Raw genomic sequence first — 72,089 nt, 5'->3', positions numbered from 1 at the left:
TTGGTAACCCGGAGGGACAAATCTGTGGCCCTGCGAAGCTCCGCAACATCCTCAGGCGAGGGACCCTCGCCTTGGTCCATATCCCTCAACAGGTCGGCCTGGTACGCCTGCAAAATGGCCATTGTGTGCAGGCTCGCACCAGCCCGACCTGCCGCCATATACGCTCTGCCCACCAAAGCTGATGTGGTGCGGCAAGGCTTAGAAGGCAGCGCCGGTGTCTTCAGGGATGACGCAAGGTCGGGTGAAAGGTAGCTAGCTAGGGCTTCCTCAACCCGAGGCATCATCCCGTATCCCTTATCCCTAACCCCCACGATATTACTGTAATTTAAAATCGGGGGGTTAGACAGGCGTGCAGAGAAAGGCCTGTTCCAGGATTTACACAACTCATTGTGTAAATCCGGGAAGAAAGGGAGAGACCGGCGTGAAGGTTGCGTGCGGGGCTGCAGGAAGCGCTCATCAAGTTTGCTCTTAGGACGAGCTTCCTGCCGCTCTTGTGGCCAGGAAATATCAAGCTTGGCCACAGCCCGCGTTAAAACCTCCACTAACTCACCATAGCTGGGTGCAGGCTGAACAGTGTCATGTCTTTCATTTGGATCCCCCCCCTCAACATTAAGCACATCTAATTCCTCGGAATCAGAGAGGTGTAAAACTGGGTCATCATCCCGAGCGGGAGAAGCCGCAGGGCGGGCTCCCGAGCGGGGAATAGGGGAACCTGAGCTCTCAGACGAAGAGTGGGAAAGTGCCTCGGCAGTCCCACTGTCGTCTAAAAGATCTCTCTGCGATCCCCACGATGCACGGCGCCGCATTGCCTCGGCAGATGCGGGACCTGAACCGCGGGGAGAACGCATTTGGCCATCCTCAGTAAACAAAGCCAACCGAGAACGCAGCACTCTCACTGACATAGACTCAGTGAGAGTGAGCGCAAGCAGCCCCCTCGAGAGCTGCTTGAGCGTGCTGCCTTCCCAGACAAGACACACACATCTCGTGTGTATCTCCAGGCGTGAGAAAACGTGGGCATGGAAACACACATTTTGAAAACTGTTCGCTTGCCATGATGAGACGAATATAAGATAAAGATTCGCTAGTTCAAACACACACACAAGCGCTTGCTGAATAGCAAAAAGCTGACATTTCTGTGTGCCGGCGTGCTTTTGTATACATCCGCTTATGCCGTCACACGCTACGTCATCACGCAACGCCAATAGGATTGGATTCGGTTTCATTCATAAATTCAGACGCGCTACGCTGAAGGGCGTTCCCCTAGTGTCGTCACCGACGCAGTTCGAGTTCCCTCGAAAGGGAACTTCAATTGTCATGATTCTCATGAATTATATTTTCTTGTCAATCTTAAATATAAGAATCTCTAACTTTATGTAACTATTTATCTTTAAATTGATGTTTATAACTCTATCTTGTGATAGACACTTCTGTTGTGATAGACACTTCTGTTTTTCTTCTCATAACATGTTCTCCAACACTGGGTGCTTCTCATTTCTTATTTGTGCATCCTCGTTTCCTTTCCACGTGTCTCAGCTCCACCCCCTGTAGGATGCGAGGGAAGATTGCAAGGAAAGAAAAGGAGGGTGGAGGAATCGAAGAAAAGCCTTTTTTTATACATTGGAATACTTGATCACTCGAGGGTCACTTCATAGCGTCATCAGCTGCGCTCAAAGGATCTGCCCTTATGTTGTATTAGTTTGGTTATTTAAGAAATTCATAATAAATAATAATAAAGCAAGATACCCTGTTGAAATATGCGGTCTATATAAACTGCAGAGGTAAAGTATAAATTAAGATTATTGTGAGAGATGTGAAGGGGGAGGAGAATTGATACGTGCGTCAGTAATAGTCAAGTTAAAAAGCTAATTATGTTGTTCACTTTACATAATCAGATGGTCTCTGCCTAAGTGTCTGGTTCTTGACCTGAATAAGCAGCAAAGTGTACTTGACTTTTAATCAGAATCAGAATCAGAATCAGAAAGAGCTTTATTGCCAAGTATGCTTGCGCATACGAGGAATTTGTCTTGGTGACAGTAGCTTCCAGTACACATACAATATAAAGTGACAAGACAAGTAACATAGGTATAAATAAAAAATAGAAAAAATAAAAATAAAATAAAAATAAAAAGATTATAAATTATAAATATATATAAAGTTATAAGGTGCTATAATGAAATGTCTGAGGGAAGTATTGCACATGTTTGTTCCACAGTAGCGGAACATTTAAGTGTTCATGAGGTAGATGGCCTGGGGAAAGAAACTTTTCCTGTGTCTGGTTGTTTTTGTGCTCGGTGCTCTGTAGCGTCGACCAGACGGTAACAGTTCAAACAGAAAGTGTGCTGGGTGTGACGGGTCCAGAGTGATTTTGCGAGCCCTTTTACTCACTCTGGATGAGTGCAGTACTTTGAGTGTGGGAAGGGTAGTGCCAGTGATTCGCTCAGCAGTCCGAACTATCCGCTGTAGTCTACGGAGGTCGGTTTTGGTAGCAGAGCCGAACCAGACGGTGATGGAAGTGCAGAGGATGGACTGGATGACAGCTGAGTAGAACTGTACGAGCAGCTCCTGTGGCAGGTTGAATTTCCTCAGCTGACGCAGGAAGTACAGTCTCTGTTGGGCTTTCTTCACAATAGAGTCTATGTGAGTGTCCCACTTCAGATCCTGAGAGATGGTGGTGCCCAGGAACCTGAATGACTCTACTGCAGTCACAGTGCTGTCCATGATGGTGAGTGAAGGGAGTGCAGGGGGGTTTCTCCTGAAGTCCACGATCATCTCCACTGTTTTGAGCGTGTTCAGCTCCAGGTTGTTATAACTGCACCAAAGAGCCAGCTGCTCCACCTCCTGTCTGTACGCAGACTCGTCACCGTTCCGGATGAGTCCGATAACAGTAGTGTCGTCCGCAAACTTCAGGAGCTTGACAGAGGTGTCTTTAGAGGTGCAGTCATTTGTGTACAGGGAGAAGAGCAGTGGTGAGAGAACACATCCCTGTGGAGCACCGGTGCTGATGGTGCGGCTGTCGGACGTGATTTTGCCCATTCTGACTAGCTGTTGTCTGTCTGTCAGAAAGCTGGTGATCCATTGACAGATGGAGCTAGGGACAGAGAGCTGGGTCAGTTTGGTCTGGAGCAGTGATGGGACGATGGTGTTGAAGGCAGAACTAAAGTCCACGAACAGAATCCTTGCATAGGTCCCTGGTTTGTCCAGATGTTGTAGGGTGTAATGCAGTCCCATATTGACCACATCATCCACAGACCGGTTTGCTCTGTAGGCAAACTGCAGGGGGTCCAGCAAGGGTCCAGTGATGTCCTTCAGATATGCTAACACCAGTCTTTCGAGTGACTTCATGGCCACAGATGTTAAGGCAACAGGTCTGTAGTCATTGAGTCCTGTGATCTTTGGTTTCTTCGGGATTGGGATGATGGTGGAGCGTTTAAAGCAGAAAGGGACTTTGCACTGCTCCAGTGATCTGTTGAAGATCAGTGAGAAGATAGAGGCCAGCTGGTCAGCGCAGGTTTTCAGACAGGCTGGTGAAACACCGTCTGGGCCTGGTGCTTTCCTTCTCTTCTGTTTCCTGAAGATCTGACGCACATTATCCTCACTGATCTGAAGTGCAGGGGGGGAGGGGAGGGGGATGGCTGGAGGTGTTGATGGCTGTGTAGAGAGATGGTCAGGGCGGGTATGGGGTGTCTGATCGGGGGTCTCAAATCTACAGTAAAAGACATTCAGCTCGTTCGCAAGATGCTTATTGCTGTCGATGCTGGGGGATGGTGTCTTGTAGTTGGTAATGTCTTTCAGGCCTTTCCACACTGATGCAGGGTCGTTGGAGGAAAACTGGTTTTCCAGCTTTTTGGCATAGCTCTTCTTAGCCACTTCAATCTCCTTTGTCAATGTGTTCCTGGCCTGATTATACAAGATCCTATCCCCACTCCTGTAGGCATCTTCTTTGACCTGACGAAGCTGTCTGAGTTTTGGTGTGAACCATGGTTTATCATTGTTGAATGATAAGTAAGTCCTGGTAGGGATGCATAAATCCTCACAGAAACTGATGTATGATGTTACAGTATCTGTGAGCTCGTCCAGATCGCTGGCAGCAGCTTCAAAAACACTCCAGTCAGTGCATTCAAAACAGGCTTGTAAGACCTGCTCTGTGTCGTTGGTCCATCTCTTTACAGTCCTTATTACTGGCTTAGCAGTTTTAAGTTTTTGCCTGTAAGTTGGTAGAAGATGAACCAGGCAGTGATCGGAAAGTCCTAGAGCTGCTCTGGCGACGGAGCGATATGCATCCTTTGTTGTGGTGTAGCAATGGTCCAAAATATTATTGTCTCTGGTGGGGCATGTAATGTGCTGTTTGAATTTAGGCAGTTCACGTGTGAGTTTTGCCTGATTAAAGTCTCCGAGAATGATAAGAACAGAGTCCGGGTGTTGTTGTTCTGTTTCTGTGATCAGATCAGCCAGCTGTTGCAGCGCCGTACTCACGTGTGCTTGCGGTGGAATGTAAACACTGATGAGAACGAGCGAGGAAAACTCCCGCGGCGAGTAGAACGGCTTACAGTTAATGAAAAGCACTTCCACATCAGGACAGCACATCTTCCTTAACACAGTTACATCAGTACACCACCTTCTGTTGATGTAAAAGCATGTCCCACCACCGCGCGTTTTCCCCGTTGACTCCATATCGCGATCCGCTCTGAACAGCTGAAAGTCCGGTAGATGTAACGCGCTGTCCGGAATGGCTTCGTTCAGCCAGGTTTCCGTGAAACACAGAGCAGCAGAGTTGGTAAAGTCCTTGTTTTTGCGTGAGAGCAGAAGTAGTTCGTCCATTTTGTTAGGGAGAGAGCGGACATTCGCCAGATGGATGCTAGGCAGCGCCGTTCTGAATCCGCGCTGCCTGAGCTTAACGAGTGTGCCGGCTCGCTTCCCACGCCTGCGCGTCTTATACTGTTTCCACAGTGCAGCGGCACAACCGACGACAATGTTCCGCAAAACGCCAGAAGAATCAAAAACTGGTTGGTGATCAGTTGGTGTGCACTGCCGAATGTTCAGCAGTTCGTCCCTGGTATAACTGATAGCGAATGACAAACATAAAACAGGACAAACTAACAAAAACAGTGTAACAACTGGAGAGCTCAACACCGTGGCAGCCATCCGCGGCGCCATCTTGGATCATTATGCCGATGACCCAAACCTAGAATAAAAGACAAACAAGGTGAAACTATTTGTTGAAGACTTTGAAAGTTCCTATTTCTTCTTGTGAATACATTTTTGAATGAATTGATGAAAGTCATTCAGTGATTATAAATGAGCCAGTTATTTTCATGGGTTATGCTCCTTATGGTTTATTGCACATTTAGGAGCTCAAATGGAAAGACCAGAATTCATCGTCTTCTGTGAATTGGGGGAAATAGGAGCATTTTTCAATTACTTAGCGAGGCAACAAGTAATCTAAATAACCTCTTCTCTCTGTTCGAGCTCTGAACCACTGAACAGCATCAAATTAATTTAGACATTTGGAATTGTACATGTTCATGTCTTGATTTGTTTGAGAACGACACCACTTATCCCTGCTGGAATCTTCCTGACTTCCATTCAGTAAAGTTTAAGGAATAGCCATAAAGATGTCAATCACTGTTTAATCTGTTCCACGAGATAATGCTGTTTTATACTACAATTGGTCATACAAAATACAAAAAGAAAAAAAAAAAGAAAAAAGAAAGTAATTCCTTAATATAGCTTAATATTTCCTTAATATGTAACTCTACACCCTTGCCTCAGTTAGTATACGTGGTTTTATGAATATTCAAATTAGCCCCGCCTCCACTCACTCACACCAGCTCAGAGATCCACTCATTGTAGTAGTGGGAAGTTCAGATCATTTTACTGACTCGGATCTTTGAGTCTCCTTCAGCAAAATGAACGAATCTTTTTTCGAGTCATTTCGTTCATTTCAGCATAATATAATTCAAATGGGATGTTAAATATCCCAACACATCTAGTACTTATGAAAATGTTGATTACATTTGTAAAAAGAATAAAAATAAACTATAGGGTAATGCAGCCAAAGCCAAATTATAAGAAACCAAAATGTTTTATGAATTGATTAGTTGTTGGGTCTTAAATTCAGGCTATTTCAGTTAGTTCACCTCAACTCCTGATCCGAGACGTTCTTTCCTTTGCAACTTCATATTTATCACGTTTGTTCTCCTCCTCTCGTGTCTCGAGACGTTAGTTGTCGACTCGTCAGTGTCTGACTCTGATCTGTCTGCTGGGCCGTGCCGTGTGTGATAGGCTCCCAGCTAACAATTTTAGGTTATAAGAACGTTTCCGTAACTTTCCCATTAAGTTATAAAAACGTTATTTCTGAATGTTCTAGAAACGTTCAAAGCGTCCAGTTTTTTAGACGTTGTATTAACGTTATTTCTTAGTTATAAGTACGTTATTCAAAACGTTATTAGAACGTTCAATTCTCCTGTTATATAAATGTTGTATTAACGTTATTTCTTAGTTATAAGAACGTTATTTAAAACGTTATTAGAACGTTCAATTATCCTGTTATATAAATGTTGTATTAACGTTCTTCCTTGGTTATAAGAACGTTATTCAAGCGTTATTAGAACGTTCAATTATCTTCATTCTCTTAATGTTTTTCTGAGATTATGAAAAACGTTCTTAAAACATTCCATTCACTTGTTTAAACATTCTCAATGTTTTTGCATATAATGTTATTGGAACATTCAATTCTTAGGTTATAAGAACGTTTCCATAACGTTCCCATTAAGTTATAAAAACGTTATTTCTGAATGTTCTAGGAACGTTCAAAACGTACAGTTTTTTAGACGTTGTATTAATGTTATTTATTAGTTATAAGAACGTTATTAAAAATGTTATTAGAACGTTTAATTATCTTGTTATAAAACGTTGTATTAATGTTATTGCTTGGTTATGAGAACGTTATTCAAAACCTTATTAGAACGTTCAATTATCTTGTTACATAAACGTTGTATTAACGTTCTTCCTTGGTTATAAGAACGTTATTCAAGCGTTATTAGAACGTTCAATTATCTTCATTCTCTTAATGTTTTTCTGAGATTATGAAAAACGTTCTTAAAACATTCCATTCACTTGTTTAAACATTCTCAATGTTTTTGCATATAATGTATATATGACAATCATTTTATGAAAGCACCTTAAGAACTTTCAGATTTAAAATATAACACAAAAGATCTAGAAAGATAATTAAAATCAAAAAGACCCATATTGAATCATGTCTATAATACTGTATGTGTAGTCCACTGAAGACGAGCTGAAGTGAACCAAAGTGTAGTTTATTTCAATATACAGATACAATTGAAACCGACTTGGGTTAAATTGAAATATGAAATTAACATGGAAATAAACCTGGACTAACATAGAACAAACTGAATAAACTTCAAAATAATGAAACATGAAACAAAACTAAAACAGCCTCTTAACCCTAACCTATCAGCAAGCTAAAAAAAATGTAAAAATAAAAATAAAAATAAAATGACATTATCCACAATCACATCAGCTTCCACTTCCAGCGCATCGGACTGGACTGGACTGGACCCTGAGAGGATCTCCGGAGATACTGCAGGGAGAAAATAAAACAGTGTTGTACTAAAGTGTGGTGAGATTAGTATAAAAGCACTGGGATGCTGTACTTGCTCATGCACAATATCTAATTAGATTTTCTGACAATTTACAAAAAGTTTAATCTGCTTTGGAATATTGGGAAAAAACATGAAGATACGAGACAAGCTCTCTGCTCTTGTCCCTAAGCCCAGAGCCAGATGCTACTAAATTTATATTGCTTTTCATGCTCAAGGACTTTGCATTGTTTCTATTTTAATGCACTCTTAAAGTTTAAATTGCATTAATGAACCGTGCCACATCCCAAAACTGCAATCTAATGATAACTTTGCTTAAATCAAAAATATTTTAAATGGTCATTAATGGATCATAATTATTGCACAAATATTATTAAGCAACAAAAATATTAAAATATTAAATAATTATTGAACTAAAATATAGTACATTTATTGAATTGATGAAAAGGTACTTTTGGTAGGGCAAATACCTGTATTTACATCCTATTTTCGGTCGAAGTCCACAGTAGTCGATTGTCGAGTTCTCCACTGTTGCTTAGTTACCTATGATCAAGCGCGTGAACTCGACAATCGACTACTTTGGACTTCGACCGAAAACAGGATGTATATGAGCGCTGGCTGAATTAACATCATTTTTATTCATATCTTTCACATCTACTGCAGTCAGATTCACCCGTGTTCACTGAAGGAATCACTCACATGGCTGTGCACTTGTAATGACACATCAAGGATGTTAAGAGGCTAAAAACAGGTTTAAAACTTGCCCCATTGAAGTCAACAGGGTGCAAATTTTAAAAAGAGGATAACATGGTGTAGGCAACACCGATTTTTGTCTTTGTTCTCTGTATTGACAGCACTCCAAATACAGAGAACAGGGGGGGGGGGGGGGGGGACTTAGGCTCTCTTTTGAGAGCTACATGAACCACGTGACCACAAGATCAAAGTTGTGCGCAACTCTCTTTCAACGGCTCTGCATCACTGCAACGCCAGAGGCGCCGGTTACCATAGAAATTTGCGCCTACAACTGCTGCACCAAGCCAAAAATACAAATTTGAACGCAATTTGAGCAAAAAAAATAAATAAATAGCTGCCTGGAGGAATTGAAAATATGGCCTTCCATACACTGTATATTATAAATTAGCACAATTTACAATACTGATGGTTGTTAAAACGCGTAATTACAGTCTGTGAAAAGGGTCCATTACTGTTGTCAAGTGCTCGATCCAAATATCAAATTTAAGAGGAGCCTGGGGATATCCTTCCTTTTTTAAATGTCACATAGGAGCCTGTTATAACCTGTAAAACTGCAAACACTGTGGACAACTTACACGATAAAATTACAAATAAGTTACAGATTTCAATATGACGAACTTGACGCATGAAACAGATAACTGGAGGGGAAATACCCGGGCCATAGCTAAGCTAACTTAATTGAGCTAACGTTAGCCGATTAACTTTTGAATCTCAAGAACGCGTTCAAATTAAAATCAGTTTAGCTATATTGAAAAGGCGAACAAGGACTCTGGAAAAGGTTAATCTAAATAAAGACATCAATGTAATTTCGCATTTATTCTTCAGTTTTAACTACATATTTGTGTAGTGTTGTTAACTGCTCTGTGGACTGCGGGAGCAGTTTACGTTACTCAAGACAGTTCATGCAAACTGTTGATCTAGTTAATTTTATTAAAACAGTAGAAACTGCTGCAAAACTAAGTTAATTAGCACTGATACAAGTATTTGATTCACACAACATGCAAAATTCAACTTACCTAAAAGCTGTCGTCTCCGTGTCCGACATCTTGTCCCGCTGACGCTGTGTTTGATTGAGTCGTGCCGTGCGCTGCAAAACCACGCCCATCCTAGGTAATAGGTCGTTCGGACGTGGGGAATGATCGGATAAAACTACAGTCTATCATAACACATAACCTGTTTTCTCTTTTACTTTGCAAAAGTTATTAAAAACGCTAGTTGTAATTATTTTATTTTTTTAGAGGTAAAACCAAATTTATAATTGACTGTACTTTTTGAACTATTTCCTGTTGAATAAATAATTATTTTATATCTGGGATTTTTTTCTAAACTAATAATAATATTTTAATAAATATTTTAACCCCCCCAAAAAATGTCAGTGCATTGTGTCACTGTATTTATACAAATTATGTTTCTGAAGTTGTTTTGCAAAAAAAGCTGTATGACTAATTTGTAATTACTAATATTTGTTTTAATTTAGTAACGTTTTTAAAACGTTCCACTAACAAGTAAGAATAACGTTTTGATGCTAACGTTTTTAGAACGTTTATCAATGACATGTTGGCACAACGTTACTTTGGTAACTTTGAGAGAACTTTTATCTAAGTTAATCAGCATTGTGATAAAAGTGTCTAATTCATACAACAAGCAAAATGCACTCAACTTAAATGAATACTGCTATTTTCCTGTACATAATTATTTAATATTCTGAGATTTTTTATTCTGACCATAAAAAATATTTAAATGAAATAGTTAAATAATGTCAGTGCATTGTGTCATTAGTTGTGTCACTGAATTTACAAATTATGTTTCTGAAGTTGATTTGCAGAATAAAAAGCTGTATAACTAATTTGTAATGACTAATATATATTTTTTAACATAATAATGTTTTTAAAACGTTTATCAATGACACGTTGGCACAAAGTTACTTTGGTAACTTTAAGAGAACTTTTATCTTAATATATATTTTAACAATAACATTTTTAAAACGGTCCACTAACAACGTAAGAATAACGTTTTAATGCTAACGTTTTTAGAACGTTTATCAATGACATATAACGTTGGCACAACGTTATAATAACATTACAGCAAGATCGTTTTTGATAACTTTTAGAGAACTTTCAGAGAACGTTAGCCAATGTTCTAAGAACGTTCCCTGTTAGCTGGGCTACAGCAGGGCCAGAAACAGAAACGATTAGTTCATCTTTCGAGTCTCGAGTTCGGGTTCGGGTCCGAGTCTTTCGTTCTTCCTGTCAGTCCCATAGAGGCTATGCTGTCAGTAACGGAAAGAGAAAAGATTAGTTCATCTCTCGAGTCTTCGGGTTCGAGTCGTTCGTTCTTCAAGCCACAACCCATAGCACTATGCAGAAACAGAAATGATTAGTTCATTTTTTCGAGTCTTCGGGTTTGAGTACTTCGTTCTTTTGTCACGTGATCGCTGGTATCTTGCATCAACATTAGATTCGTATTATTGACTGCGTCTGAATATATATTGTTTTATATTTAGGAATTAAAATACAAGATATGTGCAATAAACATTATCTGAAAAAAAATTATTGCCCCTGTCCGTCTCTTTTCTAAATGTTTCTTGTGCATCTGTGGTGTGTTTTATTATTATTATTATTGTTGTTGTTATAATATATTATAATAACAACACACATTGTTATATATATATATATATATATAGGCCTATAAGCTATGTTACAAAGGTGTAGGTTTGAAACTTTAGGTGACTAAAAAAATCACTAAAATAACACTAAAAAACACAGTGAATGACTCAAAAATAGGCATGAATCCAAAATACATAACACTTCATTTAAATTAACTGATTTTTATTCATTAATAACACAAGGACAAAAAAAATCATATAACAACTCAATAGAGAAAAATAAATTAGAGTGGATTCAAAATTAGTAATAGTCTAATTGACTTGAATTTGTGAAGTTAGACTTGAATAGTCAATATATTTCCCATATTTATATGTCTATGATATTAACTGAAAATTATAATCCACTGTAAACGAGTCTCATCAAAGTGGTTTCCCCCACATACGGATAAAGCTTTGCATTAACCAACTCTTAAATATCACATTCAATGTTATAGGAAATAATCTTCATGACAGAAATTCACAAATATAGCCTACATTTGAGAACAGAAACGCATCACGTAACTGTAAAAGTAAAAAAAAAAAATAATAATAACTACGCGCTTGTTTGTAAAAAGGTTGTGAATTAGTATTCAATACGGTGACAAGTCACGTGACAAAAGAACGAAGGACTCAAACCCGAAGACTCGAGAGATGAACTAATCTTTTCTCTTTCCATTACTGACAGCATAGCCTCTATGGGACTGACAGGAAGAACGTAAGACTCGACCCGGCCGAACCCGAACTCGAGACTCGAAAGATGAACTAATCTTTTCTCTTTCCGTTACTGACAGTATAGCCTCTATGGGACTGACAGGAAGAACGAAAGACTCGGACCATTTTGAACGAGTCTTTAATATGACTCGGGACTACCGAGTTGTCTCAGAGAGTGATTCGTTCATTTTGTGTTGACCGCGCATGCGCATTACGCAACATATGGGTTCTGAATCTGTACTGGAAACAGAAATGATTAGTTCATCTTTCGAGTCTCGAGTTCGGGTTCGGGTCCGAGTCTTTCGTTCTTCCTGTCAGTCCCATAGAGGCAATGCTTTGACGATCACACGTTGACCTGATTGGTTTGCGAGGTAGTTTGTGACGTCAGAAACACCAGTGATTTCAAACCGCGTTTTTGAGACTGTCTTTGGTTCACTGCAGTTTTAAGGAGAAAATACTCTGCAATATGGTTGACTTATGAATTTGCACATGGTTTGTCTTAAAGCATATTAAAAACACCACATAGACAAATAAACATTAAAAGCTTGATTTTCACCACATGGGGATTTGTAGAGATTCTGATTGCTGCCTATACAGTATTAAAACAACAAACCAGGATGGAGTATTTAATTTATTGAATATGTCATTCTAATATATTTTTACTCCCTCTATTTCTAGGCATAGATGAGGTCTAATTGGCTATGAATCTTTAGCATGGCTGTTCAGCCAAAAACCCTTTAGACCCTCAAGATTTGCAATAGCAATCCAACATAACCCCAAATTGCCTCCAGCACTTGTGTGTTTTACATACCATCTCTCACCAGGGTCTCTAAGGCTAATGACTTGCCTCTCAGTTATTGTATGTTCTCAAATACTGGAGAGTTGGCTATCGAAGAAAGTTATTGTCAGTTATGCACACTTCCCAGTTTTCATGCTCCTGTCAATTCTAAGGTAATGGAAACTGAAGCGAACAGCAGGCGTCAGAGACTTTTAGAGAACATACAAGGGGAGGTCATCTTTAATATTATTGCCACATTTTCTTTTGCTCATATGCAATTTTGCACTCATCTCTCATTGCACTCATGAAAAAACCATCTTGTTATATCTAAAATTTTTGGTCAGACTTGGCTCAGAGAGCACAGAGATGATAGCAAATAAGTAATGCTAACGTCAGCGGACAATTTTTATTTTTGCAACTTGTTTATTGACTTGTTAATAGCAATCTGCTGTGGAATATGTGCCGATCGGGACCAGTGACCTTTCGTGCAGGTTATGACAATAGGTGGTGACAAATGTAAAAAACATTTTTATCATTAAATCATTCTTTCAAAATCACACATTCATTTATCAATGATAGGCTACACCTTGGTTTAGAACAGTGTTCGTTGATGCCAGTAACTGGTAGGCCTAGTGTTTTATCTAAAATATTAACTTCATGTTCAGTGTCAAAATATATCACTTTTTAATTGCCTATTCATCTTTACAACAATAATAAAAAAAGGTTTTTATTTGTTCAGAAATTCAATAATGTTTCATAGGTTAACAACAGACACATTTTAAGTAAAAACAAGAATTACTAACTTTCACAATAATTTACCCCTGCTCATTAATGGTCATCTATAGGCGAAGGCTCAGATTCTAATTCTAATTGAACCCAATTATGGTTTAATATTAAAATGGAACATTCCTACTTAATCCATCTCATAGGTCGAGTTTCAGGGATGCAAGAATCATAACGGTGGGAAATGTATAAAATGTTTCATTGTTGATACACAAAACAAGATATGGGGGTTGTCATGATGATGATTAATGAGGCAAAGCGAGACAGTTCCGGTGCAAAAACTAGGCTAATAGTAGCCTACAATGCAGGTTTTAACTTTAAGTGTTTCTATAATGATTAAAGTGTTTTAAGATTGTAATCAGACATTAATTCAGCCATAACCATCTACACATACATTTTTATTCACATGCTCTTGCAATGTTAAAAACACTCTTTCCCACCAAACTGAATAGAATGATGATTGATTGACTTCCCTTACTACTACAGTAGCTCATTCTGTTCACACTAGATGGCAGTAGTGTCTAAAATCAATACAAGTTCCATTATGCCAGTTAGTCCTCACATTTGTAGGATTATATACAGGAGATACTCATTACTGATAATGATATATAGCCTCATAGAAACAAAACATATTCATCATAACACATGTGCTTTCTGCATATTTAAAATAATACTTTTTCAATTTAACTTTTAGAGAAAGACTGTATCTCACATTTCCCACTTCCAAGACCAAATGATCTGAGCTATGTTATCCAAATTATTATTATATTTGAACACTTGTCTCATTTTATAGATGAGTTTTCAAAAATGTACAAGAATTTTAGGAATAACATCACTACCAACACTGATACTGGCTTAAAACAATGCTCAAATAAAACAACAGAGAACTTCCTCAAGTCCCCTGAACTGAGCAACCTATAAAAAGAGCAACCTCTGAGCAATAAAAATTACATTTGGGCCTAGGAAACCAGCTAAACATGAACAGCTTTTAAACTCTGTGTGTTAAGATTTAACATGTTAAGATTAACTTGCGCAGAAATGAACAATATGGTAATGTGAAATATGAAGGTTAGAGTATAAGAAGGATTTCCGTCTGTAGGCTTATTTATATTATGTTTTGCAAACATTATTATTATTCAATTTTTCTTACCTTTGACAGAATTCCAGTTTTCCAGTATTTTCCAGAATACCAGTATTTTAATGCCAAAGTCAGTCAACATTTGGCTGACTGCGAATTAGCCCTAAAATAATATCTCATGCTGTTCTCTTTATTGGCTGGAAATGATGACACAAGCAGCTCTATTTGTGTTTGTCAAAAGCGTCTGCACAGCAAATGCAGCACAGGTGTGTGGAGTGGTTGTGTGGACAATGTTGTCCGTTTTTAACACAGACATGCTAATGAGTGCAGTGTGCTCTGCTGCTCTCCCTTTGCTCTCTGGGTAATAATCAACTCTCATTAGTCAAAATAACAGTTACTGGGCCTGTTTGGTCATTAAGATTAAAAGAGAAGCAACAAAAAAGCTTTACTGTCAGTAAAAGAAATGAAATATTACAAAAGGTTTAAGGATCCTTTATATTTTTGGAAAAAAAAACTAAACAAACAAACTTGGGTTTGATCTTGTCTGTTTTATAGTTTCCAGTGATGCATTTTTCTTTCAGTTAACACATTTTTTGTATGATTATGATTATGTTATATTATGGATGCTCTGCTTAATGTTTCTGAGGATTAATTAACATGAATTTACTTTGTATTTGGTTAAATTTGATTAATTTACCAATGTATTAAATGTGTAATTTGTAGAAGTGCACAATATCAGTATCATACAGCATTACGCACTTTCAAAATATTGAGTTTGATAAATTGATTATTTTACAAACATAAAAATAATTATCTGCATTGGACAATTTTTAGTGGTGCATGTCTCGAGTTATTTAGCAAATGTGACCAAAACTCTGCAACAATTTATCAATTTAAATTGGACAAATGAATGTTTTTAAAAAAAAAAAAAAAAAAAAAATTAATGTTTTATGTTCTAATCTATTAAAAACGTAAAGCTGCATACTGCGTATGAACACTGCTATATCATTTTCTTATTTTATTTAGTTAGTTTATTTATTCGTATAGCGCTATTCACAATACTTGTCCATATTTAGCAGTTTAGAGCAGAGCGATAGTCAAGTCTAGTCACCTTTATCTTGATAGTGCTTTAATTTGTTTCAAAGCAGCTTCACAGTAATAAACAAGAAAGTAACAGAATTAAAGATGCAAACGTCATAAAATATCATGAGATGGATTCAAATTCTGCTGTAAAGCAGCTGTAGCAAGATAATAGTGTTTTATTTAACTCAATTCAGGTTAGTGTTGGTTCAGTTCAGTTCAGTTCAACAACTGTAAAGTCCATTATGTAGCTATAGTTCAGTTAAAGGGATACTTCACCTCTGGAAAGATGAATGTGCATTTAAAATAGGTCATTTATGTAGAAGAAATGTGAAGGAATTTTTGAATTTGGAGCTTTCTAGACTGAGAAAAGCCAGAAAATGTATTTTTGACTTATGTGGATGAAAGACAACAACTCCCAGAATGCACTTGCTTCTCTGCTCTACGAGGCCACTCCCAAGCCACGCCTACCGGTTAGAGAGCGCAGTTGAAAACAACAAGGTTAGGCTACTAGTGAGTCTCCGTGACGAGTTTGCCCGGGATATCGAGATCGCCCAAAATGTCCGGGATTCGGCTTTTGCGTTCTACAGTCGCCATTCATTATGTTTACTGTGGCGAGCAGGACGAGGCTGAGGGCCGTGGGAGAACGGCACGAGGCCGGTGGCGTGATTACTGAGACGCACCAGTCTCATAGGCTATCTCTCACGGAGGAGCGGGAATTTTCTCAGCAATGTTAAAACGCACATCAACCGATCACTTGTTTAGTAAACACTATTCAGATTCACCAATCGGAATGAATTCAGTTAGATTGAAACAAAAGGTGTGCATGTAAACAATGAATGGCGACTGCAGAAAGCAAAAGCCGAATCCCGGACATTTTGGACGATCTCGACGGCCGGACATGTCCAGGAAAAAGAGTATGGTAACCCCTAATACTCAGCTTTCTCCACAGAACAAGAGCCTGCTAGCTTAGCTTCCAAAGAAAGACGGCTGAAACTATGTGTACATTCTGTGAGTGAGATCCCACCTCCTATGGGCGGGTTGAAAACATGCGGGACAGCCCCTCCTACTGGCTGTAGTCTTTAGCCTCTGGCCAGAAAATCCTCCGATGACGCAAAATGATGATTTTTGCGTCATCGGAGGATTTTTTCCAGACAAAAAATGCATAAATCTCTCATCTCAGGGGGATATGAGGGTGGAAAGCACGGTAGTTCGAAAATACTACAGGTTTTCTACTAATACAAAGCTTAATGCTAAATCCTGAAGTATCCCTTTAAGCAGCTCATAGAAGACAATAGTGTACATTCAGCTTCATTCGCTATAGTGTTAATGAAACCCATACCATGATTATTTCTTCATAATACTTTTGAAAATTGTATCACGTAGCCTAGAATATTTGCTTCAAAACTATGTGAAAATCATCCTGCGTACTCATTCAGATAAAACAATATATTGATTTAAAATTTGTTAGACATGTTTTGTGTAAGAAAGTTGTATGCAAGGAGGCGTGAATCATCATGAATATTGATGTGTTTCACACCTGAGAAAGACAAAGACCCTCCCATAATGGCCCTATCAGGTGGGGACCGTGTGAGAACCAGAGCAAAGAATGAGTAGAGATTTAAAAAAGAATGGCTTTTTGATTGTTTGTATTTATTTACAACACAACATAATCCAAAGATATACAACAAAGGACAAAAAAGCACATTACTGAACACACTGATCTAAAGACAGAGACTTGAACAGTCACACACCTTTGTGCCATTCCTGAAACATAGTACATACCTGTCATTTCCAAGGTGTTTGATTTTTCATTTTACCGTGTTCATGTACAGATACTCATGTGAATGTTGAGGTCAGCAGGACTCATCAGTGGCATCTGGTTCCAGTAAAAAATAATAATAATTTTTTTTTTTTTGTGAAAATGCTACTATCAAGAGAAACTATAGGGCTGCACAATTTTGGTGATAAATGTTAGAATTTTCTGGTTAAAATTGTGATTTAAAATGTACAATATATATATATGTACAGTATATTTTGAGAACTGAAAAACCGAGCTGAAAGGGTTTGATCCACGATCTCGAATTTTATTAGTGGAGATCGGGAAGACTGGAAGGCCCTGACATGGAAGTTATAAACTCCAAAAACTCCTTGTACACAGGGGATTGAGATGGCGAATCTTCAATTTCCCTTAACTCGATGCTCAGAACATTCATCTCCTGCAGACATCTGCAGCACCGTATTATACCATTTAATTCCTCAAAATGAAATGTAGACAACTTATTTAATTACTCAAAATTAAATACAGTAAAAGATCAACCAGACAAGACAACACGGTCTGGATGAAAGGCTGAACTTATACATGAATCTAACTACTCAAAGTCAGATAAGCATTCATCATTTAATTCCTCAATTAAATGCAGCCAATTTATTTAATTCCTCAAAATTAAACATAGTAAAATATCAACCAGACAACTGAACTATATTCAAATAGTTTCAACATACAATAAAATAATAAAAAATTAATAGCTTGCAATACACTATGTACTCTTAATCTATGCATTGCCTCAGCAATATGGATGCTTATTGCATAGTCTTTCTTTTTCTTTTTTCTTTTTTCCTTTTGTTGAGAAAAAGTTTACAACAGCGGGGGAAAACTCCCGCTAGTGCACATACACAAATTTTATGAATGAACACAGCCCACCCCCTTATTTTCATTTTTATATAGAGCTACATGACCGTGTATGCTCTTCATAGATGAGGGTGGTGAGTTATTATTCCCCCGCAGCTCCTCCTCAGAGATAGACTGCTGAAACACCGAGCTCTACCAGGGTGGAAGAAGCCGCGGCGCTGGATCCCCCGGGTGAAGGCAGAGAAAAGGCGGAGCCTGTCTCTAACCCCTCTGCGAGATCCATTTAAGAACCCCACAAAATACCAGCTTCTGTGCTGCCTCGGCAACAACAGGGCCGGTACTGCGAGGAACGCAAGCCTGAACACCCTCGAGTGACAGGCGGGAACGGAGTGAGTAAAGTGAAAGTATAAGGATGTGCTTTTATCCTTTCCTGGTCGTGACGTCACCCGCCTGTGACGCTCACTCTCGCCATTGGACTAGTTGACACAAGTGCTTCAGAGCAATCACGCAGGGGCATTCCCAAAGCGTCATCGACGCAGCGTGAGTTCCCTTGAAAGAGAACAACCTTGTGCAGATACAATTATATATATTTCGGGGCTGTTTACATGACACCGTTTTCAACTAAAAAGTACAACTCTTAATGCGTTTTGGCTGTTTGTTTAAACGCCAATGGGTGCCTGAAAACGCAACATTTTTAAAACGGCTTTCAAAGTACAAGTTTTTGAAAACTGACTCCGTGTAAACAACAAAAACGCGAATCTCTAAAGACGATGACGTCATGCACATGCGTATTACATGCTCAGTCTATAGAGTTTCATCGCCATCTAATGGCCTGGCAGCAGAATACAGTGGTTTTAGTCGTTTTCATGAATCTGTGTGAATGGGGATCGTTTTGACAGTGGTGTCGTCTGTACGCACACAACTCAAAGGAAAAACTTCTCTGTTTTAAGCATATCGTTGTCGTGTAAATATACCCTTAGTTACAAATTAGAATTATTAATTTGTTATGCTGTGATACAAGGGTGAAATCTGTAAGGTATTTTGGAGTAGTGACAAGCATAAATAGTTGTTAAATGAAACAACAGGGTTTTAGATTTTATTATACAAGCTAATAATATAATATCTCTAGTTGTTACAGTAGATATTGACTGTTTTATGTTTCATAACCAGTGTTGGGGGTAACCAACGCTATCCCACGACCAATTTGTACGGATTCGTACGAGTGAGTAAAAGGTGGCTAATTCGGACCAGTACGTACGACCTCACTTGTACGAATTTGTACCAGGGATAGGTCATTCATACGAATTCATATGAATTGGGCAACTCATAAAATATGTACGATTTAGAAAAAATTTGTACGAGTGTGGCCGTATGAATTCGTACGAATTAGCCATCTCGTAAAATTAGAATACTTTTTTCAAGTAACTCATTTTTCAAGTTTCTTTTTCAAATAAGTAATGCAAGTTACTTTGTTTTTCCATTTATTGACTGACCTCTGTCCCCATGTTGAGAGAAATCATGAGTACATGCAGAGACATTGTGTGCACTGTGAACATGATGGTTATTGTAGTTCTAGAGTAGACCAAGAGTAGGCAACATCGGTCCCGGGGAGCCACTGTCCTGCAGAGTTTAGTTCCAACCCTAAACACACCAAACACAGGTATTTACTCATCTCTCTTGCACAAAAACAGATTCAGTATTCCTCAAAATGAATATGAAATACAAACTCAGAATGCAAAAAGGACTTTAACATCACATTTGTGAATTTTTAATTTTTAGTTTGTATCTTTTTTATTGCTGAACTAAGAGCTGTTTGTTTCAGCTGCGCCCTCTACTTGGCTGCGCCCTCAGCCAGGAAAGCAAGTATGAGAAAGAGGGAATGGAGATCAGGACATGACCCAGGCTGGACTCAGACTGAAGTCTCATGGGGCAGCAAGTTGTATATGTCGTGATCATGTGCACAGCCGACTGAACCACAACTCCCATGGGCTCTAGATAGTTCTTCAACCGTATTCATGCAGTATTAATACAGTGTTAAAGGCTTGTACCAACAAACTCAGTTACAGGTTTACAAGATAATAAAATAAATAAATTAATAATCAATCCAACTCAGTTTCAGTGGTAACGCACTGTTTGCAAATATGTGTCCATGAGTACATTTGTATTCTTTTTGTGCATATATAAAAATGTAAGTGATTTTATTTAAGCGCAAGATAAAAAATCCTTAGAATTTGTTGCAGAGCAGACTTACAGCAGCATGTCTAATGGTTGAGCAATTATGTACTCTATTACATAATTACAAAAGCACAGGGCTATGCACTATATGACTGTACGCTACATCTTATGCAATTTTCACATGAGTGCTAAATCAAAGCGCAGCATTTATACTAGCGTGGATGGAGGTGCCTGTGCTATCTGTGATTTATATGCACAACTGTGGGGGTATGGGAGGTTCACATAAAAGCTGCAAAACTTTTGTTTGCTATTTTTAAGAGAAATAAGTCTCAATGCATGCATTTAGTTTAGGGATCCCACCAGCAGTGGTGCTATCGAAGTGCATGTCTTACAATCTGCATTTACAGTGGAACATAAATTGATGTAATTGTCCATGATAATCACAGTTAATACTATCCATGATGCAGTGGATCAACATTATGAATTAACATTATGATATATTATATTGTTAATTATTTATCATATTTATTCAACAGAGACTATGATTACTTAATGATATTCAGACAGCCACCATAAAAATACAGGTGGGAAAGAGAAAGCCACATGATTAATCGAAGTTCATCACAAGCAGCTTTATTTAGTCTTACGCACAAATACAAAACACCATCATGCTAACACACGACACTAAAATAATACAATAAACATTCATTTAACAACATAAGATGTACTGTCACATAAAACCCCATATGCATCACTGATAACAAAAAAAAACGAAGAAGATAAATAATTATTTAAATGGAAAACCAAAATGTCAACGGTTAAGGCCTCAAAACCTATAGGAGAATATAGGCTATTCACGGCAAAGTTATTTTTCGTTCTTCGCTTAGGGGTAAAACGAAGTTCGAAATACATGACCAGCAATGTTATCGAACATCTGGGGTTTGAACATTGGGGGTTGAAGTGTGAACCGTTTAACAGGGTCCCAGGGCATGCTACCTCGTGAAGTTTGTTTGTTTGTTTGTTTGTTTTTGCAAAATGGTCTTTTGCTAAATGGTACACACATGCAAAACTGGTTGATAACATTACTGAGATGAAGTAACCAACAATCACTTGTTCACAAAGTGCCATGTGAAGTCAAACTATCTTTATTACATTTTTTTTTTTTTTTACACTGAACATGTTCATTTCCTGTCATCTCTTGGAATATCTGAAAGCCAAGTTTTTCCTAATATCTGTCATTATTAGCAGAACACATTTTACACATGGGGAAAACCACTTGTTTAATCAATGATTCAAGAAGATATTTAGCATTTGTAATGAAAAAATAGCAACCTACACATTTAGAAACTATAGCTACAACATGTAACAGTTGTAATATAGATCTATAGTGAAAAGTATCTATTATAAATTCTACAAATAAATTTACCACAATAAACACAATAGAACGTGATAAATTCAAGTAAATCCCATGAGTAATTAAAAAAGCTTTGTTATTTAACATTTTATCTTAAGCATCAAAATAGGAACTCTTATCACTCTTTTGGAGAGCGCTGGTGAAAGCGCCTACAGTGATTCGCACGGCACTCATGCTAAATTAAACAATTGGGTTTCAGTCATTTTGCCCAGATAATTGATCTATTCAGTTAGAACAGCTTATAAAAGCTCCAATCGCACAATGAATATAATTAATTAATAGCCTGATTCCAGTGGTGTAATCTAGTTTTTTAGTGAGTGTACTGTGATACTCATACTCATACCCATCCCAGAGCGACACCGTGTAAACACCACCACACACATGTCAATTCATTATAAGCAACACAAGCTGTGGAGACTGGACTGATTTTCTGCTGTTTAGTGTATATATATATATATACAGGGTGCGATTTGCCGGGGGGGATGCGTGGGATTTCCCCCTTTCTGGTCAATGTATCCCTGCCTCTGCTTAATTATTTTTATCCCCGGTGGGGATAAATTTATCCCCCCCTCAAAGTGATCAGTGCTACTACACTAGTGGCGAGGCGGATCACAAAACTTATCACGGATCCGTGGTTTGATTAAAATCCTTTTTATTTTAAAATGCGCTACTTTGACTGGCTCCGCAGCCTCTCTGTAACCACCACTCTGCAGACTTGCTCAATGTCCCGCCCACGGCGCTATATGATTGGTTACACCTCACGAGTAATAGCCTATCAACACTTGCGAGACGGTTGCAGGTCTTTTTTTACGCTGCATATGCAGCATATTACTGAAGCGGGAATAAACATCACAATCTGATTATCTGTTTCTATGATGACAAGCAGAGTTAGTGCTGAAGTTGCACATACGGTGTTTTACTCAACTGAGGCTAAGCAAAGGTTTTTTGATTACTCACTCACTCTTGAGTGTCTGGCGTGAGTGATTTCAATGTTAAGTCAATGTAAAGACGCGTTTACGCGCGTCTAGAGGTCCTGCGGCGCGATGCGTGTCGCGCGGCGCGGTAGACGCGAAGCCCGAATGAGGCGAATTGACTTTGTCGGCCCGGCCCGACACATTAACTGTATGTTATGAGCCCGAGCCCAATTTAAACCCAGGGGTGGCGCCAGGGAAGTTGAGATGAAGCAAAGATGAAGTTGACGATCGCCATTTCCGTAGTGAATGCGCATATATGGAGAAATGCATGGATTACATCAGAGTGTTGCCTATTTCTTTTCGTTTTGAATTGTTTCGTTTAAAGACATTTCAAGCGTTCTTTAGATATATTTCTTAATATTCTCTTTGAGGCATACACTTAGTTTCGGTTAATTTATGATGAGATCCGCTCAAGTTATCATGCAGTGCAAGTAACCGCGGCGGCGCCTCTGATTATAGCCTTTGTCTGCTATATTTGCTTCTTATTTATTAAATACACGCAATTCGTTGATGAAAAATGTATTAAAATTAAGATACAATTTATACAGAACGAAATTCACTTTAAAGAAAGGCTTTCTACAAAACAAAACTTAATGAAATAGTCAAAATCATGTCTAACCCACTCCAAGTCTCCCGATATATACTGCACATCCTATCTTACTCGTGCTGCTGTTCACTTTTCATAAATCAACATAGATGGAAAAAAATAACAATAATATTTTAACAAATATTAACACATATAGTAGGCCTATACAGACACTCTATTTGTACAAATTGCTGCACATTCATTTACTGCTTCTGAATTTTGCACACATAAGTTGAAAGGCATTTGTTTGTGCATAGTAAAACATATCTGCAACATTTATCAAGTTCACGGATATTGTGCGTGCATTTATTAATTATTATCATAATGAATAATGCAACAAGGACAAATCATGTAAACTGCCTTGTTTGTTTATTCAGAATGAAATGGATCGCAAATGGATCTGAAAGAAGAAACGTAAAAAATAAATAAAATAAAATAAAAATAAAACGTGAAAAATGATGAACACAGAAAATGAACTTTGGATGAACTTTGGATGGCCTAGGAGGAGTAGCCCTAGTAGGCTACAACTCTAATTTAATTCAACAAGGTTTTAGAATATAGAATATTTTTTAAACAAAATAAATATTTTTAAAGATTATTATCCCGGGCCGGTGTGATGCGTGCGAGTGGAGGAGCATGACACGTGACGTGTTGCATTTTGTAACACAAGTGCTGGATCAAGGGCCCGGGTCGGGTCGGGTCAAATTCGGGCTCGGGCAGAGAATCTAAACTCTGATTTATCTGATCCTGTCCATTAGCTTTGATCCATGTACGGCTTTTCAGAATGTCACCAAGTACAAATATTTGTAATAGTATGTAATTTTTCAGCACGAAAACTCTTGTTAGCTAGCTGGGAACAATGAAAAGGGTCCAGAGCAGCAAATGCAGTGAATGAAGTTCTTGTTCTCATGATTTATTTTTATGAATAAAAATGTTTCAAAACATCCCCCCCTCTGTTTTTTTCACAAATCGCACCCATATATATATATATATATATATATATATATATATATACTCAGAAGTTAACAACAAAGCTTTGTTTGTGTCATAAGGAATACAGCCCACCACTGCACATGTATTTTACATTGACAAATCTAACACAGCAGAGATGTAGACGACACTGTTTAGTCTCAGCAAAGTAAGATAATTTGCTGAACATCACAAGCATCTTCAACAGGTCACATACACTGGGATTGTGCCTTACACACTGAATAATGAGTATCAGGGATTGTGCCTTACACACTGAATAATGAGTATCAGGGCTGACTGTGTCTCTTTCATGAGGTTTATTACAGAAGCTCTTGCAAGAGTCAGTGCTAGCTCATACTCCATTACATTCCCACATTAATGCCATTCATCTGCATCCTGTTACACAAGCAACTCATGGCTACACAGACAAATGGTGTTCAAATGAAGTGGAGATCTTAGCAGAGCGAGGTGTTACTGGAAAGAGACAGTATGTAATTGTTCAAGCTCTAGGTTGAATAAATTATTATAATTTTTTTATATATATTTTTTGCAATCATGGCACATTTTCATTGTTACATTGTATGCATAAAGGAACGGCTCCAAAAAGTGAACAAGTGGCATGCATTGAAGGGTTCAATTGAATTATATATACAGGTGATAAATAAATATAAAACATTTTTGTAATATAAAACTACCTGGAGGTCTTCAAACAGGGCACTCCCAAGTCAGTCATCAAGGGGAACTCTAGTGATGGCCCTGATCCTCAGTGCTTAAAGCCTTAGTGCATTATCTGTTTTTAGTCTGAGAAATGTCAAATGGATATTCCTTGGATGAGGAAAGTGTGAAAATCTGAGCTGGAAAAATGAGGACCTCATTAAACAAACAAGAATGCGCACTAAAGAAAATGAAAATGTGCAGTGCATTATTTTTCTTTATGCCTCAGAGGGGCAGTGCTGTTATATGGCCCACTGAATTTATTAATTGATCAACTCTGATGGCCTGGATACTCATGCTCTACAGTACTGTATATGGTAAATATGTTCTCTTGGCAACTGTCTCTAAAACAACTTGCATGAAAGTAATGGTTGACGTCTATATTTATGGTTAAAAAAAAAAAAACATCCTGCATTCCTATTTTCCAGTCTTATTAATGTAATTTTGAATGTGGTGCCACATCGTGTGGACAGTGATTTGGAATGTCCTTTGAACATCTTATGCAAATAAAAGAGGCAGTGCATGACAGACTGCAGTCCAAAGACAAACATTCCAGTGCTGTCTCCACAGTTTTATTCTATACAGTAGAGATGTTAGACAGCATGATTTGTAATTGTATTATAAGCGTGATCATAACCTATAATTTTATTTTTATTTTTACCTGCTCTGAAGAAAACTTCTTTCTATGTAACTATAACCAATATAGTTTAGTTACACTATCTATCTATCTATCTATCTATCTATCTATCTATCTATCTATCTATCTATCTATCTATCTATCTATCTATCTATCTATCTATCTATCTATCTATCTATCTATACACATAGACACACAACAATTTAATCTGGTTCTCGAATATGATTGGCTGAGAGCCTTTACCAGCCGTGCAATATTCCCCCAGGATCAGCACTACACTGTTCCCTTTCAAAAGCTTCTCTCAATGCTGTGCTGAGTTAGCGCTTTGGAAACACCTTTGTGTGTGACCGGCTGTGAAGTATGTGTGCGAACACGTCAAGAGTCTATAATTATATGTGCCACAGGTTCATCTTCAGGTTTCTTTGTCTTCAGAGAAAGCCGTACTGTATGTGTGTGCAAGCTCTCTCCGTTTGTCACTCTTTTTTAGGAGTTCAATTCTGACTGGTAGTGTTGAGATTTTTTTTTTGTGTGTTTCTTCAAAGAGAAAACGGAGCATATCTCGAAGTTAGCGTAGTGTGCATCCATGTTTTCTGCCAATGCCAGAACACCACATACCAGTGGTTCATTTGTTTGGGGAAAGTGCATGATGCTCTTGCGTTGCAGCAGGGGGATTGCGAGAACTGAGAAGTGTTCACTGTTAAAGAACTGTGCGCTCATCTTGCTTATTTCCAAGGGGCAGCACCCACAATGCGATCATGGGGCTCGTATGTCGATCTGGCTGAGGAGCAAGAGATGGGTCCGTCCCTATCGCTCGTTCGCTCTCTGTCCAGATTGGGATGTCCTTTTGCCTGACTCCGAAGCTTGCCCAGGCGGCTCTTTGGCTCGGGCAGAGGACAGTGAATCTCTTGCTTCTGGCATGGATGTCGAGTTCGCCGCCTCCGAGCGTTCCTCCCGTGATGACAAAGAGCAAGAGGAGCTTCTGGGTGCTGCCTTGAGTTGATGGCTGTATTTCTGGCCCTGAAGTACTTCCTCCAGCAGCTCAGGGGCTACCATTTCGCTACAAGTAAATAATCAGGCAAGTTCTTTCTCCTTCTGAGACTTTATTTAAGAACTGCAGGGTTACTGTTATGGCCGTACATAACAGGAATGAAGAAATATAGCTCGCTTGCTGTTGAACTCACTCTGAACTCACACTTCTAGCTCTGAACTCTCTCTAGCCCCCTGACCTCACTAAAACCCTGCCCCTTAAAGTGAACCAGGGACTAACAGATATAACCCCTTCTTATTAGATTTACACTGTTGAACATCATCACATTAACTAGTGTCTTCCAGCATAGGGTCAATATTGTATTGTGATGCAAGGGGGTTGGGCTTTCTATTTTCAAAAGAGATGGCCAGGGTTACCTCTGGTCTCTATGCAAGGTTACCTTCCTGCCTCTAGGCGGCATCTGCACCCTATACACTACTTCTCCCACCTTCTCTAGAACCAAGCAGGGGCCCACCCAGTGGCAGTCAAGCTTCGGGCAGCATCCTCTTTTCTTTTTCGAGCTGTACACCCAAACTGACTCGCCATCCTGGAAGTCCCTTCCCTTGCTCCTAACAACAAAGTTTCTCTTCTGTCTCATGCCAGCCTTTTCCAATTGATCCCTGGCAAACACATAGGCTGTTTCCATCCGATCCTGCAACTTCCTGCATACTCTGGTCCAGCAGGTACAGCCGGCATGTCTGGGGGCTGGGAGCAGACTCAGGAGACAATGGAACTTGCCAATAGCCACTCCTCAAGTCAAGGGTGGAGAACCAGGACGAACCAGCCACCAAGTCGAGGGACTCGTCCACTTTAGGCAGGGGATATGAATCTTTTTACTAAAACCCTAAAACCCCGCTCCTTAAAGTGAACCAGTGTCTAACAGATAACCACTTCTTATTCGATTTACACTGTTGAACATCATCACATTAACTACTGTCTTCCAGCATTTATAATGACATTACAATATATAGTTTATACTCTTCATTACATACAGAAATGGACCATGGTGAACATATTTTTCTTGCTTAACATATGGTTACAGATTCTTACATTCTCCTTTTACCTCTGTGTTTTGACTTGAAAGTCTCCAGCGATGTCTTGATTCTCATCAGCTATACTCTCAGTAAGATTCCAGCGATACCTGTGTGGACAAACACATTCTGTGGTGTGTGCTCTTCCAGTCACTCACCTCTCATCTCCACTCAAGCTCAACAACAACCCGGTAACAAGTCAAGTCAAGTCAAGTCACCTTAATCTATATAGCATTTTTAACAATACAGATTGTTTCAAAGCAGCTTTACAGTGATAATAGGAAATTAATGTAATAGAGATTGTTTTGGCTTTAGAATAAAATTATTGTCCAGCTAAAGTAAGTTTTGAATGATTCACTTCAGTTGCAAAGTGGTACATGCACTTTTACAAGTTGATTGTACTGAAATGTGTGTTGGCAGTGCCTGTACACAACCATCATAAAATGATAAAAATCCATCCAGTGTTTTTTTTTTTAAATCTCCTTATATGTTTGACCCTCTCTGAAATCAAGCCGTTCGATTTTGTGACATCACAATATCGACGCCCCTCCCATGATGGTTGATTGACAGCAGCGTTTCAAACACAGACCCGCCCTCTCTCATGAGCAGCTGTCTGTCATCATAGTGCATTGATATGCTGGAGAAGAATGGCGTCGTCTAAGCGATTGTGGTGTTCTGTTCTTGGCTGTAATAAGGAACACAGCAGTCATTTTGATGTTCCTAAATCCGAACTGCTGAAGACACAGTGGCTGAGTTTTGTTTTTGAAGGGAATATACCCAAAGCATTTGCGGGGATTCCCTCGCGGGGATTCCCCACGATCAAGTCCATGCTTTCATGTTTGCAAATCATTTCACACACCAGACTGCTTTACAAATGAGGGTCAGTAAAGCTAGTTTTGCTAAGAAGCTGCTCCTGAAAAAAATTAATCGGTACCAACGTGTTCCTGCTGAACCTCCAGAAGAAGTAAGTGTAACGTTTTATTAACCTTTATTAATATATTAATCTTTGCAAATCGCTTGCACGCTTCAAGATGAATGCATCTAAGGTTTACACTCAGGGTACATTACGGCATGTTTTCTATGTACTACGTTCTCAATATAATTCATAATCCCACGTTTATGATGAACAACGCGTTATGGTTATTGTGTTACAGACGGTGTACACAGAGCAGAGGGGCGGGGTGAGCAAAGCTCATTATCATTTAAAGCAGCACTCAGTAGCTTCGGGACTTCTTCGCTGTATTCTCGCTTTTTGCTCGCAGGTTTCTCTCTAGAGCTCCCCCCACAGCTTCGGAATAGATATTTGACAACACTGTTGTAAAAACTCGTTGGTGATTCTCAGACACCAGAGGCTATAGATCAACGACATCAAAGCAGATGGGACGTTCTTTAAAACGTCTTCTTCATTCGGGTTCGGACAGCGCGAGGGAGCGCAATAATGACAGCATTTTAGCAGATTTCTTTTGGCCGTAAAGCAATTGTTTACATCGCGAGACCTGATATCACGCAAGACTTCCTGACGCAGCGGCCGGCGGCCCGCCGGCTCGAAGTTGCAAGTGCGTATTTTCCGCTCACGGGCATATGACAATATGTATATTATATTATATACATATATATTATATTATATTATATATATATATTAGGGCTGGGAATCGATTAAAAAAAATTAACTAATTAATTGCACAATTTCTGTAATTAATTGCAATTAATTGCGCTTCCCCCAAGCTTGTAATCATCAATATTTAAACTTAGAATCACCTAATTAAACAACACAGGAAAAAAAGGGAACAGAAAATAGCCCTATATTAAAATATTAAACATCAATATATCAATATATTATTCTTTTTCAATAATCAATCAACATAATCAATTTAACAGATTATTATTATTATTATTATTTTATTAATTATTAAAACAAAATATAGTCCTACAAAGCTATTATTACCAGAGCATGTGATCAGAGCAGGTCATTTTACCATTGTTGCCCAGCATGGCTATACCAGCTCAGCAAACAGAAGTCAACAGAGAAATTTCACGTTACTTGAGTGGACTTTACTTTTCCAGTGCTTAGTACATGATTGAAGCCTTTGGGCCGTTAACGACAGAGCCGCCGACACACACACACACACACACACACACACACACACACACACACACACACACACACACACACACACACGAGAGCTCGCCGCTGCTGGGCCATTAACGACAGAGCGAGCCGACACACACACACACACACACACACACACACACACACACACACACACACACACACACACACGCACGCGCGGAGCACAGAGCGCGACGCACATACCGAGCGGAAAAGACCCGCTCATGAAAGCTGCCCGAGAATGAAACCTGACCGCCGAACATGGAGGGGCGGGACGGCATATTTCGGCCTTTTTAATAGCAGACGCAACAGGAAATCATTAAAACGAGGCAAAAAAAAAAAGTGCTGCGTCAATTGCGTTATTTTTTTTTAACGCGTTAAACATTTCAAATTAATCGCAAAGATTAACGTGTTAATTCCCCCAGCCCTAATATATATATATATATATATATATATATATATATATATATTTATTTATTTATTTATATATATTATTTTTTTATTATTATTTTTTTATTTTTTTACGATTCCCTTTTTCTTGTCCTGTAAATTCTTCAGTTCTGGAGTGTGGTCATGTATGACAGTCATTTTATTCCTGTCTTAATTTGTGAGCAAATAAACTGACAGTTTTAAATTCATCTCCAGTCTCTCCTTCTTTAAATGCATAACTCATTTGTGTCCTAACTCCCAGAAAAAGTGTAAAATCAGGTAGTTAGATTAAATCTTACAAGATTTTACAGAAAGAGCTTCCTAGTTTTTTGATATTTTGCTTAAAAGTGTTTTCCTTCTTTTGTATGCAAAATGCTTCAAGCAATTAGTGCACGGACTGTCATACAGTCAGTACCAACTCAGAACCTGGATACTCTAATATTTCACATAATTATACTTCAATAATAAGTAAAGGTAAATGATAAGTTCACACTAAAACCGAATTACAGGTGAAATGTATGTTTTCTGTGCCTCTAGTATTACTAAACCAAATTACAAAAATAATGATTGTTTTCAGTTAAGTTTCTTGAACACTTCTGTTTACTGTTAGGCAGACAGACAGATAATCCTGCTGCCAACTTTCTGCCAACTGTTGCAACTTGCCAAATATATAAATGGCTTACTTTTATTTATTTTTTTTACATTTCAATCAATCAATCAATCAATCAATCAATCAATCAATCAATCAATCAATCAATCAATCAATCAATCAATCAATCAATCATCTGTGTTAAATGTGACTTCATAGATCTGCAGGCTCTTTATGAGCAGATATGTCCTTTACTTAATGGTGCTAATTTTAAAATCTCAGTCTGTAATGTGTAATAAAATGTTGACTGTCACATTGAGTCAAGTGTTAGAAATGCTTTTTGATACAATGGTTTTATGCTTGATAATGCTGAAGGTTAAGATATCAATTAACGTGAATAATAGGAGGAAAATAAAGTCAAACATCCTCCTGTCTCACTTCCTTAAAAATCCATGTATGATCAGATAAGAACATGGTATCTTATCATCAGCACAATCTGGATTCCGACCTAATCATTCTACTACCACAGCTCTCCTCAACTTTACAAATGATGTACAGTATACAGCATTTGATGTACGAAAATATACTGGAGCCATCTTTATTGATTTTTCGAAAGCGTTTAATACAGTTGATCATTATTTACTCCTAGATAAACTGTATTCGATTGGCTTAAGCCAAAGATCTTTATTATGGTTTAATGCCTATTTACATGGTAGGCGTCAATATGTTGTATCACAAAATACATGCTCCACTAGTATGATTATAGGTAAAGGTGTGCCCCAAGGCTCTGTGCTGGGGCCACTCCTTTTTTCTGTTTATATTAATGATATGCCCTGTATTTGTTTATCCTGTAATGTCCATCTTTATGCTGATGATACAGTCCTATATGCATCGTATAACCAGAAGGACCAGGTACAAAATGCATTACAATCGGATTTTATCATTGTCCAGAAATGGCTCAGAGAGCACAACCTTTTTCTTAATGAGAAAAAAACATGCACTATGTTGTTTAAGCTGAGACCATCTAAAGTTACCACGAATGAAATACAAATCTGCATGAATGATGGAAGATCTCTTGTAAATGTAAATGCATTTAAGTTAGTTGGTTAAATACTGAGCTATCATTCAATGCTCATATTGAAGCTACAGTCAAGAAAGTTAAACAATGTTTGTGTCAGTTGTACCGTTCCATTGATTGCTTTACATTTGGTACAAGAAAGCGTATTGCGCAGCAACTCCTATTACCGTTAAATGATTATGCAGATATTGTTTACCACACATCAAGTGTCCTCCTCTCAAAGCTCTAGATCTTTTATTTAATTCCATATGTAGATTTGTTTTAAGGTATCCATTTATGACACATCACTGCACGCTTTATGAAAAATTGGACTGGCTCCAACCTAAAGAAAGAAGAAGGTATCACTGGTATATATTTATTTTTAATTGCACGAATTATGCCAATAAATGTCCCCCTTATCTTCAACAATACTTTGTCAGACACATCTCAGCCTATCCTATACGTCACGACACTTGCTACATTAATTTTTTGCTACACCAAGAATCCATCTGGAAATTGGGAGAAGAGCATTTTGTCATAAAGCTCCTACAGACTGGAATAACCTCCCATTGTCACTGAAATCTATCACATCTTTACATTTATTTAAATCGGCACTATTTGCATATTTAAAGACACCATGTACATGTTTTAATTGAGGATTATTTTTCTCAGCTTATATTGTAGTAAATCTTGGGCTCATTAGAATGCTGTAATGTCATGTGAACAGCCTATGAGGCCTTATTACTTAATTTTTTTAATTATTATAATTTTTTATTTATTTATTTTTCAATGTAAACCATGTAATTTATTGTATAATTTAGGGAGGTGGTGGGTCTTAGGGGGGAACATGCTGTGAATGATGTCCTGTTGAGTTTGGTCTTTATTTTTGTGCTGTTTTTCTTTTTATATGTGTTATTGTGTATTGTCATGTTTTGAGCATGTGTGGCTCTTGTTGTTATTTTCAATCAGTGATTGAAAGGACCCCCTTGAAAATGAGATGGTACATCTCAAGGGGCTATCCAAAATAAAAGAATAAAGAATATACACTACCAGTCAAAAGTGTTGGATCTGTAAGATTTTTAATGTTTTTAAAATAAGTCTCTTCTGCTCACCAAGGCTGTATTTATTTGATTATATAACAATTTAACATAACTGTTTTCTATTTTAATACATTTTAAAATGTAATTTATTCCTATGATTACAGCTGAATTTTCAGCATCCTTACTCCTGTCTTCAGTGTCACATGATTCTTCAAAAATCATTCTAATATGTGGATTTGATGCTCAAAACATTATTATTATCAATTTTAAAAACAGTTTTTCAGGATTCTTTGATGAATAGAAAGTTCAAAAGAACAGCATTTATTTAAAAAAATCATTTGATAAAAGAATCATCATATTAGAATGTGACAATGAAGACTGGAGTAATGATGCTGAAAATTCAGCTTTGATCACAGGAATACATTACATTTTACTATATATTCACATAGAAAAAAGCTTTTTAAATTGTAATAATATTTCACAATATTACATTTTTTTTGTATTTTTTATTAAATAAATGCAACCTTGGTGAGCAGAAGAGACTTCTTTTAAAAACATTACAAATCTTGCAGATCCAAAACTTTTGACTGGTAGTGTACGTGTGAGGTGGATCTGTTTGATGAGAACAAATCACAGTTGGATATCTCTAGGGACATGTAACTGACCATATTTTATACAATTTAGAGAATGAAGCATTTCATCATGTTTAATTTTTCATGTTTTATCCTTGCTTACTGTTTTATCACTGTATCTTTTTTTCCTTAGTCTTTCCTCTGTTTGCCACCCTTTCTTTCATTTTTTTTCCTTCTTTCACTGTCATGTCTAAAGCATGGCGTTGTCCTCTGTAAACGCAAGGACAATAACTTCCTGCGGCTGTGATTAATTTTCACCAGCTGACTCTAATCAGCATGTAATTAATAGCTGGTGTGGTAGCATACAGAATCAGTGACATTAACCTGGACTCACGCTCTTCTGATATTCTCTCTTACTTTCATAAATCGCCAAACTAGAATGCTGCTTTTAGGGAAGGCAGAATTCTGTGTAAAACAACAAAATACAATTACCATAAGGCTATATACACTTGTGCCATATTTAAGCTACATAATGACATTGTCATTACTAACAGAAAACCTTGACATCACAAATCTCGTCTGAATGATTCAACAACCTGATTTGATTCTTGAATTCAACTCACGGACACAATGCAATGTTCTGGTCTCTGACACATCTCACTGGATAAGAAGATTATTTTCATTTTTCACTTTGAGAATGTAAATGCACAGTCTTATGGAAGTACTGTAACTTTCAGCATTCAGTCTTTTATTCAGTCTTTTATCAGTATAACACTCATAAATTCCAATGCAATTAATAAACAAGACTATGTTGTACATGTGTAGTACCTAATGTAATCAGGCTGATGTAGTCGGATTGATTCAAACATTTTAATTCATATTTTTAATATGAATAAAATTTGTACATTTAATTTTTACCACCTGACAGGACATTTTACATTACATCATATCCTGACAACATCTGGCTGTTTATTCTCTATTAAAAGTTTATTTAACATCTTGATTAAACATAATTTGCATCAATTTAAGACAGTGGCACATAGATAAGCACATATTTGTCAGTGTATTTGCAAAGATATCCTTCCTTCCTTACAGAACTTGTCTTCATAAGAGAGGAAGCATGACACATCCTGCTCTGCCAGGGGTTATGAATTTTTCACTTTAACAGAAAAGCTTATTTTTCTTTTCTACACTGAGATTCTGGTTAACAGACCATGAGATATACCTAAATTAAACATTTGCCTTTCTGGCCATGAAACTGTAAATGTTTCATTTTCACCTTTGAACCTTTAATTCATATCTATGTGTATTTGGGACTTACATATGAAACAGCCTAACAGATAACAGATGTCATTTTCTTGAGAAATTCCTTTTTGACAGTCAGTGATAATGTTGGATATAGTCCCCTAAAATTACTTGAACATTTAAGTCACTTAAAATGTATGAATATCAAACAAATTATGCTAGAGAACTAAGAACTATTTCTCAGAACTAGCTACACTACATTTATGTAGCAAGTGTAGTTCATCACATTAACTATGGATATGTTCCATAACCATAAGTGTCCATAACCATAATATGTTATATGACCATAAGTGTAACAATACGTTTTATCTTCATTCTGAACAGCATTGTATGGAGACTCGAACATGACGTGTAGACAAAAATATATATTGTGGACATGAATGCAAAATTCATTCCCTCAAATTAAGAATTCCTTCTAGTAAATCGTGGCAATTATTTACTAATTCACTTAGTTATATCTTGGCCACGAATTAAGAATTTGTTCCCATGATTTATTCATTTGTTCCCTCGTTTTAGTAAATCGTGGCCATGTTGAACTAATTCGTTCCCTTGTTTTGATTGAACTAAAACAAGAGAACGAATTATTACAACATGGCCTCAATTTAGTAAACCAAGGGAATTAATTATTATGTTGTGTACATGATTTACTTGGAGCGAATTGGTAAAATGAGATGAGATATTAGTAAGTCATGGGAACAAATTGTTAATTCATGGCCATGATATACATTTTTGTTTTTTCTCACATAGCATTGTTTTATCATTTAAAACCAAACAAACGTTATTCTTTGAAAAGCTTTACTTGAATGAAACAAAATATGTCACTTCCTTATTTTTTTGTAATGACACTCATACATTTTTTAAATGTGGCATAAGGGCCTAAATCATTTTGGGGGGCTGGAGTACAGTATGTCCTTTGTTTTCAATGGAGCAATCATTTTTTATTAGGATTAATTTAAAAAAAAAAAAAAATTTTTAATTAAAAAAAATCTAATGTGTAAGCAACACCAATAATAAAAATTCTAATAAATGTTTTTGTTCCAACATTATTAAAACTTCTATATAAATGCATCTCTCCAGTTATGCCTAATTTAGATGGCCAGGAAACAGGGGCTTCCCTTGGTGTTTCAATGCAATACAAAGTCCATGGAATTAGGCGTGATAAAATTCAATCTATTTGTTTCATCTAAATGATTCTGATGTGTCGCCCAAATGCTTAATTTCAAGCTTGGTGCTTTTTTCCCCTCTATGTTCATGTTGTCTGCAATAAACAGAGAGGACGTTGCATTAGGGCCAGAGAAATGGTAGCCCTGGCTGTGAATGAGGTCAGATGTGTGTTATTTCAGCCAGACAAAATGAATGGACATTCATGCATGAATGCCCATCTGAAGAACAAGAGTGAGGTATATTAAACCAAAGTAGTCATGCACACCAGTGGAGACACGTCTGAGTCCTCCCGTTAGGAGCTCCGTCATGCATACTTGTGTCGGCAAGTTATTCCATTTTAAAAGTCAGCTACTGTATATGGTTAATTTGATACAGCTCTCAGTAGACAGCATAGTTCAAAGTCCATTTATGCTTTCATCTTGAAAGAATGATGATCTCTTAATGTGTAAGTTCCTACAAGTACCTGCATGCATCTCACCTGTATAGTAAAAATTTTAAAGCATGGATGGGCTCATATCACAGATAAGGTGCTAGTAGAGACAGTAAGTTTGTCAAGGAACAGAAGGATGCAAAAACAGGTAAATTCCAAACAGAGTTTGAGTGACATAAGGGACTTAAGCAGGTGAGTAACTGGATTGCAGATCAATATGGTGATACTGGCAGGAAAGTGACAGTTCTTATCTGTTGCAGACGGTGATGAATGATGAATGAGAGGAAAACCAGAAGACTTGAAGATGAGATGATCACAGAAGATGGATGAAGACTGAAGAATTGACACTTTGGGAAAGGATCGCACAGGTACGTATTTTTCACTGAAGAGTGGGAGAAGACTTGGAGACAGGATCGCACTGGTACGTTTCTACAGGTGGGTAGTCCAGTAAGTGTTCAGTGTTTAACAACGAGACCAGACTGACTATTAAGAAACCTGTCAAGAAGTTATAGTTTGAGAAAAAAAGTCCATTAAAAGCACATTCAATAGATACCAAAGAATAAAAAAAATGTCATAATTTACTGACCTTGATCCAAGTATGATCTACATTGTTCTGTGATGGAGTCCAATCAACATTGGACTGCTTTGACTTTTATATTTTATATTTTAATATTATTTAAATTGTTTTATTTATAAATCATGCTAGCGTTTGTTGCACTGACTATACTGTCTGTTTTTGTTGTTGTAGAAATCCACGTTTCTAGCATCTGTAAAACCGCAGTCTTCCATCTTAAAAATATATCTAAATTACGACATATGCTTTCAATGAAAAATGCGGAACAGTTAGTTCATGCGTTCATGACCTCAAGGCTAGATTATTGTAATGCTCTACTGGGTGGTTGCCCTGCACGCTTAATAAACAAAGTCCAGTAGGTCCAAAACGTAGCAGCTAGAGTTCTCACTAGAACCAGGAAGTATGACTATATTAGCCCAGTTCTGTCAACACTGCATTGGCTCCCTATTAAACATTGTATACATTTTTAAATATTGCTGACTACTTACAAAGCACTGAATGGTTTAGCTCCGCAGTACTTGAGCGAGCTCTTAACCTTTCCGTCCTTCGGATGAGACGTTAAACCGTGGTCCTGACTCTCTGTGGTCATTAAAAATCCCAGGATGTCCTACGAAAAAGAGCAGAGGTGTAACCCCGGCATCCTGGCCAAATTTGCCCCTTGGCCTCTGTCCATCATGTCCTAATCATCCCCATATACTGATTGGCTTCATCACTGTCTCCTCTCCACCAGTAAGCTGGTGTGTGGTGGGCGTTCTGGCGCAATATGGCTGCCGTTGCATCATCCAGGTGGATGCTGCACATTGGTGGTGGTTGAGGAGATTCCCCCTTCCATGTAAAGCGCTTTGAGTCCCTAGAAAAGTGCTATATAAATGTAACAATTTATTATTATTAACGCATTATAGTGCTTCACGTCTATTGTGATCTCAAAATTCTGGCCAGTTGATAATACCTAGAATATCAAAATCAACTGCTGGCGGTAGATCCTTTTCCTATTTAGCACCTAAACTTTGGAACAGTCTTCCTAACATTATCCGGGAAGCAGACACACTCTGTCAGTTTAAATCTAGACTAAAAACACATCTCTTTTACCTGGCATTCATATAGAACATTATACATTTCTATTATTCAAATCAGTTAAATGATTATTAGGCTGCATAGATTAGGTCAGCCGGAACCGGGGACACTTCCTATAACACCTGATGTACTCTTTACATCATAAGAAGAATGGCATCTACGCTAATGTTAGTCTTTCTGTTTATTCCAAGGTATACTGAAGTCAGCCGAATCCGGGCCGTATCCAGATCAGATGGTGGACCTGCGCCTGAACCCATCCACGAAGTGCCAGCCTGAAGTGCCAGCCAGCCTGAAGATATCCCTGAAGTGCCAGCCTCATCAGCCCTGTGAAGGCCTCATCGACACAACAGCCATCGGCATTGATCCTCAACAAACTCGTCTCCATACCGGCGTGATGACTTCGACCTCCAACCAGATGGAACTGGATAAATATTCTGAATGTTCCGATCCAATCTGACTTCTGACCTGTATTGCTGTCTGGATCATAATCAAGACATTTAATATTCAACAATATTATTGATCTGCCTTACTTAAGGTGGACGATGACGCAATTTTCTTCTAGAAACAAACTTTGCTGTATTATTTTCATGTTATCACTGTGAAGCTGCTTTGATAAAATCTGTATTGTAAAAAGCGCTATATAAATAAAGGTGACTTCACTTGACTTGTTGGTGTTATTTTTTTTTTTTTAATAAATGAACTGTTACAATGTATTTTTTTGAAGACGAAGAAGAAGAACAAGAACAAGAGAAAGAAGAAGAAGATTCAGGGGCGGCATCCTTTGAAATCCATGAGGGTCGAACTGAGGTTTGTTAAATGGGATAGTCTAACCAAAAACCATATAGGGTTCACAACCTTTAAATATGTTCACCTCAGTCCATTTATGTACGTAAGATAGTATCAACTACATATAACACAATTGTAGGCCACATTTAAAGGAGCCTTCGAATTGGGACAGCCGTCACTGTGACGCATTAGGCCTTTGAATACAGCTTCTTCAGCCTCTGAATTGGGACGCAGCTAAAGAAGAAGAAGAAGGTGAATAATAAGAAGAATAATTTGGATAAAAGTCTTTAAACATTTTAAAGGTAAAAAAAAAAAGTCTCTCACCAATCTAATCCGGTGAGAATTTTGTATGGACAAGGAGTCCTACCACAGAATATATATTCCACACAGAGATCTGATCCACACAGAGAAAACTGAAGAGACAGAAGCAACTGAGATTATGGAGTAAATCTCACTGTATAATAATATTTGCAAAATAAATGACTGAAAACTTAAAATGTGAATCTCCTGCTGACACACTAAAACGAACACTAACTAACCATCTTAAAACAAATGTTGAAGCATCTAATGTGCCAAAGATTTTGTTTGTTTTTAAGATTGACTTTTAAAACTCCTATTCTTTAATATAGAAATGTGGCATACATGTACACCTGAGCAGAATATGTTCTTTTTTCTTTTGCGTTGCCAGCCTCTTTTAACAGTAATACATCTAAATTAAACCCAATCCACACTCTGCCACTTGTAGTCAGTTGTTAAAATATATGAATCAAGCTGTAAATTAATATCCACACAACTTGTCTACCCTGCTTTGCGGCGCAATACATCTTCTTAGGACATGATTTAGTTACGTAAGCAAATTGACAAGTAATCCATCGTGGTTGTCCTTGTTGTCACCTTTAGGGTCGTGTTTGATTGCCGGAGAGCAAATGGACATTCTCACAGTTACAAAGCGAAGGAAATTGGGAAACCAGCTGGGTAAATCTGTCAATATGAATGATCTTTACCATGCATGACAACATGTTTAAGCCACTGTATGTGTGTGGGCCTGTACACCCTAAATACAGTTTGGGGAGACTGTCTGGCTGCCTGACAAAACCTCTCTTTTGAAAGACTCTCAGTTTGTAAGTTGTAAGACAATTTTAAAAATACACTAAAAAAGTTTAGGGTGTGAGATAGTGTTACTTTAGGGTGTAAAAAAACCTGTTCTCATTAACACAGCTATTTAAATGTGTGTGTGTGGGTCAGATTTTGCCTACATTGTAGGGAACAAGGATATTGATACAGGAATATATCCTACTTGGTGAAATTATCAGAAGTGTGCTCATAGTTATGAAAGCAAAATTCTGGAACAAGACATATGATTTCTTCACAAGGGACAAAATATAATGGTAACTTATATTTACTTATAATAAACTACAACTGCATGAATGCTGTTAAAGAGCACTTGACCTTTGAAAACATTTATGCACTTGGTCGGTTACAGCACCATTTGAGGCATAAAGGCATTTAGATTACTTTCTGTCTGATGCAGTACTTGTTTGAACTATTTGCATAATAACCCTTTCGACAATTATTTTTACTCCTCTCTTTGCATTTTCTGCGCTTTCATTTGACAGACTGGACCCTGCATTTCATCTAATAAAAATAGAACTAACTTCCTCACTTGGGTATTCACTGTGGCTGGCATTTTTTAGAGCATGTTAAAAAAGATTTTTCTTATTCATCAGCTTGGGAGTACATGAGTCGATTTCAAACAATCCCACTATGAGGTTTTAAATGGATTACCCCATAATTATCCCTAATTATTTTGGAAAGATGAAAAAAACACACAAAAAAAAAACACACACATAAAGGCCTAGATCTTGGAAGGTTAGGGGGCCTATAAACAGATTTTTTATAATTAATACACATGAGAGGCATATTATGCCAATATGCTTACACAGTTGATGCTGTAGTGTTCACAGTGTGTTGAAAAAAAGTTGAATTTGTAGTTGAACTGTATTAGGATATTAAATAATTACATTTATAGTAAATCAATACAAAACATCTTAATTTATGAAATAGCATTAATTGTTAAATAGCACTTATTTTACCTGTCTGGTAAAAATATTTTCAAAGGTAACACATTATTTCGATTGTCCACTTTAGACATTCTACCAACTATAAGTAACTTTGCAACTACATGTCAACTAACTCTCATTAGAATATTAGTAGACTGTCTGCCTAATATCTGCTAAGACTTTTATTTTGATGCTCCCCCAACAGACATTCTTTTGACTATAAGTAACTTTGCAACTACGTCAACTTAATCTACTTACCCAAACTCTAACACCTGACCTAACTCTAACCTTACATTCTACTACAATCTACTAATACTTTTATGAGTAGACAAAGTAGACTGTCTAAAGTGGACCATCGAAATAAAGTGTAAAGTGGATAAGATATATATCATCACAATACAATACAAGCAGCTTTAAGGGGCCTCTAGGGGTCTGACGTGTTTTTGGGGCCCTTGAGATGTTTTGACATGCCCTGACATTTGTGCTTATTTCAGATACTTATAACATACAATTGGTCAACAACATGTGATTTTGCTGTATTCAGCACAACCATAATAATATGTGAGCAAAATAAAGATTATGTGTGATTAGAAAGTTCAGAGAAAAAAATTGTCACCGCAATAAGGCCATATAACACGTACTGAATAGTTGTTCACAAGACTTTTGAGCTATCAATCTTGTCCCTGTAAGTCCCACATGCACCAAACGTCATTGGAAACAAGTCTTTTAGGAGCTTAGGACTTAGGACTAAAAATTGTCCATGTACACATGGTACCCAGAACCCAAAAATGTATGATCCAATAGAGACGTCACAGCATCATATGACAGTCCATGGCCTGTGGGAAAGTTGTTCTTTCCTCTATACACAGAAAAGTCTGCTGTGTATCCACATAGAGTCTGCAAGAACAAGCAACTTGAAATCCCACCTGTTTGGCTTGGCTTTCATGTACTGTGTCATACCTGTGTTTGCTTTGCATGCCACCATTCTTTTATCAACAGCTAAGTTTCTTTTAGGATGATCGATAGCTTTGCAAGCATGACGAATAGTGCCCATGAGAGGTTTGACCCTGAACAGACGGTCATGTTCAGCTGTGCCCCTCTTTCTGTCGTTCTTCTATCACTCTTACATAGGTAAATTATTATTTAAAATTTTTCATAAAAAAAAGACAGATAAAAAATATATATATGTATATATAATTTTGTTATTAGATACAATATAAATCGATCTATTTTAGAATATAGGAAAACATAAAAAAGAACAATAAAGAAATGCATTACTAATGAAAAATATTGTTATGCTCTCTCTTTTCAAGTAAAATTCTCAGATTTCTGTAAATGTATTAATCTCATTACTGTTAATCATTACACACACACACACACACACACACACACACACACACACACACACACACACACACACACACACACACATATATATACTGTACATTGTATATATTATAGATATGGTATATATATTCTATATATTATAGATTGATATAATGAAGGAAACAATTTAACATTCTAAAATATTATGTTTTTCTGTAAAAAGAAAGAAAGAAAGAAAGAAAGAAAGAAAGAAAATGTCCAAATAATATTCTTGCTCGGTCACATGCATGCTTCTGACAAATTAATAAATACAAAATTAAAATATAGACTTACGATGGGGTGGCCATTAAGCGAGATGTCATTTTGAGAAAGGTCCTCACTTTGGTGCGGTGCCATGGAGCCACTGATAGGGTTGTGGCCCTGTCATATGCCAAAGTGTGATGAATGAGCTATCTATAGGTGTAGATAAGGTGATCTCTCCTCCTGATGGGGTCTTCACATTGTCACGTTAGCAGCTATCTGCTTGTTCCATGACACACCTGCTGGGAGTTAGACGCCATTAATTTGGTGCTGCCTCTATAACATGAGACATTTTTTTGTGTTTCTTAATGCCTCACTATATCCGATTTCATTTTGTAGCATCCCTATGTCTTCTATACTGTAATTAGCTGGGATAAGTTATACAATTAGTTGCTAAAGAAATTTATTAATTTGCAGACCAAAAAAGTTGGTCATCTTTTTTTTTTGTTTTTTTTGTCAGCATTGGAATTCCATAGGAAGTAACCAAATAATTCAGATTTCCTTCAGGATTTACAATGTGGCTGGATACATTGATGACACGCATATTCCCATCATCGATCCTTCCAAAAATGAAACAGTTTACTGTATGGAATGGAAGGATGCCAGATGGAAGGATAGTCCGAGATATATGCCATAACCACCACCACAGCTGTTAAATAAACAAATTATTCACAATTTATGTGGTCGTGTTTATTTCCTACAAATACAAAAGCAACCGTTATTCTTTTTCCTGTTGGATTTTCATATTCTTCCAATACTTGGTATTGTTGCCCCCCCCCTGCGAGCTGATGACTATGGTGACTCTGAGGACTCGCCTGGCCTTCTTCACTGAGACTGCTCCCCCGCGGCATCGCGCCGTAAGAAGCGCCGTGCCCAGCGGGTCCCGGAACCTTCCCCCAGCCGCCAAAGCTCGCCGGTTCGCCCGCTTGCTTCACCGGCTTCGTCAGCCTCTCTTCCTGACGGACAGCGGCCGCTGTCTGCCGCCGCTTCCGTTGACATCGCTGACGAGGAAGCCCTGCTGCGAGAGGATGATTCCTGCTCTATCCTGGCGTCAGGCAGTGAGGATTGGGCGGGCTCTGAGGACCCCGCGCCCCCTGCCCACACACCGTCAGGCAAGAGAGCGTCCATCGAGACGGAGCTCATGCGAGTACTCGCACAGGCCGTGGCGAGCCTCGCCCTCGAGTGGTCTTTGCCCGAGCAGCCCGCTCACAACCGGCTGGATGGCTTTTTCCTGCCTGGGGAGCGCGCTTCGCCTGCGTCCAGACCAGCGCCTTTTCTTCCTGAGCTACACGAAGAAGTCGCTAAGTCATGGAACGCCCCCTATTCAGCTAGAGTGCGTCCTGCTGTCTCTTTGGCATTCTCTGCAATTGACGATGCCAAAAACAGGGGATACCTTTCGCTGCCGGTCGAAGAGGCGATAGCGGCCCACTTATGTCCGCCCTCCGCTGGACGGCGTGCTAAGCTGGCCCTACCCTCTAAAGCTTGCCGCACTACGTCAAGCCTGCTCCGCCGCGCTTTCGCCGCCGCCGGGCAAGCTGCATCAGCGCTGCACACCATGGCCACGTTACAGATCTTCCAGGCCGATCTCCTCCGTAAGCTGGACGAGGAAGGACCTGACGCGATCTGCGTGCCGGACTTAAGCTCTCCGTGCTACTAAGTCTGCAGAGCAGGCCATTGGACGGAATATGGCCTCTCTCACTGTGACCGAGAGACACCTCTGGCTGACGCTCTCGGAAATGGCCGAGTCCGAGTGCACCGCGTTCCTCGACGCCCCGCTTTCCACCACAGGCCTCTTTGGATCCTCCGTCAAGGATTTTGCGGAGAGATTCGCAGAGGTACAGAAAGCATCACAGGCTATGAAGCACTTCCTCCCGAAGCGCTCCAGCTCTGCAGCAGGCCGTGCGAAACCGTCTGCACAGAGCTCACAGCCCCAGCCACCGTCCACTGCCGCCACTTCGCAGCGCCGCCAGGCCCGAAGCGCGAGACCGCGCTCCCGCTCATCTGGTCGCCGCCCCGCCGTGCGTGAACGACTGTGTTCCAGTCCCGCTGCGGCCGGACTCACACCAAAGCTATTCGCTCGTCCAGTTCCAGCAAATGTGACTGTTCCAGTGTTTTCTGCAGCCAACAAGCCGGTTCTGTCACCCGCTTGCCTGCACACAAATGCCGTTTTCACGGCTACCCAGATAAATCCCCAAAAGAGTGTATTTTCTGGTGTCCCGGCCACGGCCGATGGTGTCTCATGCGTAGTAAGAATACCCACTGTCCAAGTGCCCATCCCTACACACAAGCACAGCCTGTCACACACAAAAAACCGACTCAGATCGGTTGCGCTTCAAACATGGTGAATGTGCCCACTACCCAGTGCCCACTAACGGCACGTTATGCATGTCTCACGGTTTCTGTAAAAACGAAACCAGCGTGCATTCGCTTCACTCAAGCGAACAATGCTTTCGGTGTGATAAGTGTGCCCGCTGTCCCGCACCCACATCCACACATAGACATGACAGTTCCTACGGAAACCGCCCAGCCCTCCCCCTCGCGGCTGACCACCGCAGAGGAGTCGAGCGCGGGCAATCTGCCCGCTGTTATCAGCGCGCCCCATGCCTCAAATGTCACGAGCACGACGCTTGTGTTGCAGCACGCCGAAGCCTCTCCATCGCTGAGCGAACGGAGCGCGCTTCGTATTCAACCCCTAGCTATTCATGCAGACGCATGGGCAAAGCTGCCCGGGGTTTCGAAGTGGGTGCTGGACATTATAAAAAGAGGCTATTCGCTACAGTTTCGCCGACGCCCTCGCCGTATGCGGCGCGCGTCGAGACCACGGTAAAAGCAGAAGTAGCACATTTACTTTGAGCCGAAGTGGCGAAACTATTGAACAAAGGGGCCATAGAGCCTCTCTCTCAAGTTCAGAGCGAAGGGGGGCTATACAGCAGATACTTCCTGGTACCGAAAAAAGACGGGGGTCTCAGACCCATACTAGATCTAAGGCAACTGAACAGAGTGCTTGTGAAGCGACGGTTCAGGATGCTCACGACCAGACAAATCCTCGCGCAGGTTCGCCAAGGAGATTGGTTTGTGTCAATAGATCTGAAAGACGCGTATTTTCAAATACAGATAGCGTCACGTCACAGGCGATATTTGAGATTCGCCTTCGAGGGCCAGGCATATCAGTACACAGTCCTGCCGTTCGGCTTATCCCTGGCACCCCGTACATTTACGAAGTGCATGGATGCGGCGCTCGCACCCCTCAGAATGAGAGGCGTGCGAGTACTGAACTATTTGGACGATTGGCTGATTCTAGCGCAATCGCGCTCAGTGCTCATAGAACACACGACCATTTTACTCGATCACCTCGAGAATTTGGGTCTCAGTGTCAATTGGGCGAAGAGCTCTCTGTCACCCAGTCAGAAGATATCTTTCCTGGGCACAGAGTTGGACTCGCTGTCCATGATAGCGCGACTAATGCCACAGCGCGCGGTCGACATTCAACGCACAGCGAACTCGTTCCGCTGCGGCGCGTCTGTCCCGCTCAAGAGATTTCAGAAGATGCTGGGTCTCATGGCCGCAGCATCATCAGTACTCCAGCTGGGCCTGCTTCGCATGCGCCCGCTGCAGTTTTGGCTGAAAGCACGAGTCCCACGCCAAGCGTGGGCATCCGGTTTGATTCGCCTCAAGGTCAATCAGAAGTGCGTCACAGCTCTGAAACCTTGGAGAGCAAACAACTGGTACCAGTCAGGTGTAAGCCTGGGGACTTCCTCGAGGGTGAAAGTGGTGTACACGGACGCGTCCACCTCGGGATGGGGAGCGCTGCTCGAGGGCAGACCGTTCTTCGGCCAGTGGTCGGAACGGGAGAGGCTCCTGCACATAAACTGCCTCGAAATGCTGGCAGTAGACAACGCGCTGACGCATTTTTGTCCCCAAATAAAAGGACGCCACGTCCTGGTCCACTCGGACAACGTGTCTGTGGTGTCCTACATAAATCGCCAGGGCGGCCTCAGGTCCAGGAACCTGTACAGGCTAGCAGAACGCCTCCTGGTATGGGCTCAGCGCAACCTGCGCTCGCTCAGAGCAGCGCAGGTGCCTGGGATCCTGAATATAGGACCAGAGAGACTGTCCAGGAACAATGTTCCGGCAGGCGAATGGTCTTTACACCCACAGACAGTCCAACTGCTGTGGAAGAAATTCGGCAGAGCGGAAGTAGACCTGTTCGCGTCTCAAGAAAACGCTCATTTTTCTCCAAGAGCAGGGACGCGCTGGCTCATGTGTGGCCCCGCCGCCCGCTTTATGCTTTTCCCCCCGTCTCTCTCCTGCCTCAGGTGATAGAACGGATCAGGGAAGAAGGATGCTCAGTACTGCTGGTGGCACCGTTCTGGGAAAACCAACCTTGGTTCCCAGTCGTGATGCAGTTAGCAAGCACTGTCCCGTGGCCAGTACCAGTGAGGAGAGACCTCCTCTCTCAGGCCCACTGCTCGATCTGGCATCCTCACCCGGAATTGTGGTCCCTTCATGTCTGGGCCATCAACGGGTACATGTTGGACTCCCTAAAGGAGTATTAAACACGATCACGCAGGCTAGAGCTCCGTCTACGAGACGGCTCTACTCCTCGAAATGGTCAGTGTTTTCGGGCTGGTGCCACAGCCCGTGGCGTGTCACCCACAGACTGTGGAGTGACGGAGGTGCTTTCCTTCCTACAAGAGCTGTTGGATAAGGGCAGGGCCTCTTCCACGCTCAAAGTTTATGTGGCGGCTATAGCAGCGTTCTCAGAAACACCGCTTGGTCAGTCAATAGGAAGGAACGAGTTGGTCATCCGCTTCCTTAGAGGAGTTAAGAGACTGAATCCTCCCAGACCCCCCTCAGTCCCCGTATGGGACCTTTCTACGGTTCTGGAAGCCATGAAAGGTGCACCATTCGAGCCTTTACAGTCAATTGATCTGAAACATCTGTCTTTCAAGACTGTGTTTCTGCTGGCTCTCGCTTCAGTGAACTTTCGCCCTTGGGTCTTTGGTGTCAGATCTCAGCATGCACGGCGTTTTGCATTGGGTCCCCTAGCGTAAGATATCTTACGCAGTACGAGAGACCTCTCGTAAGAGAACGTACTCGGTTACTAACGTAACCTCGGTTCTCTCTAGAAGAGGGAACGAGTACTGCGTATCTTGCCGTGCATGCACACGCTCTGGTTGCTTCGATGATGAAAAACCAGATAATAGCTGCCTGCGAGCGGTATTTATAGGCCTAGACCACGCCCGTTTCGGCGGGACGTGACGCAGCGGGCGCGAAGCACCCTGATTGGGTCTGGCGTCACGCCAGGCCTCGCTCGATAGGCTGCTGCAGTTGCCGCAGAGCAGACAATAGGCGCGCGAGCTGTCTTGCCTATGTCTGCATGCTGCCGCAACGCGTTTTGCATTATTAAAAATTAAGGATAATTTTTGGCTTCAATATCTCACGGAAAAGGATTTTCCCCTAGCATAAGATATCTTACGCAGTACTCGTTCCCTCTTCTAGAGAGAATCGAGGTTACGTTAGTAACCGAGTACGTTTGCGCGCTGTCGCGGAAGCGTCAGCGTTCAGCGTTCAGCTTTCGTGTTCAGCCTCCTTGTGTGAAGACCGACTCGGGTAAAGACCATCGACTCTACCTGTGCGACTCCACCGAGCAAGGACACCGACTCCACCGAGCAAGGACACCAGGAAGGCACTTAAGTATCTTCTTCTCCCTTTCCTTTCCTACTTTTATCTTATTTACCCTTACTCAACATGTGCTTTCAATACATTCCTGTTGTCTCTCGATAACGCTCTTTCATCACGCGCAGAAGGCAGCGCAATACTGCTAATCTGCGTCCCATTCTCTCATCCTCACACACACCTCTCTCTCTTTCTGTGGGTCTATGGAATTGTCAGTCAGCAGTCAATAAAGCTGACTTTATTCCAGCCTTTGCATCTCATTCTACTCTTAGTATCTTGGGCTTGACTGAGAACTGGATTCGTCCAGAAGACTCAGCAACCCCTGCTGCTCTCTCTGACAACTTCTCTTTCTCTCACACCCCTCACCAGTCTGGGAGGGGTGGGGGTACAGGGCTTCTCATTTCTAACAATTGGAAATACTCAACACTCTCTTCTCTATGCAATAACAACTCATTTGAATATCATGCTATTACACTTACAACTCCCAATAAGATCCATATTGTAGTCATATATCGCCCCCCAGGTCAAATGGGAAACTTTGTAGAGGAGCTATATGTGCTGCTGTCCTCTTTCCCTGAGGATGGCACCCAGCTTGTAGTCTTTGGTGATTTCAACATTCATCTCGAGAAGCCGTATGCAACAGACTTCAACTCTCTCCTAGCCTCCTAGCCTCTCATCACCACAGGTACTCACAAATCAGGCAACCAACTGGACCTGGTCTACACACGCAACTGCATCACAGACAACATTTTGGTGAGACCTCTCCATGTTTCAGATCATTTCCTCATTACTTTCAATCTACAACTTTCTACCCATGCACCACCAACCCCCCACCAGTCACTTTCAGACGAAACCTGCGCTCACTTTCTCCCTCCCATCTCTGCTTTGTCTTCTTCTCTTCCCTCACCCTCACAATTCTCATCTCTGGATGTGAATACCGCAACGGATACCTTATGCTCCATTTTAACTTCTTCTCTAGACAATATCTGCCCCCTCTCCTCCAGGCCTGCACGTGCTACTCCCTCTAACCCCTGGTTATCTGAGGTTCTTCGTGAACACCGGACCGAACTCAGGGCAGCGGAGAGACACATCTGACCTGAGTATGTATCAATCTCTCCTCTCCTCTCTTCCTTTTCTGTTGATGTTCATGCCGCAAAATCTTCATATTTCCACAACAAGATCAACAGCTCCTCCAAAACACGATCACTCTAAACACATCACTTGTAGAGAATTACCAACCTATCTCTCTCCTACCATTCATTGCGAAAACACTTGAACGAGCAACTTTCAACCAAGTAACATCCTTCTTGTCTCTGAACAACCAGCTGAATGTCAACCAATCCGGCTTCAAGAAAGGGCATTCAACTGAGACTGCATTACTGTCGGTCACAGAAGCCCTACGGATCGCAAAAGCTGCTTCCAAATCTTCAGTTCTCATTCTCCTGGATCTGTCTGCTGCCTTCGACACTGTGAATCATCAGATCCTTATGTCCACCCTCTCATCACTGGGCATCACAGGAACTTCCCTCCTCTGGTTTGAATCCTATCTCACAGGTAGGTCATTCAGGGTCGCATGGAGAGGCAAGGTATCCAGAGCACAACAACTGACCACAGGGGTTCCTCAGGGTTCAGTTCTTGGACCCCTCCTCTTCTCCATCTACACCACATCACTGGGACACATCATACAGGCACATGGTTTCTCTTACCATTGCTATGCTGATGACACACAGCTCTTCCTCTCATTTTAACCAGATGATCCCACAGTAGCTGCACGGATCTCAAGCTGTCTGGCGGACATCTCGGCATGGATGAAGGAACATCACCTGCAGCTCAACCTGGCAAAGACGGAGCTTCTCGTCTTCCCTGCCAATCCGTCTCTACAGCACGACTCAACTTCTCGTCCAGGCCCTAGTCATTTCTTGGCTTGACTACTGCAATGCTCTTCTGGCTGGACTTCCATCTCGTGCAACTAAACCTCTACAAATGATTCAGAATGCTGCAGCTCGTCTTGTCTTCAATGAGCCAAAAAGGGCCCACGTCACTCATCTGTTCATCTCTCTGCACTGGCTACCACTCGCTGCTTGCATCAAGTTCAAGGCATTGACACTTGATTACAGATCTATCACAGGCTCAGCTCTCTCCTACTTTCACTCACTCCTACAAGTCTACATCCCTACCAGAAGCCTGCGATCGGTCAACGAGCGACGGCTCGTGGCTCCATCACAGAGAGCCACGAAATCACTTTCCAGAACATTCTCATTCACGGTTCCATGCTGGTGGAATGCTCTCCCCACTCTCATCCAGAATGCAGAATCCCTGACAACATTCAAAATATACAATATACGGTCCCATACTGCCATTTTTGGTGTCATTAGTCTATTTTTAGTCATATTTATACAACAATATTAGACAACAGAAGGAATGTATGACATCATTTGTAATTATTCAGTAATCATTTGAAGTTATAACATTTACCTTTTTAATATGGACCACCCAACCCATACTAACCCTCATTAGTGTCCAGCAGATGAGTATCTGATTAGTTAGTCTCCTCTCGTTCATGGCTCTCTCTCAGGGAGAGGACATCTGGTTAAGTCAGGGTATTGATAATGGCAGTGACGCTTGGCTGTGTGTCTTATTAATCACTCCTGGCTGAAGAGTGACCTTTTCCTGCAGGCAGTGCATGCTCCTAGATCTGTCCTGTGGCCTTCTGGGACACCCACAGACATCCTTTACCTCATGTTCACCTAATGTCATCTTCAGACTGCTCAGGCTATGTTCAAACACACATGATATTCATATGTCTGTCTAAATGTCTTTATTCATAACTAATCTAATAAATGTTAGGTAAGAAAGTTCTAAGCCCACAAAGAGTTTAGGGGGAATAAACCAGGTGGAATGCCGATTAAATGTATTAAGCAATTTGGAAACAATAAATGACACAAATATTGGCATCAAACACATCTGTCGAAGCTACTTTTATAAAACCAATTCTGTATAATTATAATGGTGGTATGTGTAAATACAATAAAAAAATCTCTATTATGTGAACATTATAGAGTGTATTTTTTTGTACATACAGATGTAATTACCACACAATACATCCTTAACTCTTTCCCCAGCAGCATTTTTTTTTTTTAAGTTGCCAGTCAGCACCAGCATTTTCTTTGATCATTTTCACAAAATTTCCATTGCCCCCAGAATATTTTGTTGTATCAATATCTGAACATACAATATATCAAAAGAACTATATATATATATATATAAGGTAACAATCTTAAAATTCTTGAGATCTATTCCTTAAATAAAATAAAAAATCTAATTCTTTGATGATGTAATTATTGTGTAGTAATTACATTTGTATGTGCACAAAAATACATATTTTTGTATTATTTACTATTGTTTTTATTATTAATTGTCAATCTTTGGTCCAATAAATTCCCTGTAACTGTGGTTACATTTTCTGAACATGTATGGTTAAACTTAGCCTCCTACAGCCAGATCTTTGATTAGATGTCAAAAGTGCTTTGTTCTTGACTAATATGAGCTGTAGTAAGGACCAGTCAGGAACCAAGCATTTGTAATCAGTCATTTTTGTTTTGTTTGAATGTTCCATTCTAGGAGCAGGTTTATCTGATATATATATATATATATATATATATATATATATATATATATATATATATATATATATATATATATATATATATATATATATATATATCACTCTAGGATGGAAACTTTTCAAACAAACTGCACGACATTCTCAATTTCTTGTTAATGATTAAGTTCTTATTGACGTTTTTTCTTCTTCTGCTAGCCTAATTGGGCAAGTCGTTAAAATGTTCTTCTGACTGACCCCACCACAAAAAAAGTTGTACATTTTATTTTTATTGATAGCAATGGTTACTCCTTTTAATTTAATGATAAATGCAAATCATAAGCATTATTGTTATAAGATTTTGGCATACTATGCAAAACATTTCTGATTGGGTCATCATACAATTTTTTCACATATTTGCTAGGCATTCGAGCAAATAAACAATATCAACAAACATAAGATTTAGTGCCAACATAGTAGCCTACTGCTCTGATATGGCAAGAGTAGTTTCTTGCAAACTTTGGCAAATCCATTATGATGATTATTTTACACTTTTATCATGTCAAGAAGCTTCAGAATTAAACTTGTTGCACGTAGAAAGCACAACATTTTTACTGGTCAAACCATCCTGCTCCATCATCAGTCTCCTGGCTGCCATTTGGAGAACAGATTGCATTGGGATTTTTGACAGGACGCCACCATGGCAATACAGCTTTAGCAATTAACCTTGATGTCACTGTAATTACTAAGTCACTTTAGTCAAATGAATTAATTTCCCAAAAGGATGTTGAAACCAAATTATCCCCTCTCCTTCTAAAGCAAGCCAATATGGAGGCTGGTAATTAGAGAGAGGAGGAAAAAGAGGGAGCAGTTTCCATATTCCTGTCTTTCACAGGATGTTTTCCAGTAATCTGCCCCTAGTGTGTAGTGAAGAAGAGTATGTGGAATACTTAAAGGAGAACTCCGGTCAGTTTTAACATTGAGCCCATTTTTTTGTAAATTTGGAGTGCTGTCAGTACAGAGAACAACGACAAAAATCGGTGTTGCCTACACCGTGTTATCCTCTTTTTAAAATTTGCACCCTATTGACTTCAATGGGGCCAGTTTTAAACCTGCTTTTAGCCTCTTAACATCCTTGATGTGCCATTACAAGTGCCCAGCCATTGTGAGGGATTCCTTCAGAGTGAACGCGGTGAATCTGACTGCAGTAGATGTGAAAGATATTCATAAAAATGAAGATAATTCAGCCAGCGCACATACCTGTATTTTCTTCCTGTTTTCGGTCGAAGTCCACAGTTGTCGATTGTCGAGTTCACGCGCGTGATCATAGATACTAAACCTATGTGCGTGAACTCGACAATCGACTACTGTGGACTTCGACCGACAAACCGATTTTTGTCGTTGTTCTCTGTACTGACAGCACTCCAAATTTACCAAAAAATTAGCTCAATGTTAAAATTGACCGGAGTTCTCCTTTAATATGTGATATAGACAAGTAGAATAAACTGATAAATCCACAGAGTATTATCTATCTATTTAAGTAAACTATAAATATATGCTAAATGTATTTTCACAGAGCTTTTGTGTCAAGGTCCTGCCCTGACAGTCTTGTTTGTTTTGTCTTTGTTTAATGTTTCTTTGTTTGTCTTGTGTCTGAGCACATGTCTTTATTTGTGTTGGCCATGTGCTCCTCTCATCCTACCTCCTTGTTTCCTGTTTCCACGCCCCCTTTTTTCGTCCTTGGCTGCATCCGAAAACCTAGGCAGCTGACTTGTTGCCTCGCTGCCCTGTCAGGCAATGACTTAGCAGGAAGCGTTTACGCATGAAGATACATGAAACTGATTTCAGACAGACTTCGGAGGCAGCGACTGGGGAGTGTGCATTTGTTCTTTTTCAGTTAATGTTGTTCACAACCCCTTTCACAATGCAACAAGAGTTTTTTTCTTTTTTTTTCTTGAGTATTTAAGATAAATATATAGTAATGCAATTTAACAGGAAAATATTGTTTTATGTAAAAATATTCTCTTAACTGAATTTATTGTTCATTGACCACTTTTATGCCATTTATGGGTTTATCTCCTGCAAAAGTGTAAACTCTCCAGGGACCATGAAAACATTGAGAGCGGTCTGCTCAGATCTGTCAATCTCTATCCAGCTCAACCTATAAGGGTCTTTCGCAACGGGTAGTTCTAGGAACTAGCCACCAGGGTGGTTCCCCGAGAACTAATAGTTCCCTTAGGAACATTTTGCTGGTTGCATTCTCACCGCCAGTAGGAACTCTGAAGTGACGTAAGCCGCGCTTGTTGTTGTGACTTTTATTTTGATGGCGCGGCGGACTTTTATTTTGTCGGCGCTGAGAACAGCAGAGACTGAGCACACAGTGCTCACATTCTCCGTCTTCATTAGTTTACGATCTGTCTAACAGTGCTGTCTAATACGCAATTAGGTAGAACTGTTATACATAGAAAGTAGACAGTATATGAAAAGGTATTAGCGTATGCCGTGTGGTTAATGTCCAATGTTGGTAGCTAAGCAGAAATACATAATCATGTTTGGCTTGGTCCCCTCAAAGTTGCGTTGGATTTTCTCCTCAGCGTAAAGGTTAAGAGGCCAATCTATCACTGTTTTCCATGTTCCATGTTTTTTAATGGCGGGTGCTGGTGTTTCGCTTGCGTTCGGCCAATCAGCATACACTAACGTCACTGGTAGTTCATATAGTGCTGGTTTAGACCCTACTCTGAAGTAGGAGCTAAATTAGTTCCTCCAAAAGGAGTTCCTAGAACTAAAATCATTCCCTCTTCCTGCTGTGGAACACGGCAAAATCCGGGTACTTCCGCCAATAGTTCAAGGAACTGTGAAAAGGTTCCTCCGGTGCAAAATCCCCTATAGAGACAGAGCGTATCCACGCCCACACCCAGGGGGAAAACAATCAAACCGTCTCCATTGACTTTGCATTGCGAGAGGCTGCCTCCTTGTCATTTCTTGCTTCTAACAAAAGACAGACAAATGCCTAAAAGCTGCTGTGTGACAAGGTGTACAGCAAACAAGCTAAAAAACCCAGAAATAATTTTTTATTAGCTCTCGACCCCAAAAAAACGAGTGTTTTTAGGACATAAAAGTGGATACAGGCAGTTGAGACAGAGCGTCACGTGTCTCATTACTCTGAGAACTAACGTACGCCCGCTGGAGGAGACCGTAATCGGCAACACAGGATAGTTTATCTTACAGAAATATAATATATAAAACTGACATTTGGATATTTGACTCACCAGTGACCAAATGTTTAACTTACTGCACACGTAGTGTATTTTTAGTGCATACTGAGTGTCAGGATCCCACAATTGACCCATTCGTTCCAGCCTGTATCCACTTTTATGTCCTCAAACGCTCGTTTTTTGGGGTCGACAGCTTATGAAAACTTATTTCTGGGTTTCTTAGCTTGTTTGCTGTACACCTTGTCACACAGCAGCTTTTAGGCATTATTCTGTCTTTTCTTAGAAGCAAGAAATGACAAGGAGGCAGCCTCTCGCAATGCAAAGTCAATGGAGACAGTTCGTTTGTTTTCCCCCTTGGTGGGCGTGGTCTTCAGATTATGACGCGTTGCGCTCTGTCTCTATAGTGCGAGTTTTGGGTGTGGCTACTGTAGCAGGCTGAGCTAGAGGGTGTTTAGCCTGTGTGGGACCATGATTGATGTGTTACATGGAAGAGACATTCAGCTTCTGTTACAGCTTCAGCATCTGTCAGTAAAATTTGTTGCATTTAGACCTTTAAAGATTGAACAGGTCATAAACACATCAAAGTGAACGAGGCATTGCAATTGTACTGTATGTGCTACAAGGGACAATTTAATGTGCCCCATATTATGCTATTTTAATGGTTCCTAATTTTGTTTTTGAGGTCTTCTACAACATGTTTACATGCATCCAAGTGTAACCGAGCGATACCCAAAGGTCACACTAATTCTGACAACATACAGCAACACAAGTTCAATAGCCAGTGAACGGAAAAAGAACAGAGACGTGAACTTGCAAGTACAAGCAATTTTATTAAGCAATCAATAATAATAATCTGAATAAAGAGACAATTTAAATGTGCATTTTTAAAATCTCAACTTTAAGAGGTCTGGACTTCAACCAATGACTCAGCGTAACAGAATAGAATAAAAAAAAACTCTGCAAGTAACAGCTTGTTGCTATAGGCTAGACACAGCGTCCACAACCACGTCCACAACGAAATAACCACATTAACATCCCACGCACTCACACTTTTACATTGAGGAGTTATGTCCCTGATATTCACACAACTCTAACAGCATCTGCTCAAATGCCACACTCATACTTTGCAATGGCTCTTTCAAGCGTCAGGAAGTTACGTAGTCTACCAAACCTTCATCTATTTATAGGGCAAAATAAATATGTACGCCCAACCCTATACCATCCTTATTATCCACACGGTCACACAAGGTCAAAAAACAATTTCTTTTTCTCATAATATACATTTAATATCACCTCATTTCTCAAAGAGTCTGAAGCGATTTCTTTCGAAGCAGTTTGAAGATTCAGTCCCTCTAAACCCCTCCTTTCCTTGAGCCTACTCTGCTCTGATTGATCAGATGGCCCAGTCTATTGTGATTGGTCTACCGCTTACAGCTTGTGTCGATAACACAAATCCCATTACCACAACTGAATTTCAGCTCTGGAGACTTCTTCAGTCCTCAGAGATTGTACACAATGTCAGGGGCGCCGTAATGGGGGGAGGATTAGGATGATTCTAAGGGGCCTGGTCACACAGGGGGTCCATCAGAACCCCATCATTTCCTGTATGATTTTGGTATTTCAATTACCTCTTCAAAAAATTATCTTTTAAGAACCACACTGTAATGAACAAGCATTGATTATAACGTGTGCCAAGTCTGTGTGTGTCCCCTTTAAGGATTAGTTCACTTCAGAATAAAATTTCCTGATCATTTATTCAACCCCACGTCATCCAAGATAATCAGGTCTTTCTTTCTTCAGTCGAAAAGAAATTAAGGTTTTTGAGGAAAACATTCCAGGATTTTTCTCCATATAGTGGATTTCATTGGAGTACAACGGTTTGAAAGTCCAAATTGCAGTTTCAATACAGCTTCAGAGGGCTCTACACGATCCCAGCTAAGGAATAAGGGTCTTATCTAGCGAAGCGATCGGTCATTAAAAAAACAAACAACAACATTTATATTCTTTTTAACCATACATGCTCGTCTTGCACTAGTTGTGATGCGCCACACATTACGTATAACGTTGAAAGGTCACGCGTGACATAGGCGAAAGTACAGACCTAGTGTTTACAAAGCAAACGTGCAAAAAGACTAAGTCAAATGCTATTTACAAATAAATAAATAAATAAATAAATAAATAAAAGGTAAAAAATTATGTCGAATGAAGTTCTTCGCGCTACCCTACCTTTTTGAACCAGAACACGCGTGATCTTTTAACGTGATGATTTAATGTGAGGCGCATCACAGAGCTAGTGCAAGACGAGCATTTGTGGTTAAATGAGGAAATAATTTCAGTACCTGCGACAGTACCTGGAATGTTTTCCTCAAAAACCTTAATTTCTTTTCAACTGAAAAAAGACATGAACGTCTTGGCTGATGTGGGGGTGAGTAAATGATCAGGACATTTTTATTCTGAAGTGAACGTTTAATGTTTAACCTTTAAGACGTTAGCGGGTTATTCAGGAACGCGGCAGTGCACTTCACAGTTGTGACTCGCCGTGCATTAGGTAAATGGAGAGAGATGGCAAAGGCAAAATCAAGATATCAAAAGAGGAAAGAAAAGCACAAAAAAGAAAAAAAAAGAAAAGAAAAGGTGATTTATGTTCCTATTTTTGTGCTATGATTCTGAAGCTAGCCCTAGTTTTAATTAACATAAAATAGACATTCTATCTATTACTTAATCCGATGTTTATCCACTGAAAGTTTAACAATATGTATGTATGTAAGTTTTTCCATGCAATCGGGTAATAGTAATGGAGCACTGAGCTTCAAAAAAGACGGAAAATCACCAAGCCACAATAAAACTAGTCCAGTGATAAAAAATCTGTTTTTTCGAAGCCTTGGAACCACTTTCTGTGAGGAATTGATCAAAATGTACGATGTAGTACTAGCCATATACATCTGCTTTATTTGTCCCGGTAGAGTTTATGAAATAAGCATTGTAAAGATGTCAGTTTCATGAATAAATCATTTGAGTCGGTTTATTTCAATGAATAGGAGAAACTCGTTGATAAAACCAGTCTGAATGATTACTTCGTGAATAGAACTGATTGGTTCTCGAGTTCAAATCACTGATTTAGCTAATTTCCATGTTTCTTTCTGGAGCTGCTTTTGTGTTCAGTAAGCTTAAGTTCAGATCCTGTTTTCCTGTGACTGCTAACCTGTGGATGTCAGTAACAATCTTTTGATTGTCTGCTGTTAATGTACCTACGAACTGCTAAAGACTGTTTGAGAGCTTTCCTGAATACTCACCTTGGTCCCTATTTTAACGATCTAAGCACATGGTCTAAAGCGCACAGCGCAAGTGCACTTAGGTGCGTGTCCGAATCCACTTTTGCTAGTTTAATAATGGGAAAAATGGTCAGTGCGCCCGGTGCATGGTCTGAAAGGGTTGTCCCTATTCTCTTAATGAGTAATGAGTTGTTTTGGGCGTAATGTGCAATAAACCAATCAGAGTCTCATCTCTCATTCCCTTTAAAAGCCAGTTACGCTCGCGCCATGGCAGATTAGCTATTTACATGGCAGATTTTGTAAGCGGAAAGACTGAACGCTTCTCTAGAGAGAACACGGATCTGGTCGTGCGCGAGGTTAATGCGCACAAGCAGACCATCTAGGGGACAAGCCGGATTCCAACATATCTTTATGTACACTGCTCCAAAACACAGCAGCTAGAGTTCTTACCAGAACCAGGAAGTATGACCATATTAGCCCGGTTCTATCAACACTGCATTAGCTCCCTATTAAACATTGTATACATTTTAAAATATTGCTGATTAGTTACAAAGCACTAAATGGTTTAGCTCCCTAGTACTTGAGCGAGCTCTTAACGCATTATAGTCCTTCATGTCTATTGCGATCTCAAAATTCCGGCCAGTTGATAATACCTAGAATATCAAAATCGACTGCTGGTGGTAAATCCTTTTCCTATTTAGCACCAAAACTTTGCAACAGTCTTCCAAACCTGGAAGCAGACACACTCTGTCAGTTCAAATCTAGACTAAAAGCACATCTCTTTGACCAAGCATACACATAACACATTATAAACTTCTATAATTCAATGTTAGGCTGCATAGATTAGGTCAGCCGGAACCGGGAACACTCCCCATAAATCCTGATGTACTCGTTACATCATAAGAAGAATGGCGTCTACGCTAATAATAGTCTCTCTGTTTATCCCAAGGTTTACCGCAGTCTTCCGGATCCAGGCCGTATCCAGATCTGATTAAGGACCCGACTTGGACACGACGACAGTCCTGAAGTGTCAACTAGTCTCTCCCCTGTGAAGGCCCCCCTCTCCTTCCCTTTACCTCTGTACAGATAAAACGTTGTCAAAATAGTTCCGGTTCACATGGCTACTCGGAAGCGATAAATAATTCTGTATTATACATTTTTAAGGCCAGAAGTAATTTGTTTAGGTCAATTAGGTAAAGAAAGACTAATATATATATAATTTTTTTACATTTATTTATCTTTCTTCAAGACTTGCACCTTGGACCCGTTTCAAGGTTTGCGTTCTCGAGCCACCAAACACTGTTGTGCGAATGAGCGGAGCACTTTAAGGGTTTTCTGTTAGAATGGTTTTGTGTAAGTTGTATTAACCCTTAGTTAATAACTAATGATCTTTGCAGCGGAAGTGAATCGATCAAAACTAACTGTAGCTGGAAAATAACTTTATTCTAGAGCTGCTGTAAAGCCAAAACAATCTCTGTTACTTTAATTTCCTATTATCATTGTAAAGCTGCTTTGAAACAGTCCATATTGAAGGTGACTTGATTTGACTTACACAATATTAATCTTTTACACTGTAATCCTTTATTTTTAATATTTGGCTAGTTTGTGGACTGCTGCACATCCCTGTGTATGTAATAAGCAGAGTGTATGTGTTGTGCACCCGCCTATAGGTGCATATTAGCCTACTATTGCGGCCTTAAAAAAAACACAATACTGTGCCATTGACTTTAGACCAGGTTTCAGTTGGTCAATTGCACAGTCTATTTCAGTTGTCTCAAAATAGCAATGCGCCAACACACCTCATTTTCAGACCAGCACGCAGACCAGCACGCAGGACATGAAAAAGATAACTGCGTCGGGCTGAAACTAGCAAAAAAAAACACTTGCATCGCGCCTGGGGCTGCATTGTGCCGGGTGTATGATAGGGCCCCATGTGTTACTCACCTGTTTCCTCAGTTCCTTATTGAAATAAACTCCCACTCATGCGTTCATCAAGGCATTCAGTATTAGTATGCCGTTACACTGAGACACTGGATACACTAGATTTCTGAGAATCACCACCAAGTCTCCTGAGAAGGAAAAGAAATCTCTGAGCAATATTTTTTTTTCTTAACTGATCTGTTTATTTTCCTCTTTACTTCAGCAAGAATATGCCTAATCAAAAAAAAAAACAAAAAAAAAAAACATTTTGTATAATATAACACTTTTTAATTCAAAGTGGTGCTACCAAAAATGTTTGTAACCTTTCTAATCCGAACTCCAGTGATTGATTTCTTTTGAATGTCTCATCTCTTCATGTCTCACTGCAACCTTTATAATAAGCACCGTTGCACTAAAAACACAGCCATCACACCAAAGTGATCAACGACAGAGATCTTGAGTATCAATTTATCCTGACAGGCCCTAAATGGAATTACGGAGACCGGCACTGAAATATTATATTGACTTTATTAAAATGTATTAAGAGGGTGTCATGCAAGGCCTGGTAAATTAAAATTTTCTTTGAGCTATTGACAATGATGAAGAAGAATGCTTCCAGAAAGCTATTATGGCTGGTGTGATGGCAGTGACAGCTGTGGTTATAGCCAGGCCCGTGTGGCAATCACACTGGACAGGTGGGAGGAAACAGGCCATGAAATACTGACAAAGAGATGTCATCAAAGACCCTGTCACCATGTCTGCACAGGCATGCTTTTGGACACATTTGGAAATGGGTTGTGATAGTTTTTAGGGAAATGGGTCATTATCATTGTACAGTAGGTACTTCTGAAAGAATAGTCTTTAATCTTATTGCATACTAATGTTGCAAACCACATTAAGCTACAAAAAAGTACCATAAATATCCGATGAGTAATTTATATGTGATCCGTAATCCGGTGAGCACTTATAGGCCAAGTCTGAAGCCATGCTACAGCTTTGTGTGATAAAAAGGCCAAAATGTACATTCACTAAATATGTCTAAAATTCTGTCAATTGAATTCCCTCTGGCTCATACTGTATGTTACATAATTAATTTTAATGGTTTGATAAGATATTTGTATGATTTCTACAGTGCGTAACATGCGTTGTAACGGCAGCACACCTTTGATTCAGTTTGTTTTCACATTTACATATTTCTGAATATTTTTGACCATTAAAGATTGCCATTCAAAGCTAATATAATGCAACACATGGGTGTGCTATGTGAGCATATCATAGTCATCATAGTCATCAAAGTCATAAAGTCATATAACAGTTTAAAATATTAAAGGGGTCATATAATGCCATTTTTGTACAAGCTAATATGCTTCTTTATGGTCTAAATTAAAAGTTTGTAATATACTTTAATAAAAAATTATCATTAGTATTGTAAGAAAACACTAATTTACCTGGTCAAAAACAGCTCTGTTTTCAGCACGCCGTTTCAGTGCATGTGTCTTTTAATGATAATGAGCTTTGCTCACCCCACCCCTCTGTTCTGTGCGTTCACCGTTTTTAATAATAACACAATAACCATAAGTTCATTATAAACGTGGGATTATGAATTATATTGAGAACGTCGTACATAGAAAATGTACATAATGTACCCTGAGTGTAAACAGCTGCATTCATCGTGAACGTGCAAGCGATTTGCAAAGATTAATATAAAGGTTAATAAAACGTTTCACTCACTTCAGTTCTTCTGGAGGTGTAGCAACACGAATAGTTGGTACGGATCCTTTTTCCAGAAGCAGCTTTTAGCAAAACCAGCTTTATACTGACCCTCGTTTGTAAAGCAGTCTCTGGTGTGTGAAATGATTCGCGCAAACATGAAAGCATTGACGTTGATAATGGGGAATATTCCCTTCGAAAACAAACTCAGCCACTGCGTCTTCAGCTGTACGGATTTAGGAACATCAACATGACTGCTGTGATCGTTATTACACCCAAGAACAGAACACCACAATCGTTAGACGCCATTTTGCTCACAGACAGTCAGAGACAGTGCTCCAGCGGGGAGGGGCGTCGATATTGTGACGTCACAAAATCGAACAGCTCAATTTGAGAGAGGGGAAAACATATAATAAGATAAAAAAAAAAACACTGGATGGATTTTTATAATTTTATGATGGTTGTGTACAGGCACTGCCAACACACATTTCAGTACAATTAACTTGTAAAAGTGCATGTACCATTATATGACCCCTTTAAGTAGAAAAATATTTTAGTGCTGGTAATGGGATTATTTAAAGTATACGAAAATAAACTTTCTCCCCCGAGAAAATTTTGATTTCTCGGACCTACATATGTGCATTTTAAGGTGTTTGAAGGCCAACATTTTTTGATAACAATAGCTTTAAAAGCATGTCAGTGGGCAGTAGCATAAATTATTTGTCAAGCAGATAACAGATTCTTAAACATGAGAATGAGGATAAATGTTGAAATGAATGATCCACACTAGAAAATGGAAATGCAAAATGTTTCTGCTTATTGTTGACAATACACAATCACATATTCCAAACAGGAATGGCCTTAAATGAGAAATCTTTCAAGGATTATTTTGCATAGATGTAAACTTTTTAGCATTAAAGATTGGTTTCAGCAACTTGTTTCTTTCTTGAGTTAATCAATGTTTTTGGCACTATTAAATCAGTTCAATTAAATTTCAATTGTTCACTCATAAAGACAGTCACTTGTCACCACCTACTGGCTTAATGATGCAAGTTGTGCAAACTCAGACAAGCGGAGTGATACAAACGGTGAAAAGGCTGATGCTGGTGAAATATTCGAACACATTCGAGGACCTTATATATAGGCTACATATCAGAGTTAAATAGGAATACATTGTAATAATGTTAATCAAGCAGACTAAATCACACGACTGAGCAGCAATATTTAAGCTCATTATACAAAGGAAATAATACAGATCTAGACAAATTGGGTTGCTTATAGTTAAAAGAATGTCATGAACGATCATTTAGGCTAGATGTAGGCCTATTTTTCACATTTTTGGTCACAAAATATTTAGTCAGTTTTGATGACTTTGCAATATTGATAAAATGTTAGAATATTAATAATGAAAATTGAGTAGGGCTACGCTAAAATGTGTAACATTTATGTAGCCTACAAAGGAATACAAAAGCCCTGACAGAGTACTGACGCAGCTTTAATCTCCCTTTTGGTTATTTCAATACTTAATTGACGACAGAACACGACGCTACATGCTAGTAGTTTATTTTGAGTGATACAGGGCGCGCCGCATTTGCGTGATTGAAGAGTGCGCGCCGCGAACAAACGGCTGGCACGACGTGACGTAAGTAGGCTAAGTTAGTTTTTCTGAGATTTACTGACATATAGCCTGACAACATCTGGTCTGACAGAAGACTGTGCGGCGGTGCTGACTGCGTTATTTTTTTTGAAACCGGTGTGGCGCGCTCGCCCCCGAAGTTCATCTGTGAGAAACTTGAAACCGGTGCTTGAACTTGAACTCAGGTGACTCATTAACACTCGCGTTACTGGCCACGCCCTGCTCTCACGGCTCGTGGACTCGTGCTGCTTGCCACTTTGCCTATTTTGTGTTTTCTATCACAGGAAAAGTAATTGCTGAGATTTTTGTTTCTGAAGGTTTTTTTTTTTTTTGGGGGGGGAGGAATTGACTCGCGGGGGCGCATCAAACTGTTTTGCGGGCCGGTTACGGCTCGGGGGCCGGACGTTCCCCACCCCTGGTCTAGATGTTGCATTATTGCTGTCACAGTTGTGTTCTGTCTGAGTCTTGTTTTCATTAGTCACATGTCTTCCTTTGTTCTGTTTTCCCACCACTGCTTTGTTTCCACGGTAACCCTCATTAGTTAATCTGTCACACCTGTTTCCTCGTTAGTTTTGTCAGCTGTGTCTCCTTTCCCTGATCTGTTTCCCTATGTATTTAAACCCTGTGTGTTACCTTGTTCATTGTCTGATCTCTGTTGTATTAAAGCTGCCGTCGGCAACGTTTTTTTTAATCATATTCAGTGAAATCGACACTATAATCTGACAGAACAACATAAATAAAGTGGTTTTAGAAAAAAAAAACTAGCTTCTAACTCCACCAGGAGCGTGTTATTTGTTTTGCAAAAATCCACCGCTCCCGGATCATCGGGTCCAATCAGCACTGGGGGGTGTGAGAGATCTGACTGTCAATCACAGGTCGTGCACACGCCACAGATCCCACTCCCCCCTCGCGCTGAGTCGCGCACGTTAATATCACATGCACACGCCTGAAGTTCGCAGGTGTGTTGGATTGTAGGACGCGTGATGGCGGAGAGAAAATCTACTAACAAGCTCACAATCTACTAACGGTTATTGCTATCTATGGGTAGATTAGCCAGGGCAGCCTACCTCCGAGTCCATGGTATTGATCGATGCTGAAGAGACGGACGCGTTCACAGAAAACATGGTGCACACGCACTGATGAGCACGAACTCGATGGGAGGGTGCTCGCTGGTAGTGGGGGAGGGGCATGAGAGTTGTAAACATTCAAAATTTTGGCTAAGTCGACTCAATCTGCCAGACTTGCCGACTGCAGCTTTAAGTGTGTGTGAACCTTTTGCCCATCTTCTATGTAGTGATGGGCAGATCGAGGCTTCGTGAAACAATGAAACAGTTGAAGCAAATGTGCCATATTGTGTTGAGGCTTCGAAACAATCCGACACCCGTCTCAACGGTGACATCTAGTGGTCACTTGCAGGTGTTGATCTGAAACAACCTTGACAACGAGCCATTAAAAAATTTGTTTGTTTTTTATTATTGTATTTTATTATTGTGAAGCTTGTAACCTGTAGGCTCCTCATTGTGCTTAATGTTATTTTGGTCATGAAAAATGAATATTAATAAAAGAAATCAAGCCACAATGTCTCACTTTTTTATAGATTTTTATTAAAAAATATTAATTTCTGTGCTGTGGAAGGACTTAACCTACTTCTTTTTGTACAGATAATTTCTCCAGCCTTTGAAAGAATCGTCTCACAAGGGACACTTGTTGCTGGCATGCAAAGATATTTTTTTAGCAAAGACATACAAATGAGGAAAAATGCTCTTTCCAGTAAGTTAGGGGATCATGAGTTCTGGGCAAAAAACGCATCGTTGAGGTATTTGTTCACTTCCACTGTGGCACCAGCTGTAGCATTGTGTATCATCTGGGTTTCACGGATACGATTATCAAAAAGTTCCCATAAACTGTCCTGTGTTTCTACTGATGATGATGATGATGATGATGATGGGCCTGATGTTGACATTTGTGGCTCTGAATGAAAATGAAAACAGCAATTGGTAACAAATCCTAAACTGACGGCATATATGAAGTATAAAATACATGAATCACATCACATAACATAACATAGACTGACATAGCAGGCCTAGTACAGGGGGGATGCTACCATCCTCTGCACCCTGCAAAATGGCAGGATGTTCCTCAAATGGCGCATCATGGATGATGTATTGTTGCAGTAGGCTAGCTGCCGATCACAATACATACATCTCACTTTATTTGGGGTTTCCAAATGTAAATGCTTCCACACCACAGATGTACGGCATCTCTTCTGTTGAGCCTCCATTTTTATCTATCTATCTATCTATCTATCTATCTATCTATCTATCTATCTATCTATCTATCTATATGCATCTATTAATGTGTCACTATATGTATACTCTGTCTCTAGCCTATCAGTCAATGTGTAAATTTAAATGTAAGCCCAAATATAACTAAACAAATCGCACTATAAATGTCACTATATCACCAAAAATCTGCTATCTCAAAAACCCACGAGGTCAAGATGCGTTGACTTCACTTTTATACAGATGTGCGATTGTGTGGTCTGTTCCCGACCCTGTCAATCAAACACGGATTCGGCGGATGCCACCTGTCGAAACACTTGTGAAACACTCCGAAGCTTCAATTAGCCGTAGTCACGTGACATGGGTGTTTTGAATCACGCTTCGGATCAGTGATTCGAAACATCTGCGCTTCGGGATCTCGCAAAGCTTCTGAATGTTAGTTTCGCGTCAGCCATCCCTACTTCTATGTACCTGTATGAATTATATTGTGAGTAAAGTTTGCATTGGAATTTTTTATTCTCCTTCGTTTTCTTCTGCCTGCACCACACAGTGACAGAAGATCGGACCGCCCAAAATGGACGATAGGGTCAAAACTTTTTTTCATTTACCAAGGACATTTGCTGCCTTGCTGTCACTAGCACCCTCGACGACGAGAGCCTGAATACCTTGTTCCGGATCGGGATCACATTCAACCTCCCTGACACCACCGGACTGGACTAGAGGGATGGCCGCCTCGCCGCCTCGCCGCCTTAGCCCTCATCCAAGACTGCTTCCGCTTCACTGCCTGAGCCCTCAACCAGGATGGCGGCCGTCATGCCAATACCTGCTCCCGTTCTGTTCCTGCCCCTAGAACTGTATCTGTTCCCGAGCCTGTATCTGAATATGTTCCAGAGCTCGAGTCTGTTCCCGTGCCAGAGCCTGTTCCCGAACCTGAGCCTGAATCTGTTCCCGAACCAGAATTGGTTCCTGAATTCCCACCCAGCCTCCCTCTGCCACCTCTCAACCCGTCTTCCGCCACTGCCTGTCAGCCCCTCAGCTCATCAAACCACCTTCGGGGAGTTGGGGTCGTTGTAGGTCTGCCAGCCTGTGGCTCCAGCCTGGTCTCTGCCTCCGACCTCCGACCAGGACTCTACCTCGGCCCGTTGATCCATCAGCCTGCACCTCAGTCGCCAGAGCCAGCGGCTATGCCATGTCCCGCCAGATCTTCTGCGTTGCCTGGGGTCGTCGGCTCTCTGGCTCCACCCTGGTCTCCTCTCCTACCTGCTTCGCCCCCGTCAGTTGGCCCCCTGAAGTCGTCAGCCCTGCCTCCACCATGGCTCCTCCCCTCCGTCGTCTCAGCCCTGGCTGCCTGCACAGCCTGCTCCGCCCTGGCCGACTGCACCGTCTGCTCCACCCTGGTCCCTCCTGCTCCACCCTGGTCCCTCCTGCCTTCTGTCGGCCCTTCACCTACTCTTTGTTCCCCTCCTGAGACCCCTCCCTTCGCAGTTGGTCCATCAATGGCGCGAGGAGAGGAGAGGAGAGGGAGGAGAGGGAGAGGGCGCCTTGCGGAGAGGGGAGAGTACTGTCACAGTTGTGTTCTGTCTGAGTAACCCTCAGTTATCTGTCACACCTGTTTCCTCGTCTTGTCAGCCGTGTCTTGTTTCCCTGATATGTTTCCCTATGTATTTAAGCCCTGTGTGTTACCTTGTTCATTGTCCAATCTCCATCGTATTAAGTGTGTGAACCTTCTGCCTGTCTATGTACCTGTATGAATTATACTGTGAATGAAAGTTTGCATTGGAACTTTTGATTCTCCTTCATCTTCTGCCTACACCACACCGTGACAATTGCATTATTATTGTTGAATTATCCAAGGTACAATATGTAACTCTAGCGGTTAAAAAACAACAAAGCTGCTTGCATTTGTTTGACTGTGGTGACTGAAAATGACTGTGCGGATGCATAATGTTCTTTCTCATAAAAAAAAAAAAAAGTTTATTCTACTGCTCATTAAACATTAACTACTAGTTTTAAGAGATATAACCAGTTTAGATGGATGATCTCAAGCTGACTAGCTGAAGACGTTACTGTAGCTATACCCAACACATGCCTGTGCAGCAGGGCAACTGGGTGACCGCGAGACGCTGTAAGTCACGGAACAAAACACTGTTCTTCTGTTCCGATTACCATAACCAATAGATTCTCCCCACTCAGTGAAACACCCACTGTGAATCCTGTTGAATGTGCCCTAGTTATTAGTGATTCTATTACATGGAACGTGAAAATAGAGACAACAGCCACAATAGTCACATGTTTGCTGGGAGCCAGAGCGCCTGACATCAAAGCTAATTTAAAAGTGCTGGCTAATGCTAATCGTAAATTCTCTAAGATTATTCACGTCGGCACTAATGATGTTCGATTTCGCCAGTCGGAGATCACTAAAATAAACGTTTGGTGTGTGAACGAGTACGATATCAGGCACTAATTTGCTCTGTTCGCCGGAGTGATGCGATACTTAGTAGACTGTCCTCACTCAATGGCTGTCTGTCTAAGTGGTGTCTGCAAAATAATATAGAATTCATAGACAATTGGAAAAGTTTTTGGGGCAGACCTGACCTGTTGAAAAGAGATGGTATTCATCCTTCCTGAGATGGTGCTGCTCTTCTCTTTAGTAATATGGCACATATTCTTGGGGCTCAAACATGAAATGGGGCTCAGGTCAAGAAGCAGACAGACTGGCTAAACCGACTGTCTGCTAGCTGTCTCACGTCACTGAGGTCAGATAAATCCCATCACATAGAGACGCTTTCACCTAGATATCATTATATAGAGACTGTGTCTGTCCCCCAAATTCCCCGAATTAGGAAATACAAAAAACTCCCAAACCCATTTAAGGGTAAAAATGTAATTGATGTTCAACAAATAAAAAAAACAGATATAATACAGATGAACAAATGATAATCCTCGGGTTGCTGAATATTCGATCCCTTACTTCAAAAGCACTTACTGTTAATGATATGATTACATATTATAACCTTGATGTGCTGTGTTTGACAGAAACCTGGCTAAAACGAGACGATTATATTACTTTAAATGAGTCCACCCCCTAAGATTACTGTTATAAACTTGAGCCTCACCTGAAAGGTAAAGGGGAGGTGTTGCTGTAATTTATAGTAATATCTTCAGAATTACTGAGTGTAAATGATTAATCATGTTTGAGATTTGTGCTGGCTACTGTATACAGGCCACCAGGGCACCATACAGACTTTATCAAAGAATTTGCTGATTTTCTATCAGAGTTAGTACTGGCTGCAGATAAAGTCCTAATTGTTTTAATGTACAGTAGATAACGAAAAAGATGCATTGGGATTGGCATCTAAATACATTCTAAACTCTTTTGAAAACTCATTGTCATACTCTAGATCTAATATTATCACATGGAATCAATGTTGATGCCGTTGAAATTCTACAGCAGAGCGATGACATCTCAGATCATTATCTGACTAGTCTTGTGTTTACTCCATCTAGCCAAGGTTGCAAAGCCGACTCCGTGTTACAAATATGTTAGACCTATCACTTCTACCAGTAAAGATTGCTTTATTAATAATATTCTTGATCAGTTTCATCTCCTCAGCATCCCAGATAGCTTAGAAGAACTCGATATTACGACAGAAACTTTTGACTCTCTCTTTTCATCACTTTAGACACAGTTGCTCCTTTGCACTTAAAGAAGATTGAAGAAAATAGTCCAACGCCATGATACAACGAGCAAACTCGAGCCCTTAAGAGATCAGCCAGAAAAATGGAGCGCAACTGGAAGAAAACAAAACAGAGTTTTTTTCCGCATTTCATGGAAAGAGCACGATTGCGTACAGAGAGGCATTAAAAGCTGCTAGATCTGCTTATGTTTCAACCCTACTAGAAAGAAAATAAACAAAACCCTAGGTATTTATTTGAAACAGTGGCTAAATTAACGAAAAATAAAGCTTCAACCCCAGATGTTTCCAAGCAGAACAGCAGTAATGACTTTATGAACTTCTTTACTTACAAGATTGATAATATCAGGGAGAAAATTATAACTATGCAACCGTCTACAACAGTATCGCATTAGGCAGTGCATTGTAGTCTCCTTGAGGATAAATTTGATTCATTCATTGCTATAGGAGAGGAAGAATTTTCTAAACTCGTTAAATCATCTAAATTGACAACATGAATGCTAGACCCTATACCACCTAAGCTATTGAAAGAGATGCTTCCAGAGATCATTAATTCATCTTTGTCATTAGGATACGTACCAAAAACTTTTAAGCTGGCTATGATTAAAACGCTTGTTAAAAAAAAAACACAGCTTGATACTACAGAATTAGTCAATTACAGGCCGATCTCGAATCTACCTTTTATGTCAAAGATTCTAGAAAAGGCAGTGTCCTCACAAATATGTTCATTTTTAGAAATAAATTGTATCTGCGAGGATTTTCAGTCAGGATTTAGACCGCGCCATAGTACTGAGACAGCTCTCATTAGAATCACAAATGATTTGCTCTTATCATCCGATCGTGGTTGTATCTCTCTATTAGTGTGACTTGATCTTAGTGCTGCATTTGATACTATTGACCAAAACATTCTTTTAAATAGAATCGAAAATGATGTTGGCATTAGTGGAATTGCATTAGCGTGGTTTAAATCATACTTATCTGACCGTTATCAGTTTGTAGCAGTAAATGAAGAGATGTCTTCATCGATCAAAAGTTCAGTCGGGCATTCCATAAGGCTCAGTACTAGGACCGTTGCTGTTCACTCTGTACATGCTACCCTTAGGATATATCATTAGGAAGCATGGCATTAGTTTTATGCTTATGATAAGCAGCTCTATATTTCTTCACGCCCTGACGAAATTTACCAATTCACAAAATTAACGGAATGCATAGCTGAAAGAAAAAACTGGATGACTAGTAATTTCCTACTACTTAATTCTGAAAAAACAGTAATTATTGGACAAAAAAAGTCCTCCCGTTATAACCTAGAAAACTGTCTAGCACCTGATGGCTGCTCTGTCAAGTCTTCGTCGTCGGTTAGGAACCTGGGTGTGCTCTTTGATACCAATATTTCATTTGAAAGTCACGTGTCTAGTATCTGTAAAACCACATTTTTCCATTGTAAAAATATATTTAAATTACTTAATATGCTATCAATGACAAATGTGGTACAATTAGTTAATGCGTTCATGACATCAAGGCTAGATTATTGTAATGCTATTATGGGTGGTTGCCCTGCACGCTTAATAAACAAAGTCCAGTTTGTCCAAAACCAAGAGTTCTTACCAGAACCAGTAAGTATGACCATATCAGCCCGGTTCTGTCAACACTGCATTGGCTCCCTATTAAACATTGTATACATTTTCACGAGTTCACACTTACAAATAAGTCAGATGGAATAAATGCGCATTTGGCGTGCTGTCCGAGGAGAGGGCTCCGGGCTCGGTATTCGGCCCGAACCCAGAGTACTCCCCCCGTATTCCTGGCTGTGAAAGAACAAGCCAAGAGTGAGGAGTTGGGGTGGTGGAGGGATGCTGAAAACTGTCAAGGAATGTTAGGTGAGTTGACAGAGTGAATATATATATGCTTCCTCTCATGCTGATAGGGTAGACATGGTAATTGTTTGATGACGAGTTGATTGATTGATTGATTATTTGAACGTGCTCCTCCCGAACTTTGTTTATAAAACATCATTAAAAATATGGCTGATTACTTACCCAATGGTTTAGCTCCCCAGTACTTGAGCAAGCTCTTAACGCATTATAGTCCTTCATGTCAAAATTCCGGCCAGTTGATAATACCTAGAGTATCAAAATCGACTGCTGGCGGTAGATCGTTTTCCTATTTAGCACCAAAACTTTGGAACAGTCTTCCTAACATTGTCCGGGAAGCAGACACACTCTTGTCAGTTCAAATCTAGACTAAAAACACATCTCTTTGATCTAGCATACACATAACACATTATAGACTTCTATAATTCAATGTTAGGCTGCATAGATTAGGTCAGCCGGAACCGGGAACACTTCCCATAAATCCTGATGTACTTGTTACATCATAAGAAGGATGGCATCATCTCTCTGTTTATCACGAGGTTTACCGCAGTCCGCCGGATCCATGCCGTATCCAGATCTGATGAAGGACCTGCGCCTAGACACGACAACAACTCAGTCCTGAAGTGTCAACTAGTCTCTCCCCTGTGAAGGCCTCCTTCCCTTCACCTCTGTACAGATAAAACGTTGTCAGGATAATTCCTGTTCACTTGGCTACGCGGAAGTGATAAATAATTCTTTATTATACATTTTTAAGGCCTGACAAGTAGTTTGTTGGGGGTTGGTT

The 72,089-nt window shown here is 39.9% G+C and overlaps 2 long non-coding RNA genes across 2 annotated transcripts; one reads left to right on the top strand and one right to left on the bottom strand.

The window, feature by feature from the left end:
• Positions 1-37,062: 37,062 nt before the first annotated feature.
• On the bottom strand, positions 37,063-71,797 carry LOC309497226. Its single transcript, XR_014205450.1, has 3 exons — positions 71,612-71,797; positions 37,772-37,867; positions 37,063-37,413 (listed from the first exon to the last, which is right to left on the bottom strand). It is a non-coding gene; the product is annotated as an uncharacterized lncRNA (long non-coding RNA).
• On the top strand, positions 45,068-46,855 carry LOC309497619. The gene is made up of 3 exons (XR_014205637.1): positions 45,068-45,222; positions 45,285-45,867; positions 46,532-46,855. It is a non-coding gene; the product is annotated as an uncharacterized lncRNA (long non-coding RNA).
• Positions 71,798-72,089: the final 292 nt, after the last annotated feature.

This window comes from Leuciscus leuciscus (assembly GCF_965113295.1).
Source record: "Leuciscus leuciscus genome assembly, chromosome: 4".
Lineage (NCBI taxonomy): Eukaryota > Metazoa > Chordata > Actinopteri > Cypriniformes > Leuciscidae > Leuciscus > Leuciscus leuciscus.
This window is presented reverse-complemented; position numbering and strand designations above follow the sequence as displayed.